At 42.8% G+C, this 72,089-nt stretch overlaps 1 protein-coding gene across 1 annotated transcript; it reads left to right on the forward strand.

The window, feature by feature from the left end:
- Positions 1-20,017: 20,017 nt before the first annotated feature.
- On the forward strand, positions 20,018-55,718 carry MYL2 (myosin light chain 2). Its single transcript, XM_078667474.1, has 7 exons — positions 20,018-20,095; positions 24,478-24,567; positions 36,767-36,842; positions 47,744-47,848; positions 47,949-48,027; positions 52,049-52,097; positions 55,329-55,718. Exons 1-7 carry the CDS (start codon positions 20,093-20,095, stop codon positions 55,428-55,430), a joined length of 504 nt encoding a protein of 167 aa, XP_078523600.1. The 5' UTR covers positions 20,018-20,092; the 3' UTR covers positions 55,431-55,718.
- Positions 55,719-72,089: the final 16,371 nt, after the last annotated feature.

The following is a 72,089-nucleotide window of genomic DNA, read 5'->3' on the forward strand; positions in this document are numbered from 1 at the left end:
CCCAGCTCCGGTGGAAGGCCATTCCATAGCAGAGTTTTTGCAGGACCTCCCTTTTCCAGTGGTCCCTGATGCAGTGAAAAAAGACATTGATGGCTCTATCACTCAAAATGAAATCTGTGTGGCCATTAAGTGGTTGAATCGCAACAAAACCCCAGGGATTGATGGACTCCCTGTTGAGTTTTACCATACTTACGCGGAGAACTTGGTACCCACCCTAGTGTCTGTCTATAAGGTAGCCTTTGAGGCGGGTCATCTGCCGGAGTCCACTATGCAAGCCTTGGTTACTTCAATACCCAAGTCAGGCCGAGATACCTTAGAGCTATCTAATTACAGGCCCCTCTCCTTACTGTCCACTGAATACAAAATTTTAAGTAAGTCCCTCGCTAATCGTATACAACCACACCTTAATATGCTAATCCATGAGGATCAATGCGGGTTTTTACCGAATCTCAGTACTTCCCTGAATACTAGATGATTACATTCTGTAATGCAGGCCACCCCTCGAGAATACCAGGATGCAGGGTGCATAGCGCTGGACCTTAAGTAGGCCTTTGACTCCCTCTCTTGGGATTTTATGTTCATGACACTGCAACAATTTGGGTTCCCAGACACGTTTCTTAAATGGGTCAGTTTATTATATATACCTCTCCCACGGCTAGGGCATGCACTGGCCGTTACATCTCGGGCCCATACTATATCCATAGGGGCACAAGGCAGGGATGCCCGCTATCCCCCTTCATATTTGTACTCACACTGGAGCCATTAGCGTTAGCCCCCAGAAGATCAGCGGCTCAGCTCGGCATTTCCATCGCTGAGACACACCACCTAATATCCATCTATGCAGATGACATACTGTTGTATTTACAGGACCTGACAGCGGACAATGCCCCTCTCCCCGAAATCTTTGCCACTTTTGAACAGTTGTCGGGACTGGCCATAAACCCGGAGAAATTGATTACTTATTTTTTCCGGGATTCACAACATCCACCTCACATACAGTTTGGTAATTATACAATACCAGTAACCCCCACCACCTTCAAATATCTAGGCATCCAAGTCTATGGGACACAGACGGACCAGTTTGAGGGTAATATAGTCCGGGCCATAACGGCCCTTCGCGCTAGTGTGGCCTTCTGGTCCTCGTTGCCACTTTTGGTGATGGGCATAGTTGCCGTCTCAAAAATGGTGATGCTGCCCCGCCTATTATATTATTTTGTAAATATACCTGTGGTTCTCCCTCAGTCTATTTTCAACACGCTAAATGCTATGTTGACTACACTTATTTGGGGAGCTGGTCGACTACGGATATGTCCACGAAAACTCCAACTGGAGACATGCAGTGGAGGCTTGGGAGTCCCTGATTTTCGAAGCTACTACTACGCCAGCCAGCTCCAATGGCTGTCATACTGGACGGCAGGGAGACACCTACAGGAGATTGGGTTCACACCACAGAGGATAGATCGAGGCGAATTACATTCCTTATTATTACCAAGAGCCAAGATTCCTCCAGACTGCCCATCCCTATTGAGAACCCCCCTACAATGCTGGAAGAAGGTCCTATTGTACACCACCGCAGCGATCCCCTACGCCCCAAACATCCCCGTCATGGGGATTTACACACCACAGGGTAGACTATTGAAGGCAAGGATACGGGACTAGACAGATGCTAGGGTGGAGGAAGTAGGCGCATTCTTTGGCGATGGCGCCATATTAGATCATGACTCCTTTGTGCAGGCCACGGGAGCACCGGCATGCTTATTCTTTCTGCATGCCACTATGACACACTATATAAGGATTACCTGGGCCCCACAGAGGGAGGGGCCCCCGCAACACAACCTGTTTCATCTTCTGTAATATATGTGAAGTGGGGGCCACCTGATGCGGTGGTTGTATACAGGGGTTAGGGCACATGCTGCTATTGCACTCACCTCTCTCAGAGCACAATGGTCCGAAGACTGTTCAGTTGAAATTACTGACAAGGCATGAACGTATATCTTAGAACACCCCAAAAAGGTATCACACAACACGAAATTAAAATGTATCCAGTCAATGGTCCTGCATAGATCGTACCTCACGCCCAAGCGGATCCATTGCATGTTTCCGAATTCCTCCCACTGCTGTCCCCGCTGTAGAAAAGATGAGGCAGGGTTTATTCACATGCTATGGTCCTGCCCTTGCCTCAGAGATTATTGGAGACGAATCTGTACTTCACTGAACACCGTTACACTACTCCCAGTACCGGATGAAGCTCTAAATTGTCTCATAGGTCACCGGAGACGTTCAAAGATATAAAAGGTGCGATTAAAGTTCCTGGATCTAGCATTTATCCTAGCGGTGAGAGCCCTCACTATGAGGTGGAAGTCCCCAAGATCCCCGGCAGTGTCCATCTGGCAGGCGGACATGCTTCTGTGGGGGAGGGCGGGGGGCAGCCCTGCGCAGAGAGGAGGAGAGAGGGCTGAGGAAACAACCCATTTCACTAGAGTGGGAGGCTATGCTGCTTGAACTTGAAAAACTTGATTTGTCGCCCTCATAAACCACATTGCCCCCATAGTACACTAAGGTGCCATATAGCTGTGGGCCCCTAGGTTCTGAGACGAGAACTAACGCTTTACAGCCCCCCAAGACCATATCAGACATTGGAGTAATATGTCTGTAATGATATACTCTGATTGTTACAAACTACTAGAGAACCTCCGACCTGGAGTCAAGGGAGGAGGGGCGGGTGGATGGAGGGAACAGGAAGGGTTAGGTTCAGTTCGAATATGTTGCTTTATTGACACTAAAGCTAATAGTTTATTATACAGAATACATTAGACAAAACTTGTATATGCCAACTGTATAGTAATATATGGAAAGAAAAGAGAAAAGACTGTCTCTGCTGTATACTATGTATGCTTTATGATGTGACGTAGTCATCAATAAAGTGTGTTTTAAAAAAAAGACATTAGTTCCCTTATTTTTCGTCATGTTCATCGACCCTTTGCTACCTTTTCCCCCTGATTTGTGCTTCTTGCGGCTGGAACTGGATTCTGCTTCTGGGTACCATAGCCTTTCCTTTCTTTTCTCCTTTCCGATGCCAGGAGGAGTTTGGTGTCTTGTTAATCTATTCGGGAAACATCATTAACAACGAAGGCATTACTACGCGTAACGTTTACAACGGGGCACTTACCACGTAAACGTCTTTTCAACGCTTAAGCCTTCAACGAACGTCTTTACCACGCAAAAAAAAAAAAGCGTAGGATTAAAAAGGGGGGTTGGGGGGGTCTCCCCCCATAAAAAAACGAACCCGCTGTGCCGAAGAAATTAGCGTTGTTAGAGAGGAAGCGGAATAAACTTCCGCTTCCTCTTTACGACGTAAGAGCGACGTGGTAAAAGTGATGCGGGGAAAACGAATTCCGTTGTAACGCATGCGTGGAAAAGGCATGCGTTGCAACGGAATTCGTAGTAACGACATATAACCATCTATTCACTACTTAATATTCATATTCAATCAAGACTTACAAGATTGCCAAGTAGTTTTTTTTTACACTTTAACATTTTTTCACTTAACTGGCACCCTCTTAAGAGGACACTTGTCACGTTTTGTGTCTACTAATCTGTGTAAAGTGGCACCGGGGATACTGGGAGGAGTCATACTTCCCCTCAGGCTATCAAGAAAGGCCGAGTCCTTGGCAGGTGCTGGGGTACTGGGGTGCGGAAGTAACATGTTCAGCAGGATTGCATGCCCCTACATGTGTTTATTCAGAGATAACCCTCATGGAATGGGACCAGGGAAAAGTGGGTCAAAACAATGGAAGGGCGAGATTTTGATCGATACCTTATCACTATTGATCTAAACCTCGATCTGGTCGACTGAACCTTTGTTGCCTGTCATTGAGGAAGAAAGTGCATCTCTTACCAAGTTAGTTCACCCAATAAAGGACTCCGCTCCCAAAGATCACAAACAACTTCTAGCTTTCAAAAGTTTATTGTAAGCTTAGGATAAGCTGCAAATACAGGCATCTCAGAATGAGATTCACGAGATACACAGGTCCAACTACATACATGTGCTCTCTGAAAGCCCTCAGACGAGCAACGGAAATTACCAGCACAAGTTCTAAGAATAATAAAGCTATCAGCATTGACGCATATTGAGATCTCTCCTTCATTTAAGTTGGAGGAAAACACACAGGTTAGGCTGTCCCTACCCTGCTCTAGATGGTATCCCTACTTAACCAAGTCTCAACCTAACAAAAGGTGTCAGCAGTGAATGACCCCCAAGGGAAGTCACTCACTCTTAGTCTCTTGGTGAAAAACCTATAGTTCTCCAGTCATGACCCCTCTCTGCCTACCCATCCGCTCTCTAAAGGGTCCTCAGGCATCTGCTCTAACTCCACCCAGGGGTGCTGTCCCTAATACAAAACAGTCAACAACATTTGAGACGCCCCTCGTGAGACGCCCCTCACGTGGTGTAGCTTCTGGCTTTTTCCATGCTGCTTTGTATTGGGCCTCATACGTTGGAGTTGACCTTGCTTCTCAGACTCTTCTCCGGCCCGCTGATACCCCTTAAACATTCCGGAACCCTCCTCCATGTCTGGGCCGTCTACTGAACAGACCTCTATTCATATTATTTATAATCGGATCCTCCCTTCTCTCTTGCAGACAGACATCTGCAGCCAAGAACCCAACTCTCATAGACTTCCAAAAAGGTTCGCAACATTTCTCGGCCCAGACCAATACGTGTAAATCAATGTTAAAACATTTCAGGCCTACAACATTTCTCATAATGATTATAGCATTCAACTTCTTCATTTAATTAAAGCATGTTAATACTCTTATTCTATTATTCAGTAAACACATCTATAAATCATGGCCCATTAATGCAATGACCAAAACATTAGTTCAATCTATGTCGTGGAAAGAAACACCTTCCCCTTCCCTTCTAGCTCTGGCCCTGAGGCCTACCACGTTCTGCGTTTAACCACATGCCATCTTACATTTTAGCAGCTACACGACATGGATTCAGGAATAATCACATCTAATAAAATCATATAGTGTCACACATTTCTGTATTAGTTCCACTTCTACTTAAATCTCTACATTAGCTATACATTCAGAATATAATTTCAGATACTACTAGCACTCATGGCATTTCTCCTCATGATTTGTGCTTACTACGGGTAAGTGTGATGCACTCATACATTTAGGTCAGTTTGCGCTCTCTCAGTTCCCCCCTTTGATGACCTCTCGGGGTCATCACTAACATTTAAACTGCAGTTATTGCTAGCATAACTTGTCTCTGCGTTTCCAGAGCCCTCAGACTCCTGTACTGATTATCTTGTATGGCAGCCAATCTCTGCAGCTGCTCTCTTTGGGCCCTTTCTGACCTTCTTGCTCTGTACCATTTGAATACCCTCACCAATCCCCACAATATGATCCCACAGATCAATATTATGATGATAGGTTTTAGTATATACCACACAAAGCTTTTGCCTAGGGTGGAGATCCACCCTCCAACTTCACTCATTCCGTGGCCCACCTTTTCCCAGACATTTTCTCTACTCAAGTCTTCGATCTCCTTGTGAATATCAGTTATGTTCCTAATAACTTTCCCAAGGGGCTTTGAATTGTCTGGAATGTAGGTACAACATTCCTGGACCTTCAAAGCCTTACAGACTCCGCCCTCTTTTGCTAGTAGGACGTCTAACGCAAGACGGTTCTGAAGAACCATAGCCCTTATCGATTGCATCTCTCCTTCTACCAGCATTAAGGACTGAGCAGTGCTGGCAGACAACCTGTCGACGACTGTTGCCAGTCGTCTAATTTTAACATCATTAAGGATTAGACCCAAAAGAGGGAACATAGCTCCAAAGACATCTCCAACCATTTCTGCATCTCCTATATCTCTCCTTCCCCTCGATGATGTCTTGCCCTCGATGATCTCTAAGTCTTGTGCATGATATATTTTGGGGAAGACAATTGCTAGGTAACATGATCCATACCAGTTGTCAGGTAGTCTCACGTAGGCATTTCTTCCACATACAAAATACACATTTGGAATCACTTGCATTCCCTTCAGGAAATCTTTAGTATAGTACTCTATATTGAAAGCATGTTCACAGTCGACTTCTCCCACGTATACATTTTCATAATACGTTTTGGCTCGGTGAAGACATAGCTTTCCTCTCTGCGTCTTATCTAAAGCTATTGGACCACTACTACCCTTTCTCTTGTGTGCCTTCTCTTCCTCGGTCCAATCTGTTTTCCATTGTCCTGATTTTTTCAAAATCTTTTGTCTCCTGTAACGATCATCCACCTGCCCTATGAACTTCTTCTCGACTTCTGACACTTTGCATGTCAGGTTATTTCTACGGGCATGTGAAGTATCTAAGGTAATCCAAGGAATGAAGAACTTGGCCAATCTGTCTTCACTTTTCCAGTAGTCCCATTTGTTCATCTGCTTATAATTTGGGACTTCTGGCAACACTGAATCATAGTTGGAGAAATAGTATTCAAAACTATCTCTCTCATAAAATATACTAAGCAATAAGCTACATGTAATGCCATATGTCAGCGGGAGGTGATGATATCTAATGCCTTCATCTACAGACGCCGGCAACTGCATGCAGACGTAACAGTCCTTAACCTCCATGGCATCCACGTATTCATATAAGAGTTTAGCATAAGCATTTGACCTAAAGTCTCCTTGGGACTCATCTACGTGTAACCTGCGGGCTTCTGCAGCTAATAACGCTTTCTCTTGAGTGTTTTCCCTTTTCTCACCAGCAACAGTGGGTGTAAGCGTTTCTACAGATTTCACATCAGTTACCTTCGCCTCTTCCTCATGTCCCTTTACATAAGAAATTGTTACCACTAAAGCTATTAATATTATCACTCCTACTATTAGTGTACCTATTATACATTTAGCTCTGCGGTTCTGGGTGCCGGCTTCCATTTCGTCAGACAATATAGCTCTCTCTTATCTTGGCACAAGTTCCTTTCTTCTCGTTCCTTTACAGTCTCTTTTTACTCCTTTTGTCTTTAGAATCCACACAACTGGAAGCTGACAACCTTCTTCGCAAAAGTCCTTTAACAGTTCAATAAAGACAACCCTAGCCCTTCTCCATCAACTCAAGGGAAGTTCCCTAATATTCTCTGCTTCCTGGGCGCTAGGTAATCTTCTTTTTCTGCTCGCTTTATTTACAAAGTCCTTTAAGCATCTACTATCAGGTTTGTGCCTGCCGCTTCGATAGCAAAGTTCAGTATTTCCAAACGAAGATTGTGCTCTTCATGGGCTGTTATCGTTGTACCAAAGTCGGGGAATTGCAATTCTGAGAGAAACATGTGTTTTAACTTGCTGAGGCGGGGAGGTCTGGGGAGCATGAATGTTAGTGACCCTTCTTGTTCGACTCCGGGTACCAACAGTCGTATTTCCACGGTGACGATGGGCTCAGAACTGGACACCACCACCGCTCGAATCCTCCCTGTCTCCTGTTTCAAAGACATTTGTCGCCAGATATGTCCACTCAGGGGTGGAGTATCTTCTGCTTGGCACACGCACTCTTCTTGACCTTCTTCGGTCCGGTGCTTCAGCGCCCTGAGCACCTTCTTCCGGATCTGAGTCTTCTGATATCGGAGGGAGGGTTATCTCTGGAGTTGACCTCAGGCTAGAGCTCCTTCTTTGCGGCCAATTAGCTTCTCCACGTGCCCTTCTACTCCTTCTCCTTCTTGTCTGTTCTCGCTCTCTGTCAGACCTGTCAGTGTCTGACTCGTACTCCCAGCTACTTTCTCCTTCTGTAGCGTCGTCTGTTTCGCTGTTGTACTGACCGTCCTCAGCTTGGTCAGACTCGTTCCCTGCTTCCGCTGGCACCTCTTCAGCTTGGCTAGCCCCCTCTATGGCTTCTCGGTCCTCTGCTGGACGTCTATCCGAGAGAGGAGCTGTTTCTTCCCGAGGTGCTGGAACCCTTCGCGTATGTGACGCGTGGATCCAATTGGGCAGGCCTCCCACCTTTACAGCCGTATTCGCGATCAGGATGATCTGGAAGGGCCCACGCCAACGAACATCCAGGCAGCTTCTTCTCACATGTTTTTTCACCAGGACCCAGTCCCCAGGGTACAGGTCATGGCACGGGCCCTGGCACGATGGAACCTCGGCAGCCTGCACCTGAAGGGACACAGAATGAATGGCGTCAGACAGCCCCTTACAATAGTCCAGGATCATATCATCTGTGATATTTAACAGTGCAGTAGTTGGGACAGATGGCAGCCTCATTGTTCTCCCCATTAACACCTCATGTGGTGACAACCCCGTTCTTCTGTCTGGGGTACTACGAAGGCTCATGAGGACCAATGGCAGGGCGTCAGGCCAACTCAGGGTCGTTGAGGAACACACTTTTGCAATTCTGGCTTTGATCGTGCCATTGATCTGCTCCACAATTCCTGAGGCTTCTGGTCGGTAACTGCAATGCAATTTCTGATCTATGTTCAGAGCCGCACAAATCATCTTCACAAGCTCGCTGTTGAAATGCGTTCCCCTATCTGATTCCAAAGAGGCCGGCACCCCGAAGCGCGGAATGAGTTCCCTAAGCAGTAATTTGGCCACTGTGAGGGTGTCGCACCTACGTGTAGGGTATGCCTCAACCCATCTGGAGAATACACAAACAACCACCAGGACATAGCGGAGGCGGTTGCACCTCGGCATTTCAATGAAATCTATCTGCATTCGATTGAATGGACCTCCAGACCTTCCTATGTGGCTCAGTGCAACTGGTGTTCTTTTCCCTACGTTCAACTGCTGACAGGTCACACAACGCTGGCACACTGCTTCTGCTGCTATTCTAAACTTAGGATTGTACCAGGTCTGTCTAAACACTCTCAGCATAGCGTCTCTCCCTAGGTGTACGGGACCATGTATGTGTCTGGCCATTGGGCTCACCATCTCATTGGGCAACACTGCTCTGCCGTCTGCTGAGACCCAAAAATGGGACTCACCCACTACACATCCTGCCTTTTCCCATGTTTCTTTTTCAAAATCAGGAGCATTTTCTTGCATGTTTGCCAGTTCGTCCCAAGTATCAACAGTTTCCAATATCATGGCTAATTCAGTCCTTACATTTATTCCACCCACTTCCACCTCTGTGAAAGAGTACCCTTGTTCTGCGCAATACCGCGCGACTTCGTCGGCATATCTATTGCCTTTCGAGACGAAGTCCTCATTTCTGGTATGTGCGGTGCACTTTACAACTGCGATACCTGCTGGACATTGCAACGCCTCTAACAACAGGCGCACAAACTCTCCATTGCGAATGGGAGAGCCTGAAGAGGTCATGAACCCTCTTTGAGACCATAACTGCCCGTAATCATGAACCACCCCATAACCATATTGGCTGTCGGTGTATATGGTGACTCGAATTTGATTGCTTGCCAAGCAAGCACGTGTCAAGGCAATAATCTCGGCTACCTGAGCGGAGTGTACTCCTTCCAGGCACCCAGCTTCCACAACTCCAGTAATTGTACAAACAGCGTAAGCTGCTCTCAACTGCCCAACTTCGTCTCTTACACATGAGCCATCGACAAAGAAAATTTCGTCTGGGTCGGTCAGTGGCTCATCTACGATGTCGGGTCTGGGTTTGGTGCATAGTTCAGTCACATCGAGGCAGTCATGGTCTGTACATTCATCATCATCCTCGATATCATTTGGGAGTGGCATCAAGGTGGCAGGGTTCAAAACAGAGCATCTCCTGAGGGTCACATTCTCTGCAGCAAGAATAACTTGCTCATAGCGCGTGAGCCTGCTGTTGGTCAGATGCTGTGTTTTGGTCCTGGTCATCAACAGTTCAACAGAATGGGGCACGCACACCTCTAACGGGTGCCCCATGACGATATTTTCACATCTCTCAATGCTGACACCCGTTGCAGCAACGGATTTGAGACATCCGGGCAACGCTGCGGCTACTGGGTCTAAGGTAGCCGAGAAATAAGCAACTGGTCTACGGGCATTCCCATGGATTTGGACTAACACAGACAACGCGCAACCTTCTCTCTCACAACAGTAAAGCAAAAATGGTTTATTGTAATCAGGCATTCCCAATGCCGGAGCACGACACAGGTCCTCTCGCAGCTGCAAGAATGCCATCAAACAGTCTTTGTCCCATGGTACCGGATCGCTCACCTCCTTATGCGTCAGTTTTTGCAAGGGCTTTGCTTTCAGTGAAAAGTTCGCGATCCACTGTCGGCAATAACCCACCATCCCTAGGAACATCCTGACCTCTCTCTGTGTCTTAGGCGCATTCATTTTCATGATTGCCTCTATCCTGTCTGGTGACACCTTTCGTTTGCCTTTCTCTATTCTGTGTCCCAAGTACTGCACTTCTGTCAGGCAGTACTGCAACTTTCCCGGGGACACCTTGTGCCCATTGGCAGCTAGGTGATTTAACAAAGCAATGGAGTCCTCCCTGCAAGCTTCTTCTGTTTCTGACGCCACGAGGAGGTCGTCTATGTACTGGACCAGAACTGACTTCTGGGGCAGCACTAGACTTTCAAGATTTTTCTTCAAAAGCTGGTTAAAGATCGATGGGCTCTCTGTATACCCCTGAGGAATACGACACCATGTTAGGACGCGACCTTCCAGCTTAAATGCGAAAAGAAAATGGCTTTCTTCGTCCAGAGGAATCGAAAAGAAAGCCTGACAAAGATCAATCACAGTGAACCACTCAGCTTGGAATGGAATCTGAAACAGTATCACTGATGGATTCGGTACCACTGGACAACACGAAACGACTATGTTATTAATCTTTCGAAGGTCCTGTACTATCCGGAATTTCCCATTTGGTTTCTGCAGACCCATAATCGGGGAGTTGCATGGACTACCCACGATTTCTTTCAGTATTCCCTGTTTAATCATGGACTCGATCACGGGTTTTATGCCTGCAATCGTTTCTGGAGTTAATTTATATTGGGGTGTTCTTGGGAACTCAGCATGCGGTTTCACTACAATTTTCACTGGGTCCACCCCTTTGACCAATCCAATCTCTTCCCCAGTGAAATCCCATACTTCTGGTGCCACTGTCTCTCTCAAGTCCCAGGGGAGCTCATCTACTGTCAAAGTAGGGTACAGCTCCACGCATATTCTTGAGTTTGCAACTTTGAAGTCTGCGTCATCATCATTGGTCAATACCTCCACTCCCTGAGGTGTACAGTATATTGTACAATTCAATTTACACAACAGGTCTCTGCCTAGCAGACACACAGGACTTGAATCGCAAACCACAAACTGGTGCTCATCGCTGTACTTCCCTATTTTCACCTGTACCGGTTCTGTCAATTGGCTGGTTATTCTCCTGTTTGCGACCCCCACCACTTGTATGGTCTCTCCAGACATGGGCAGGTCTGGAACTGCAGCTGATCTGATCGTGGACCTAGTGGCTCCTGTGTCCACCAGAAATGTCGTGGGGCACCCTGCTACTTCTGCTTCGACATAGGGTCCCCTCTGGTCCACCTCCAAGGCTGCCCCGAGGGTGCAGTCTTCTCTTTCCACTCTCTGTCCGGTTAATGGGTCCACATAATAGCACTCTTCTCCTTCTACAAACAGGGGCATCTGTCTATAGGTCTTACCCATATTCCCTACTCGGGGAGGTTGCGGGAACTGGGCTCGGGGAGGAGCCCCCCCCCCTTTGAGCACCTTTCCCTGGTATGGCGTCACCCCTCTCGTAGGCGCTCTCTGGACCTCTTCCTCCTCTTCCTCTTGTTCTCCTATCTCTACATTGTAGGGACACTCGCGTTTCCAATGCCCCACCTCGTTACACTGGTGGCACCTTGTCGTTTTCTTCAAGGCAGCTATGTCTATTCTGGGTCTAAAGGTGGAACTCTCCTCATTGCCCTTGTTCTGACTATACTGCTTCTTTCCTCCTGTACCTGTTCCTTGCTGCTGTTGCTGCTGTCCCCCCTTCCCTGCTGCCTGCATCTGTACCACCATCAATTTTTCTTTTAGTTTCTTAGCCTTGGAGTCTATCTCATCACAGCAGTACCTGGCATATCTCAGTATTTCGTCTAGGGGTCTATTTTGCCAACAAATCAAGTGTTGCTGAATCATTAAACTAATATCCGGTCTCAGTCCCAGGACGAACTTGGACACAAATTGCCCTATGTCTTTTGGATCCATTACATCCAAGCCGCTATACTGTTTAAACGCCTTCAGCAATCTCTCATAATATTCGTGGACTGTCTCTTTGGGTTCCTGTCTGGTTCGGTCTATTTTGACCCAATCTATGTCTTGCATTGGCACTTTCTCTTTCAGCCAAGTCATCACTCTCTCGAATTTTGCCATCACAATCTCGGACGGCCCATTAGTCTTAGCATCTCTCTCCGGCTCCGTTGTGGGCCACTCAGCGCTAACCTTGCATGCTGTCCACAGATCTCCTGGTACTACAATGTCAAACAGCGTGTTCAGATCTATCCATAGGACCTTTGAGATTTTTACAAATCTCTCAACTTGCTTGTACCACTCCACTGGGCTTTCCCGCAATTTGGGGAAGGAGGTGGTAAAAGCAGCTAAATCTCCCCTACTCCAAGGGACATGTACATAATTCCCATTTGCGACTTCACGCAAAGGGTATGCTTCTATTCCCTGCAGCCTTCCTGGTGTCGTGCCAAGCGTGCTTCTCCTGACGGTCCCTTTCTTGGACCACCTCTCTTCCCACTTATCTAGTGCCCTCCATGTCCTTATTCCAGTGATCAGTTCCCTTATGTGCGTTTTCAGCCCGATCGTTCTCCTCTCATCTAGGTCTCGATCTGTATAATGTAGCCTGTGGTTACCCTGTAATGCTTTGGTTCTTGACAGGTCCACCATATATTTGCCTGCTAGTTCGACTAACTTCTCATGGATTGCTCTCGCTTTTCGAGTGATGTCCTTTGCCATATACAGTATTTCATCCTGCTCATACATTTCCATTCTTTCTAAAGGCAGGGTACCATCTATCATGTCATCCAGGTCTGACCTTAAGCTGGCGACATCGAGTCTCTTAGCTTTTATCTCAGCTCGCAATATGTCTTTCGAAGGGGGCTCACTGGTCTCCCTACCATCCCAACTCCGAGCTCTACGTTTGGGCTCGGGAGAGTTAATGAGTGCTCTCCCTTGCTCCCATCTCTCCAGGTCCCATGCTCGGCCATCCGATCTTGGAAGGTGATGGAACACGGGCCTGTTACCCCCACTCTTGCTCTGCCCACTCTCTTCTTCTTCTCTCCTTTCACCGTACGCCTCGCTGTTATTTTCCCTCTGGTCGCTACTCTCCCTTTGCCTAGTATCACTCAGTATCCGATACGATCCTTCCTGGTTCCCCATATTCCCTGGGCTGCGCTCGTGTCCGTCATCACAGGGACTATGGTGCGACCTCTCACAACTCCCATTCAGTTCTCTGGTGCCGGGCACACAGTGGGTACACTTAAAGCTGTTCCTGTACTCTTGCGTTCTCCTCTCCCCTTCACTGAGTATTGGGCGCGACACCCCTCCACTCCCGGGGCCCCCATTTTCCAGGTCCGTTCTATCTCCACTCCGGGCCCAATGGGTGACTCCCCTACTATCTCTCTCTCTCCAGTCCCACTCCGGGCTGCTCTCCCCAGCCCCGCAGTGAGTCCGAGCTCTGCTGTCCTGACTTTCCCTTTCAGCTTCTGCAGCTATGATGCTCTTGTGAGCCTCCACTGCCTCATCCCACTTCTTCATGTACTCATTTAGCTCTTGAAAGGATTTTCGTCCAGATCCCCTCAGATCCACTGGCCATCTAGGGCCCCCAGGATCCCCTCCTGGATCCCCTGCTGTGTGCATCGGGGTGCTCCACTCTCTGGGTATCGGCATCTGACTTGGGGAATTGATCGTATCGTTCCTCCTTGCCGTCTCTGCTCTTTCTCCGTCCTTCCGTACCCGTTCTTCCCCTCTTGCTCTCTCTGGGTCATATATCGATACTATAGGACCTATGGTAACAGGTACCTGTAGTGCAGCTGGTAATCCGTAGGATGTGGCGCACTCCGTTTCCGGCGCTCTTTGTACCACAAACCTCCCGACTACCTGTTGCACCTGACTAGGCTGGGACAGCTCTTTCTTTGCCTCTGGATCCCACTCTGAACTGGGAAGCGGTCCATGCTCCCCTGCATTGCCCCCCTTTTCTCTTTCACTATGCTCGACCTCTCCCCCTGCTCTATTATACGGGGGTGGCCTGTCTGTCAATAATCTGTTTATCAGGCTGTCCTCTGTTTCGCTCTCATCATCTTCTTCTAGGGGGCTTTTATTTCCGGGCACCTCTAACACTGGGTACAGTTTATTTACTTCCATGTTATGCACTCTCCATCTTTTAGCATCCGCATCCCACCTGGCATCCTGCACTGCCCTTACCGATCGTTTCACCCTTTCTTGTCGTCTGTTCATATTTTTTTCATGCGCTGCCCTAATCCATGCATCAAGGGCTTCAAACTGGGTCGGTCTAGGCAAGGGTCTCATTGAGGTCATGACTGATTTTAATCGATGTAACACCTCTAATCTGAACGTCCCGTACTTCGGGAACGTCAGTTCCTCATTTCCTTCCGTAATCTTACTCCACTCTGATATCCAAAGGATCGTATGCAGCCCAACATTCACTGCCATGTAACGAGCCGGCGTACCCTCCGGCGGGGCTTCTTCCCCTTCATCCGATCCCCGCTTCTCTTTTTTAAACGCCGCTCTCAGCCATTTAAAACACTTCATAATTATGCGCACAATATCCAGCCTCGCTACTCTGTTTACTTCCTGATGACAATCCACCAATCCTAACGCGGCTTTGCTAACTTGGCCTATCGCAGCGCGGTCTTTCTCCGGTCGGCCAATCCCAGCTCGACACTTTCTGACGTCTTTGCTAGCTGGCCTATCACAGCGCGGTCTTTCTCCGGTCAGCCAATCGCTGCGCGACACTTCCTGACGTCACTTTTCTCCGCTTCGCAGCAGCACCCCTCCTTTCTCAACTCGTCTCCCGGTCATGCATGCGTCCCATTCATACGCCGAAAAATGACTACTTCCGACCAAGCGGTCACTTCCCTCGACTGTACGTCCACAGTCTATATGTAATTGTCAACACAACTGACGAAATGTCTATCGTCTCTCTGATAGGTTGCTTACACACACAGTAACCTCCGACCAGCGTCCGTTACTCACGCACTCACTCTTACGTTCCCCCTATCTCGGTCTTTCGGGTGATCAATGGTACCTCATGACCCCCTTCACACTATTTGACAATTACTCTGGGTGTCCGATACACCCGAACCACTTAAGCTCTCCTTGCACTTAAGATTTCCACCGGTTGCGCGCGCTCACAACCTGTTCCACAGTCACTCTACAGACATTCAACTCCGCCAGACATTACAACATAGATACAATACAAAAACACCGCAATCTAACACGCATGACCCTTTATACTCACTCTCGACCGATACTGCTGCTTTTTCTGTCTCACATCATCCGGATCTTCTTCGGCGGGCGGTTCTTCCGATCATCGATCTCTAGGGGCCTTGGGGTAAGCTAACCTGGCCTAGGTCACCGTCCTCAAGAAGGCAACCATCCTCTATAGCTACCAACTGGAAGGGCGAGATTTTGATCGATACCTTATCACTATTGATCTAAACCTCGATCTGGTCGACTGAACCTTTGTTGCCTGTCATTGAGGAAGAAAGTGCATCTCTTACCAAGTTAGTTCACCCAATAAAGGACTCCGCTCCCAAAGATCACAAACAACTTCTAGCTTTCAAAAGTTTATTGTAAGCTTAGGATAAGCTGCAAATACAGGCATCTCAGAATGAGATTCACGAGATACACAGGTCCAACTACATACATGTGCTCTCTGAAAGCCCTCAGACGAGCAACGGAAATTACCAGCACAAGTTCTAAGAATAATAAAGCTATCAGCATTGACGCATATTGAGATCTCTCCTTCATTTAAGTTGGAGGAAAACACACAGGTTAGGCTGTCCCTACCCTGCTCTAGATGGTATCCCTACTTAACCAAGTCTCAACCTAACAAAAGGTGTCAGCAGTGAATGACCCCCAAGGGAAGTCACTCACTCTTAGTCTCTTGGTGAAAAACCTATAGTTCTCCAGTCATGACCCCTCTCTGCCTACCCATCCGCTCTCTAAAGGGTCCTCAGGCATCTGCTCTAACTCCACCCAGGGGTGCTGTCCCTAATACAAAACAGTCAACAACATTTGAGACGCCCCTCGTGAGACGCCCCTCACGTGGTGTAGCTTCTGGCTTTTTCCATGCTGCTTTGTATTGGGCCTCATACGTTGGAGTTGACCTTGCTTCTCAGACTCTTCTCCGGCCCGCTGATACCCCTTAAACATTCCGGAACCCTCCTCCATGTCTGGGCCGTCTACTGAACAGACCTCTATTCATATTATTTATAATCGGATCCTCCCTTCTCTCTTGCAGACAGACATCTGCAGCCAAGAACCCAACTCTCATAGACTTCCAAAAAGGTTCGCAACATTTCTCGGCCCAGACCAATACGTGTAAATCAATGTTAAAACATTTCAGGCCTACAACATTTCTCATAATGATTATAGCATTCAACTTCTTCATTTAATTAAAGCATGTTAATACTCTTATTCTATTATTCAGTAAACACATCTATAAATCATGGCCCATTAATGCAATGACCAAAACATTAGTTCAATCTATGTCGTGGAAAGAAACACCTTCCCCTTCCCTTCTAGCTCTGGCCCTGAGGCCTACCACGTTCTGCGTTTAACCACATGCCATCTTACATTTTAGCAGCTACACGACATGGATTCAGGAATAATCACATCTAATAAAATCATATAGTGTCACACATTTCTGTATTAGTTCCACTTCTACTTAAATCTCTACATTAGCTATACATTCAGAATATAATTTCAGATACTACTAGCACTCATGGCATTTCTCCTCATGATTTGTGCTTACTACGGGTAAGTGTGATGCACTCATACATTTAGGTCAGTTTGCGCTCTCTCAACAAGAATCACCGAATTTCCCTTCTATGCAAGTGAATGCTGCCCTTCTAACCGCCTCCGGGCAGGTGGTAAATGTGAGTGGGGCCTGGTGCAGGAGAGGGGCGGCGGGAGAGAAGTATGGAAGGCGTCAGGAGACAAAATAGAATATGGGCTGGTGGGGTGGGGGCGGTGTTCTGCGCCCCCATAGGAGCGAGCAGCCTGAGGACCGGACTGCAGGCCAATTGTTATGTAATTTTATTGTCCAGATTATCTGAACAGGAAACTCGGGCCGGGTGTTCATATTCCAGACATCCGGTGCGAAATACTGTTGTAACCAGGTCGAGCTGTACCTCACTCACCCAGAGTCATAATGGAGCCGATCGTGCCGCGCACCCCTCAGGGAGTGCTCCGGTTTGAAGGGGTGGGTGCATGAAGAAAGGCTGGGGTGCACGCCTTCTGACGCAGAGGTGGTTAGACTCGGTGTGAATGTGCACACAGTGGGGCTCCTTGAACAGCAGAGTGTCAGCCTCTTTGAGGTCACAATATATCCTGGGACTGGAAATTGCTTAAATTGGTTAAACTCCGGTTTCATTTAGGAACACAGTGGCTTCTCGGAACGTAGTGTTGTATTATGGATGCATTTGTGCAATGTTGGGTACCTGGGTCCGGTCCCGAGAAAGTCCACAGTCCCGATGCAAACACTACAGGTGAGTTCATACACACTACATCTCTAAGGGCCATATGTATCAAGGTACCAATTAGCGATTGTGTAATAGCGATTTTTAAGAAATCGCTATTTCAGAATCGCTAATTGGTATGTATCAAGAAAGTCGCAATTTTTTCGCGATTTCTTGATATTCTTTAATTGAGAATTTCACAAATTGCGAATTCGTATTAAGGAATACTTTCCCATTCATTTCTATGGGCCAGGAGGCCCATAGGAAGGAACGGGAATTTATTCTCAATTTGCGATTCGCAATTTGCTAATCGCAAATTGAGAATAATTTCAAGGGTGCAGGGGTGTCCAAAGGACACCCTGTTGCACCCCTGAAATAAGCATGGGTGCACATGTGGTGAACATACATGCCCTAAGGGCATGTATGTGCGTCACATGGCAATTTGAAAAATGAAAAAATTGGCATTTTTCAAGAAATTCGCAAATTACCACCAACTTGAAGTTGGTGGTAATTTGCGATTCCTTAGGGACAATTAGCAATTTTTTTAAACTTCATACATTGCATTTAAGGAATCGCAAAGTTTGCGATTCCTTTAATTTGCGATTCCTTATTTTGCACCGGATTTTCATTCATACATCCCATTTAGCAAATTCATATTCGCAAAGGCCAAAATTCTGCGAATTTCAGCCTTTGCGAATGCAAATTTCTATGATACATATGGCCCCTAGTCTTCTCTAGTCTCAGCTAGTAACACGTGAAAGAGCTGGAGTTAGGCGCCCTTTGCTCTCTTCCCCTTGCCTCCCAATGATTGGGGGTTTCCAAGCGCGGGCCATCGGAAGGGCGGACACTTTGGCAATTTATTGCAAAATTTCATTCTGCCAAACCAAGGGAGTAGTAACCAGAAAATTAAAGTACCTCCACTTTGAAATAAGAGCTCTGATGGCACAAAGCAAATGAGCCGACCCCTCTCTAGAAGAGCTCCCCTATCTCTTCCATCCAGGCATTTACATGTCCATTTGTTCAAACTTCCAGTCACACACTGATATCCACTGTTTCACCTTTACAATCGTACAGCCATTCAATTTTTTATCGATCATTCAACTTTGCCCCGTTCCATCAATCCTACTCTGCCATCCATCCATCCACCCACCCACCCAAAACGATCCACACAACTATCATCCATTTACTCTGCTTTCCTTTCATCTGTCTATCCACATATCCATGTATCCCTTTTCTCTGCCAACCTTTGACCTGTCCATTCACCGATTCATCCATCCCTTTACTCTACCATCCTTTCATCTGTCCATCCACTTATCCGTCCATCCATCCATCCATTCCTTTCCTCTCACATCCTTTCACCTGTCTATCCACCTATCCATTCACTAATTCTTTCACACATTCTTCCATATACCCACACATTGACCCACCCACTCATTCATCCATCCACTGATTCATCCACCTACTCATCCTTCTCTTCTTCCATTCATCCTCCGTTCCATTCAATATTCGTTCCTTCTTCCATTTACCCATCTTTTGTTGTTTCTTGCCCCCGCTTGCTCATCTATTGACACTCTGTTTTTTACAGTTGTTGTTAATTATGAGATTGTGTCTGCCGAGCTGCAGACAGAGGAGGCCCATAAGGAGCCACACACCCGCTCCAGCTGCCAAAGCAGATGGGGGGTTCACGACGCCAAACCACTGCCAACCTCAAAATCAGACCTCCTTGATTCAAAAAATGAGGCAACCAAAACTTGAAGTATCTCCCTACAAAAACTTCGATCCGCGCTTTACCCCATCAAGCATTAGCTCTCAATTATCCTCAGCTGGATATAGAATAGCGGATCGTACCAGGTACTAAAATATATATCAAATGAGTTTGGCTGAATTTAAGAATTAAATGAAGGTCGATTTGTATGCAAACATATTTTTCTTAATTTCAGATGATGGAAGCATATATTTTGAAAAATATGTTTTTTTGCAAAAGATGTCTTTGCAGACTCAGGATTTCCACTTGGACCAACAATTTCAAGAGGCGGCTTTGAGGTATGGTCCAGTTGGTTTCTTCCTCCCGCCCGGCCCACACCTCAGACAAACAGGTATATATAGAGCTGCCAGCCTGCTGCGTGGCACAGACCCCAAGGCCTCTGTCAACATCTTACCCGCGGGCTCCGGCCTGGCACCCGGGCCTCCATTAACATTCACAACTGCATTGTCTCGGATGTCATCGGCTGGACTGCACCCCGCCGCTATTCGGAACGAGAGACAACGGCCTCGGGGGCTGGTCCTGGGGGAGGGAGGCTGACTTACCTACCACTGCCAAAAGCGGGCACAAGTGTATTTATAACCCGGGGCGCGCGCAGTATTTATTGTCCGGGCGCGGGGCGCTGGGGAAGCGCAGTTTGGAATTCCTCTTGCAGTAACACTTGTCTCTCCACGCACCGGCGGAACAATGGTAAGCACTCTCTGATGGGAGGACATGCGACCAACCGCGCCAGTCCCGGGAGAAGGGCCAGGCCTGGGCTGAGGCGCTCCAGCTCTCATTGTAACCACCGTCGGCCATGATGGGAAGGGTAGACTGGGTTCCATTGTCAGCAGGCACAGACAGAAAAGGGTGCTGGAGGTGCAGGAAGGAAATAGCAGTGAAAGTGGAGGTGCTTGCAGTATATGCACCTGTGTCGTAATTTTTTGTTTCATACTTTACAGCATGTGATTTACTTGCGCCGATACATGCTTATCCAGGTTCCTCATGTGATACTTATAATGTAGTGTATGTTGATGGTAGACATATTTTTTCTATGTGGTGATATTTATTTATTTTAACAACGTTTCTAAAGTGCCTGCCACAGTTAGGATGGTATAGCAGCGCTATATGGTGATAAAATGGTGGGCAGATTTACTAAGGATTTGCTGCGGGCCATTTGCTATGAAATTATGCTTTTGTCTTAACGCAAGTAGTGCTCTGTTCTGATTTGGCTGTTTTATGGCACTTTGTGTCAAGGAGGTGTTACTTGGGTGTACATTTGGTGGATCACTGCAAGCACTCATAGTTTTTTTATGCAAATTCTAATCTACCAAAATAGCTAGACCAGACTTTGCCTCATACATGAACTACTACTTGAAGCAGGCGCAAATGAGGAGAAATTTTTTCATTATTCTAAATTTTCCATACATTGCATGTGTGCTGCACTTTACAGCACACCTGCAATGTGTGAAACCTCTAAGAATTTGTCGAGGCATAGGATTCTGTACTGGAAGGGAATTCTAGACAGCACGCACACACCTCTGCATTGTGGTGCGAAGGTTGTGCGTGGCTCCAGGTATCTTATTTGTGCGCCAGCGCAGGGATAGTGAGCAGCAGCAAGACATTTTATTATAATATGTATAGCTCTGTACTGCTTTTTTCCCTTTGTGCAACGAAGTGTTGCAACTTTGGTTGCTGCACTACGTTGTGTAAAATATAATAATCTGCTCCTCGGTGTCTCAAAATGTCTTTCATGTATGAGCAGAAGAATGGGTCCTAAAATGTTCCATACGGTGATATGATATTTTACATGGTGATACCCGTGTTTATCTTTATGATATATATTTTATATGTTGTAAAATTTTGTTGTATATTAACGTGTATTTTGGTGATATGTACTTGTGTGAACATATATTTGTGGGTGTTGATAATCGTACCTATGTTGATGGTGTATCTATAGGTATGTAATGACAATCTATAGTTTTATGCTATGTGTACATTTTATGGCTTAGAACTGCTTATTCTAATATACCTGATAAATATGCTTATATGAATGCAAATGCAGGTGTTACACATTTCTTTTATGCATAAAGAGGTGATGTATATATTTACAGATGAACAGAGGGCATTTTTTCGTTTAGCTTATTGAGTAGCAGCAGGAAACTCGCATGCCACATAATGTTTCACCCATATCGCTCCCCAACATCCAAGTGTTCTTAGAAAAATCTCATACTTTCTTGTAACCGTAGAACATCCCAAGAAGCCAGGCCGACAGTTCCCCGAATGAATTTATTCATGCTCAGGTGTTATAAAAAATAAATTCTGTGAAAAACAGCCTTAGTTACAGCTGGGACTGTTGTTTCGGCAGAGGAGCGCGCGCTCTCACTGACAATTTGCTTATAATTTAAAGTGAGACTTGGAAAAGTTTGCAGACTGTACAGTGTGGGAGCATTTTGCGTGCTTCTAACAAAGGCCTAATGGTGTCTGAAAGGCCAAGTTTAGCAAAGACTGTGCTTCATATGTTGCCGAATAGGTAGGATTTTAAAGTGATTTGGAACGAGGCAAAACCAGGCTGCCTCAACATCAGGGCTGTTTCCAAAAGGCAGTTACGGCTGGCGTTGTGTCTGTCAGTCGTTTGTAGGGGTTTACCTGGTGCTGTACCGACTCTGCCCCAGCCCCACCGGTCTTTCACAAGCACCATTCTATTGGGATCTCTTTCCATTTCCTAACAAGCCAGTCCTCCCTTGAAACAAGGCTTTTCACAGTGGGCGTCTGGAGCTCAGTTGAGTCGTGCGGATGATATATTAATTCAGTATAACACAGCGTCGGATTGGTAACGCGGGCATTCGGGCAATGCCCGATGGGCCGGTGTCCGAGTTCTGCTGTGGGCTGCTTTTTTGAGCAGTCTGGGGGGCTATTCGGGCGCTGTCTCTATTGTTCGAAAATAGCCAGCGGCCCAGTGGGTGTCTGAGTGGCCTTTCTAAAGGCGAATGGGCACTCATTACCTCCGTTTATCAGAGGTGTCACTCCCTTTGTCTCGCGGGGCGGCTCATTAATGTGTGCACATACTGAGCGGGGGCAGGGGGCCTGAGTAGAAGTGGCCTCACTTGTTTCACCAGTGTAAACTAAGGCGTGCATTTTTTTTACCCCCTCCTAAAGTTTTTTTCTAAGATTACACCAGTGATTTGAGGAGTGATCATGCAAATGTGGGCCGATTTTTTTTTTTTTTTTTGCGTGCCCGGGCCGATTTTCAATCCCAATCCAACCCTGAGTATAAATTGTGTGTTAGGGTGGGGTTGGCTCACACAACTTTGCTTGTTGGGATTGAATCGATGCAAGAAGCAGGAATGGTTTACCCTCCTCGCCCTCGCCTTTTGTAAGTAGCATATTGCATTAAGAAACTTTCCATTCTCATTTATTGGTTATCTTTACAGACTGGCTCAAGGCTCGAGCTGCGGCATGATGGGAACTCATAATTGTTAACCAATAAGAGATAAGGTAACTCACCTGTAACACTATGACTCAAGTATTAGAATTTTACATAGAAAAGAATGCTGGGTGAAAACGTGGGGGCCATGATGAGGCCACCCCCATGCACAGACCTCTCGTTACTGCTGAGCATTGATACCGAACACCCCATGTGCAGGCCCCAAGAAGCTGAGAGGTGGTAGGTAGTTACCAGTCACACCAGTTCTACAGAATGCAGTTCTTTCAGATAGGAGCTGAGAGCTGTGGGTGAGGCACCTCTCATACTTGCATGTCTGTGCACCCTTGAAGTGCTATTTGCCGCTTCCTGCACAGTGCGATGGGGGTGCAATCCTCATACACAGAAATGCAGGTGCAGGATGATGAACTATTGAATGACATGTGGCATTGACAGCGCCCTAGTTACTCGTGGGTGTTTTTGTATAACAGAACGGTACTTACCTGTAACACTAGTTCTACCACAAGGATATCAGTCATAGATTTGCACTCAGTTCCGCACCGCTTGTTCTACCACATGCATATCATTCATAGATTTGCACTGAGTTCCGTACCACTGGTTCTACACCATGGATATCATTCATAGATTTGCACTGAGTTCCGTACCGCTTGTTCTACCACAAGGATATCATTCATAGATTTGCACTGAGTTCCGTACCACTAGTTCTACACCATGGATATCATTCATAGATTTGCACTGAGTTCCGTACCGCTAGTTCTACCACATGGATATCATTCATAGATTTACACTGAGTTCCGTACCACTTGTTCTACACCATGGATATAATTCATAGATTTGCACTCAGTTCCCTACCACTTGTTCTACCACATGGCTATCATTCTTAGATTTGCACTGAGTTTCGCACCACTAGTTCTACCACATGGATATCATTCATAGGTTTGCACTGAGTTCCGTACCGCTTGTTTTACCACTTGGATACAATTCATAGATTTGCACTGAGTTCCTTACCGCTTGTTCTACCACATGGGTATCATTTGCACTGAGTTCCGTACCGCTTGTTCTACCACATAGATATCATTCATAGATTTGCACTGAGTTTCCCACCACTAGTTCTACCACAAGGATATCATTCATAGGTTTGCACTGAGTTCCGTACCGCTTGTTTTACCACTTGGATATCATTCATAGATTTGCACTGAGTTCCTTACCGCTTGTTCTACCACATGGGTATCATTTGCTCTGAGTTCCGTACCGCTTGTTCTACCACATAGATATCATTCATAGATTTGCACTGAGTTTCCCACCACTAGTTCTACCACATGGATATCATTCATAGGTTTGCACTGAGTTCCGTACCGCTTGTTTTACCACTTGGATATCATTCATAGATTTGCACTGAGTTCCTTACCGCTTGTTCTACCACATGGGTATCATTTGCACTGAGTTCCGTACCGCTTGTTCTACCACATAGATATCATTCATAGATTTGCACTGAGTTTCCCACCACTAGTTCTACCACAAGGATATCATTCATAGATTTGCACGGAGTTCCGTGCACGTGTAAATTAACCTAAATAGCTATGTAAATGAACTGACACAACAGTACCGCTGTGCAGCCTTCCCAGTACTCACGTGTTTTATTCCACAGGCATCAAAAAAGGCGAAGAAGAGAGCGGGTGGCGCGAACTCCAACGTGTTCTCCATGTTCGAGCAGACGCAAATCCAGGAATTCAAGGAAGTAAGTGGGGGTCTGAGAACATACTAAGAGCTGGGCCCTGCGGGGGTTTGTATTATATCTCTGCAGACTCATTGGAATAAATATGCTTTCAAATTGTTTTTTAAGTGCAGTATTTTGGTTGTTTGGAAATAGATTCACTGTCTCCTAAGGGTACCATGTTTTCAGTCCTGGACTTTACTTTTCAACCCGATGCATTCTGGGACCTGTAGTCTTGGTTTGCTTCCACTGAATCAAGCTGACTTACTAAATTGATATGGATGATTTGTAATAGAGAAGAGCAGACGTGGAAAGAGGCTATCCAAACCAGAGAGGGCAGTGGCGACCACACTTTGCAAGCTTTTTGGGAAGCCCATTCTAGGGAGGTGGGGCGAAGGGCCTGAGGTGGATGGTCGCCGGTTGATTTTAAACGGCTTTAGAAGCCACATCTGTTTCACAAAATTTTAAATTGAGTGTGTATGCAGGGCAACTGGAATTATAGATTCTGCGGCTGTGGCGTCTTCTGCATAATTATCGATTTGCCACAGAATCCATCATCTGCAGACTTAGACATAAAAAGCGTATCAAAAGTTACTAAAATTGCAGCGACCCGTGTTGCCGCGCAGTGGGAGGCTCTATGTAAAGGTTGACTGGTCATCTTTTGTTGCTTAATACTGTAGTTTGTTGTTAAACTGGTACTAACGAGATGAAACCTTTGACCAGACAGTGTTAACGTGTGGAAAAATGAGCAAGTTATGAGGCAATACTATTACAAAATGTGCTGCATTAGGTAGCACAAATTGCCTTTTCTTGCCACATAATTTTGTCAACCCAACCGCATCATTTGGTCCTCCTGTGCCACATAATTCCAGTGGTCCCAAGTATATGTCCGTTGACCCCGAAAATCATGTAGCTGAAGGAACAGGAACAGCCTCTAACTCAAGCCAGCTGGTGTCAAAAGCAACAGTTCAGTGAATCCAGATGTAGTGCAGGCACAGACCGGGAAGATGCCACATGCCAGCTCTGAGGGCAAGGGGAATAGATGGTCTAGCTGCCACGTCACACTGTAGAACCAGTAGTGTAGCAAGGTTGCCATGGGCCCTAGTGCAAGCAAGGACAATGACTCCCTGACTGCTATTTGGATAGTAAAATACAGCAATAATCAGGGTTCAGTGGGCCCATCAGGCCTCTGGTCTCAGTGCCACTGCACCTACTGCAGCATAGACAGCTATGCCCCTTTAACCTGAGTTCGCACACGAAAATGTAAGGGGAGTGTTGAGAAACAAGCTAAATGCTGGTACTAAGCACTATATAAATAGAGGCTGGCCCCACACTACCTTCAACTGGTTCTAATGCAAGTCAAAAATTTGCCGCTTGTAACCTTCAGTCCTTATGTTTGAAACTGGGTCCTATGTAAAGCGCTCTGACACCTTCGGGTAAAGTTCGCGCTATATAAAATCGCACAAATAAATAAATAAATAAATAAATAAAGGGATGCATCCTATTCAACTGTGTACCTTCAAACGACAAAAGCACAGGGGAAGTTCTTTGTAGAATCCGGGTTCTAACTCTGGAATGCTTTAAACCCCAGAATAAGTAAGGAGTCCAGCCACCTACAGCCCAGAAAACTCCTAAAGATGAAACACTGCATTCATTCATCCATTTGAGCATGTGCCTTGAGGAGAGCTGACCCAAAGTAGGGGCGCACGACCTCCCCCTCATGTGGTCTGTACCACCTCTGTCGACACCATTCTTTGAACTCTGTCTTTTACCCTTCAGTGCTCTGTAGTGGCTTGAAGAGTACACATCCATCACTTTATGAAACTCCCCAATAAATGAATCCTGAGCCAGAAAGGCCCAGAGAGTGGAATCAGGATGTAGCATTAAAATGCGCATCCAGTCACTCGAAACCCAGCTTTGCATCCTCCAACAAATGGACATTCTGGGCCCTTGTCTTTTTCTCTTCACTAGATGGACCCTATACACAAAATCATTTTCACATGTCTGAGTGACCATTGCAAGAAGGCGTATAAATAGTCCAATGAATTTTTATTGTTTTTTTTTTTGGTTTAGAAAGCTTTATTGAACAAAGATAAAACAATGTAAAACATCATTCCAAAAGGAAATAATATCAAGATACATGAAAAATCTGAAAAACACAAATAATTAAAACAACTAACCCCAAAAGAGGGGGAATATAATTATACAAATGAAAGTAGCTATTTATGGAAAGTTTCAATAAGGGGAAAAGAGGGAAAGAAAAAGAAAAAAAGAGGGAAAGGTGGCAACAATAAAATTCAAATTCTATACCAATATATCTAATAACAAAAGGAGAAAGAAAAACATAGAATAATACTATAAATCAGGGGTATGTCTGGAGAGATGTATAGTTAAAGGTAACCATAACAGATCTCTTTTAATTAATAGTGGAACAGTTGTAGCATAAGTACGATCAAGTCTGTGGTGCTGACATAACAGGTTCCACCAAGTATTATGTATAATTTTGAACGTATCTTTCCAGTTAGTGGTGATCATTTGAAAAGAGATTACTATGAAAAGGTCAATACATTTACGAACATTGCTTTGAACATTCCAAATAGGGGAAGAACCCCCCAGGAAGACATGTATGATCTCAAAGGGGACATCAGTGGACAAAATACTGTTAAGTGTAGACCAAATACGGGACCAGAGAGCTTTGACCAAAGGGCAGTGAAAGAACATATGAAGAAGATCACTATGTTCGCATGGGCAGGACCAGCATTTTTTGGAGTCTAATAACTTAAATTTATAGAGGTCTACGGGGGTGAAAAAGAGACGATTGTAAAAAAAATAAAAAGTCTGTGTTGTACTAGTGGAGCAGGAAACTGTGTGTATTTTAGACCAAATAGCATCCCAAACAGTCATGGGAAACTCTTGGGCAAGGTCCACTTCCCATAGGAGTTCTAGCTTAGTTTTGGATCGAGTAGTAAGGGAGTGAGAGAGGAGCTTATAAATGGCTGAAGCTCTGTGGGGAATGGTAAAGTCTGGTGGGGGGGGAAGAGAAAGCACAACATCAGAGGGAGGAGTATTCAGAAGAATAGTGGAAGAGAGTGTGTGTGTGTGAGTGAGAGAAAATGGGCAGAGTGTGTGTTTGAGAGATTAAACGAGTCTTGTAGATCTTGAAGAGATCTTAAAGAGTTATCTTCAAGCAAGTGATCGTAGGTAATAATGCCTTTCTTCCAGAAAAGTGCTCTGTTCTTAATCTTAAGGAATTTGTTGTACCAAATCGGGGTCTGTATGTGAAGAGTAGAAGGAGACAGAAAGGATCGAAAAAGTGAAAGCACTAAAGCCTTGGAGTGCTTAAAAACAGGGAATGTAAATCTATTAGGGGGTTGAGATAGACGAGTAGCTGTGAGGAATGAAAAGGGAGCAAGTTGTGCTAGTTCTACAGGGCTCCAAGCTGTCAGTGGGGACGGAGAGGTATCCGTATGGAAGGGCCAAATCTGTTTAAGTGTAAATGCAGAATGGAAACGGGAAATGTTGGGAAAATTCACACCACCAAGATTTTTAGGTTGTTGGATGCGAACAATGGAGATTCTAGCTTTGCGATTGTTCCATAAAAATGTCATTAGAATACGATTAATGGATTTAAAAAAGTAATGAGGAAGAGAAATAGGAAGCATAGAAAGGTAGAAATTCACAATTGGGAGTAGCATCATTTTGATAGTAGCTAATCTACCCCACCAAGAGAGGAAAAGTGGTGTTCAGCGTTCAATAAGAGAAGATAATTTTTTAAGTATATCAGAATGATTGATTTTAATGGTCTCTCTGGTGGTATTAGCATAGAGAATGCCTAAACATTTAATAAAACCGGGGTTCCATTCAAATCCTGAACCTTCAAACATATGGGATAGGCAGAATTTGTTAAGAGGGAGAACTTCAGATTTATCGAAGTTTAATTTATAACCGAAAACCAAGGAATAGTCGTTTAGTAAAGAGAAAAGTGCAGGTAGTAAAGCAGTGGGGTTAGATATATAAAGCAAAATGTCGTCTGCATAAGCAGTGAATTTAATTTCTACATCCTTATAGTGGAATCCAGAATAGGAAGAAGAATTTTTAATTTTCTCTAGAAAGGGTTCTAAAGCGAGGATAAAGAGGAGGGGAGAAAGAGGGCATCCTTGCCTAGTTCCTCTATGAAGGGGAAAATAGTCTGATTGTGCACCATTAACCCAAATAGAAGTTTCAGGTGCGGAGTATAGTAGTTGTATATATTTAAGAATATGTGGGCTGAAACCATGCCATCTGAGCGCTCCAAACATAAAGTCCCAATTGACGCGATCAAAAGCCTTTCCGGTGTCTAATGTGATGGCGGCAATAGGAGAGTCCATCTTAGAGGCGAGATGTATGGGTGAACAACCTTTACAACGCAACTTTTACAGCGTAGTGCCTTTACAACGCGGTATTTACAACGCAAACCATTACAACGCATTGCGCTGGGGGGCGCTCTAGGATAGGGAATAGATTTAATTTACTATCCAAAACCTTCCCTACTATCCACGGGGACTGGAGTTGGAATAGTAAATTAAACTATTCACTATCCAGCACCCCAAAGCGCTATGCGGTGTAAAGGCATGCATTGTAAATACCGCGTTGTAAAGGCATGCGTGGTAAAAGCATGCGTTGTAATGTCATACGTCCGATGTATGATATTCAGAAGGGTTCTTGAGTTATCGGTAATAGACCTACCTTTAACAAAGCCAGATTGATATATATTCCCTAGTTCGGGAAGAACTTTATTAATTCGAATAGCCACACATTTTGCATATATTTTGCAATCTGTATTTATAAGTGAAATGGGTCTATAATTTTTACAGAGTGAGGGATCTTTATCTTTTTTAGGGAGGAGGCAGAGCATTGCCTGCGTGAAGGAACCTTTGGATTCACCAATGGTAAGGAAATGATTAATTAGAGTAAGTAGATGAGGTAATAGAACAGATTTAAAGTGAAGAAAGAAACGCACACTAAAGCCATCCGGGCCTGGAGTTTTATCTTTAGGTAAAAGTGAGAGCGTAACTATGATCTCTTTTTCTGAAATGGGAACATCAAGGGAAGAAAGATCAACAAGTGCATTATGAGATATAGGAATAGAATTAAAGAAGGAATCAATTTGGTCAGGGGAAGAGTTAGATTCAGGTGTATAAAGGGAGGAATAATAGTTTACAAAACAATCAAGAATCTTGGCATCCGAAGATTGAGAGGTTCCTTGAGAATCTTTAATTACAACAATCTTGGATTTCTGTTTTTTGATTTTAAGATAATTTGCAAGTGATTTACCTGCTTTGTTACGACCACCATATATTTTAGCGATAAATTTGAGAAGATGATTGGAAGCGGAGTCCCACGAGTGTTTATTATATTCTAACTTAGCTTTAATAAGGGAGGATAGAGTATCTGGTGAATTGGTAGTGAAATAAAGGTGTTCAAGATCCTTAATTTGTTTAAGTATGCGGGATGCATGGTTAAGAGCTTCCTTATTTTTGCGGGAGACCAAGTCTATGATATAGCCTCGGGCAGCAGCTTTGAAAGCATCCCATATGAAGTGAAAATCTGAGGTAGTATTTAAATTATTGCGAAAAAATTCATCCATAAAAGATGTGAAGTGGGTGGTGAAAAGGGGATCAAGAAGTAAAGAGTTATTAAAACACCAGTGTCGTGAGGCAAGAGTGGGGGAAGGATAGTCCATATAAAGGATAATAGGAGCGTGGTCTGAGATAAGAATAGAGCCTATTTCAGAAGGAGTCATGGATTGAAAAGCATGTTGTGAGAGAAATATGTAGTCGATACGGGAGTATGATAAGTGAACTGGAGAGAAAAAGGAGAATTCAAAAGAGTGAGGGTGGGATATTCTCCATGAGTCCACTAGGCCTCTGGAGGAGAAGGATTTATGAAACGATTTTTGCATTTTATTTGGAACATATCGTGCTTGTGATTTGCAGTCTATAAAGGGATCCATAAGTTGATTACAATCACCACCAACAATCAAATCTTCGGTAACTTGAGAGGAAAGAAGGGATGAAAAGTCATTCCAAAAGGATAGATCTACACCATTGGGTCCATAAACATTACAAAAGGAAAGGTGAACATTGTTAACAGTACTATCAAGAAATAACCATCTACTATTTGAGTCAGAAATCTCATTTTGAACTTGGACAGACAGCGATGTGTGAAATAAAATAACAACACCATTTTTGTTATTGGCAGCTGGAGAACAGAAAGCTTCTCCTACCCAATGTTTACGTAGCGAAGACAAATCCTGCAAGGAAAGATGGGTTTCCTGCAACAAAGCTACTTGACATTTTAGACGAGCCAAATGAGATAAAATACGTTGCTTTTTGATAGGGTTTCGGAGACCCTTAACATTCCATGAAATAATACGAAGGCTATTCATTGGAGGAGAGGAAGATAAAGTAGAAAAGAAAGCATAAACCAGTTAAGAGAAAAAAATGACGAGTTAGAGAAAGCAATTAAAGATAAGAAAAAGCGCAGTGTAACAGTGTATAAAAAAGAAAGAGATTGTAACCACCAACAATGGAAAGTCCAAGATACAATAGGAAAGCTGAAGAAGAAACCGTTGCCAAGGAACAGGGGGTAAAGTGGTGCAAATATATCAAAGAAAAGCAAGAGAGTAAAGAATTTGAAGAGAGAAAAGGGATCTAGTACTGAAGAGAAAAGATAGAAAAGATAGCACGAAAGAAGAATAGAAAGGAAGAAGAGGAAAAACAAACAGTGGAGAGAAAAGAGAAAGAGAGCCCTAACTTCCAAAGAAAGTAGGAGATGACGAGAAGCCGAGGGGCTTCCGTCATAAACAACAATAAAGAGAGAACAAGTAACATTAGCGGGGGATAGGGGACGGAGAACAAGAACCTACACGGCCACACCACCAGGAGGACGTCTAGACAGAGAACGACGATATGCATCAAATACAAATAAAAAGGAAAGGACAAAATATGCCAAACAGAGCATTACAAAACTAATGGATCAATGGGACAAGGAAAAACAAAGCTTACCAGAATCTAGGGAGAGACATCGATGGGTAACATCAAACAGAAACGGACAAACAAATGGTAGAGGATAGGATCTGCGACTAGCGCACAAGGGAAACCTGAAATGAAGAAATACAGTAAGTAATTAAACCGTTAAACAATTAATAGTAATTTTAGATATGTGTGAGAAGGGACGAACAAGACAATTAACGCTTGCCAAGGTCCATATGTTCGTCTCGGTGAGTGTGGATAAACTTCCGTAGATCAGCAGGATCCTCGAAGGAGTATGATCTGTCTTTATAAGTTACCTTGAAGAAACATGGGTGTATGAGACCATAGCATGCATTCATAGATCTTAAGGCTGGGCGAAGATCCAAGAACTCCTTGTGTCTGTTGGCGGTGAGCTTTGATACATCCTGACAGAAAAAGATTTTGTGGCCAGACCATAACATCTGCTTGTGTTGTTTAGCTGCAGCAAGTATAGTCATTAGGTCGGAATAGAGTAAAAAATATGCAATTATACCCCTTGGTTTGGTGTTAGGAGATGAATTGTGAGGCCCCAATCTGTGTGCTCTTTGAATATTAAAGTCAGCTGTTTTAGGGAGACCAACAATTTGGAAGACTTGAGTTTTTAAGAAAGAGATCATGTCTGCTCCTTCAGAACCTTCAGGAATTCCATAAATTCGTAGGTTATTGCGCCGCTTTCGGTTTTCCAAATCCTCCGTGGACTTTTTAAGTTGATGTACTTCCTTAGTGAGAGAATCAACTTTAGCAATAACATCTTGAGCATCGCTCACCTTTTGTTCAACATCTGATAATCTCTTGTCTAGGCCAGACCATTTTTTCTCGATCCTCTGTAAAGTAGTAGTTGTATCTGTCATGAATGGACGTAGCTCATCCATGATATCTTCCAACGTAATGGGAAGAGGAAACCTAGGTGGAGAAGAGGGGTCTTTCTTCAGACGTTTGCTATTGGACCCAGAAGAATCTTTACGTCCCCCGGAAGAAGACCCTGGAGCACAATGGGACCTGGTAGATTGCAAAGGATCCATGGTCAATAATACAGATGGCAAAAGTCGCAAGGTGATAGTGGACGACCCAAACTATGAGCAGTGGCCGTACTATGCAGAGGAATCAAAAATACCAGAGCACGAATAACAAGTTAGAAAGCAGTTGAGTACAATGGCAAAAGTCAAATGTAGAATATTACCTCGAGAAAAGCAGTTGAGAGAGGTCTGATGCATAGAACTAGGTGAGCGAGGAGGCAGGTTAGCGTACACTAATACACTTGTACACCAATATTATACTAATATTAGCGCACAGTAGTAAAAAAAAGAGGAGCATGACCATACTGTAGATAACATTTTTTGCGATGGGTAGACTGCCTCTGATGCTTGTCATAAAATTAAGTAGTCCAATCATTAATTGAGATATATTTGCTTCAAGCTTGGATACTCCTCAGGTGCCGTGTACCCGACCATGGAACGTCTATTATTCGTAGAAAAAATAGCCTACTGTAGGTAGGACTGCTTGTGACAAAAAGCATTCCATTATGAAAGAAAAAAGAAAAAAAAACATCCACAATAGCAATGAAACCATCAAAAAAATGCAGCCCAGCATTTAAAAGAAGGAAAAAGAGATATTTGGCCAAAAAAGATGAAAGAGTTGCAATGCTATATGCACTATTTGCAATTATAATCGAAGAAATGTGGAGTTAAAAGCAATTTGCTGCCGCATCGTGAAGGAGCATTATTGCACATAATCCGGAGGTCTCAAAATGGCGGGCCCTGCAGCCGACAGAGCTGACAGGAAAGCAAAAAGCACGAAAGCGCCTCACTCAGCGCATATCGGCGGTCGGAAACTCACCACAGCACTCCCGGCGGTTTCCGACACGCGTAGCGCAAGTTTCAGGCGAGAACAAGTGCGGAGAATGGCCCCTTCAGGTAGATACTGCCGTCGACTCTGCGGAGCTTCTCTAGGATGCGGCCATCTTGCCGCCGCCGCGCGCACCCTTTTTATTGGTTTTTAAAGAATATCTGAAGCATGAAGCTCTTGTTTCTTCCACTGGTAGAAGGTGTAAACATTTCTATAATGGGGATTTTAAATACTTACACTAAACCAAGATACAGTGGCCTTTAGGGAATTTGGAAGATAGCCTGACACTCACACGCTGGTGTGGTTAGGGAAGGGTCACTGACATGTCGGGCTGACCTCTCCTCAATGTGTTTGTGCTCCATGCTCCTCTCGGATGTAAGGCTTTTCCTCCCCCCTCCCCCCGTAGCAGCCTTTTATTGACCTGCTTATTTCATTACTGCTGTGTACCACCTGTCTGTGATTATTGTGACTGTAACTGTTTGGTATTCGTATATGATATCGTTACTGGAGCTGTATTCTCCCTCTCTTCTCATTGTGTATAACTTGTATGTGATTTTTGTGACTACAAATGGTGTACAACCTTTACAACGCAACTTTTACAACGTAGTGCCTTTACAACGCGGTATTTACAATGCAAACCATTACAACGCATTGCGCTGGGGGCGCTCTAGGATAGGGAATAGATTTAATTTACTATCCAACACCTTCCCTACTATCCACGGGGACTGGAGTTGGAATAGTAAATTAAACTATTCACTATCCAGCGCCCCAAAGCACTATGCATTGTAATGGTATGCGTTGTAAAAGCATGCGATGTAAAAGTATGCGTTGTAATGTCATACATCTCTACAAATGTTTGGCATTCTTTACTGGAGTAGTACTCTCCCTTTCATCCTTTTGTAAAGCGCTCTGATATCCCTCAGGATCTAGGACCTGGTTCGCGCTATATAAAACGTAATAAAATAAAATAAAATACTAACAGCCTTTCAGAGGCACTAGTCCATAGGTAAACCTTCAGATTTCCAGGTTATTCAATCATTAGTCTAAATCCTTATTGAAACACTCACATAAGTGGATTTTCCGTAGGGCAATACGCCACCTTTCTTGATAAAACCTTACATTTTGAATGTGCATGCCTGATTTAGTGCTACCACAACTTTGATACAGGTCTGTCATGAGTCCATTATGGTATCTCTTCACCAAAGTGAGTCCGATTCTTACACCTAGAAAAAAAAATACACCCTAGAGTTATATTTACATTTGGTGTAAATTGCAATTTTTAAAATTCTGAATGAATCCCTGGAGGTTATCTGATCATCTGCACAATTCGTAGACATTGATAAGTAGTCAAATATGTACGTGTATCTGCAGCCGAAATTTGAACAAGTGTATCCTTCTGAATGCATAAAGTTGTTCCAAAGTGAATTTGCAATTACAAAAGCATTTTTTTCCAATTGAGCCAATCAGAAATCCTTTTTTTATCCCTATTTATATTGACGCTGTTCCCTCACCATTCATGCCCTGCAAATGTTCCAGCTCGTTCGTGTATGCGTTCAGCGTGGGAAATTGAATGCGAAATGTTGGTGATTACCTAAAAACGACCATCTCTTAGAGATGGCCCCACCAAGGAATGACAACAAATTCACTACAACTACTAAATTTCCAAACAAAGAAAATTATACCTGCAGAATTTTTGGATGTGCCAACTTCTAATTTCTTCACTGTTCTTGATTCTGTGACGCAGGAATGGAATTTTGCCTTCGTAAATGATGATCTGACAGCACCCACGATGATGTCACTTGCCCAAAAAGTTAAAGAATCATGTACTGCGTCCTACCTGTATTAACTCAGATTCATAGCAGTGCTATTTGATGAATTCAAAATTCTACTATGGTTGGAAATACACAATTTCCCTGCTGTTCAGTGCACACATTGGTGTGCCGTCACTCCTTTGAGGCCACAGCACGTGGATGCAGGCCAGAGATACGTATAGAGAGGCTAGAACCCAGGTCTGACGTCAGAGTCTAGACCACACCTGTGTCTGGCAGTCTGTGTGGGATCTCAGACAGGTGCGCCTCGGACTGTGTCTCCTACAGTCCATAAAGGACCAAACTGCGTAGTCCTGAGCCATTGCCCGGTCTCTTACTGGGTAACTTAGCTTGATGCCTCGACTAAGAGATGTCTCATTAATGTTTGGGGTCGTCTTCGTATTCATGGCACCCAATGTCTCGACCACTCCCACCTTACACAATGGTATGTGCCAGCTGCCTAGGGTGTCACCGGAGCCCTCTCCACTGCATGATCTCCATTTAGAAGTCTGGTCTTTCAATAAATATCTCCATAACGTCATATGATGGTATCCATGTTAACCCTTTTTTCGAGGGATGTTGTAGTCCATATAATATGGCCCCTTGCAGCAAGGGGTTAAAGTGATTTTTATGCTCTTAAACAGTGAAATGGTTAATGTCCTTTTTGCACTGTGTTCCTTTTCAATTGCGGAAATTCGGCCCTTGGAATAAATTAGATTAAAGGGAAGAAGTAAACTGAATATGTTAATAAAGAATGGCGTTAGGTTGCTTTTAGGAAAGGTAAATGTTGGGCGAAAATAAATTGTCTTCTACAAATATTACTTCGAAAGCATCAGGTTGCCTAAATAGCACAACTCTATGTGTGCTTCATTTATTTGCAAACACAAGAGAGAGTTGCTATCAATCGATGCTTACTGGTTTTGAATGAACAACAGACATTATTGAAAGTTGAAGTCTCACGTTTTCGAATTCTTAAGACTGAGTCCTGATAACCTTTCACAGGAAGTGACGTCCACAGTACACGACAAACAGGAAATGTTAAAACGTCTGAAAATAAACGTAATATTAATAAAGTAATATCTAAAACATATTACCATAGACACCTGCTCTACAAGATGCACTAAACGGACGACACCCAAGTTACAACAACGCTTAAAATAATAAAAATGGAGGTAGACCAAAATAATCTAGAAATCTGCAAAACGTTCAAATATCATTGGGGAGGAACAGCATATTTTATTGTTTTGCTAATTATTGGTCCTCTTTTTAAATGATAAATACACTACTCTTTGGTGGAAATGTAACAAGCAAGCATCTGGAGAGAAATAAGCAAATAATGGGCTGTCTGGCTGTTCGTCCAGCCCAACCAGCCAGGTAAATTGCTTCACCTTTACTTTTTGCCTCCTTCTGGTCAGGCAGGTGACTGCTGGCTGCCAATAGCCTCCAATTACAAAACCAAGAGGGGAAATGCACAGTTATTTGAGATGTGAATCCTAATGAGTGACCTTTCGCCTGCAGGCATTCACCATCATGGACCAGAACCGCGACGGGTTCATCGACAAGGAGGACCTCAGAGACACCTTTGCTGCACTTGGTAAGTCACTCATGTAGGAACAACCTTTGGCAGTTACATAGATTGTACCAAATGGAGCCTCTTCACAAACTGTGCATTGTAGTATGTGAGCAGTTCTACTATAGTACTACTCACATACTATAACATGCCATGATCTAACCTATGAACAGAGGCCTCCGCCTCGCCTATCTTTTCTTACTGGAGATCTCTGACAACGTGTTGGGACCTCCACACACGTAAGTACATAATTTAAGTGTAAATGTGGGAGCAACCTGCCCAGTGGTAGGAAAATGGGGAATATCTATTCATGAATGTGTAAAGATGATTTTTGGGAGGGGCATGCAAATGCAGACACACCCAAAAAAGAGTAAGACCATTGTTGTTCTAAACGAAACTTCTAAAGTTACTGTAGCCCTAAAGTTGACACAAAAGGTGTAAATGTACCGAGCCCAACCTTAGAGTAAATAAAGCACCAAGCACGCCACTCACAGTTACTGCAAAACACTCCCATAAAACATAATAGATGCAGGGAATTAAAATAACACCCTTTAGGAAATAATGGTAAAATGAATACGTTATTTTGACTTTTAAATGTAAAAAAAATTCTGTGATAAAAATGATGCAAATTTAATAATTATTTTAAAATGTTAATAGTTACCTTATTTTTAAAAACGAAATTGTATTTCGAATTTTGTATTCAAAATTTTAAAAGTAATTTACATTAAATACATCCAGAACTTGTAATTACATTTGCTAAAAATTAATTGAGAATAAAAATAGTAGCAGTAGCAAGGAGAGGATTTTAAAATTGTGTTTGAAAATTAATATTTATAAAATAAATTAATATATTGAAATTATTTAATTGTTTAATAAACATTTACTTTGAAGAGGTATTATGTTGTAATATTTTATTTTATTAGTTCTAGGTTAAATACATATTTAAATTGTTTTGCATTTGTGTTTTACAATAACATATTTTGTATATTTATTTAAAATAATTAATAAATTATATTCATTTTCCCTACACTTTCTCACCGGGAGTTCTCTGCCACAGGGACTATGTGTAAAAAGTTACTGTGGCAGCTCTAGGCTCATGGCGGCCCTGGGCAGGGAGCGTAGGTAGGGGGCCCCGGAAGTGGGGGTCTGGGCGGGGCGGAGCGTGCAGGCCAGTGAAGGGGGGGGGTCAGGGTGTTTGGAAGTGGAACAAAGCCGTAGGCCGCCAAATCCCTGTCAGGGGCTGCCACGCAAATATGTATCCATCCTCAGAGGATTATTATATTAAGGATATATATTGGCGTGGTGGCCCCTAGGGTTTGGTAGCCCTGTGCAGGTGCACAGCTTGCACATACCTAAGGCCACCACTGAAAGTTACAAATAGTAACTCTGAGCTCTTAAATTTAGTCTTAGATGTCTCCACTGCCTGAACAGAGTGCGTGGAGACAAGTAAGTATACGCTTTGATGTAAATCTACACTCCGAAAAGGTGCCAACCAAAAAAGTGTAGAATTACACGTAGAGTTACACCATTTATAACTGTAAATATTCATGGGGGTATTCCCAAAGGTAAATTTACATATAAGTGTGTCTACATGTGTAAATGTACTCTAACAATTTTGAGTAACATTACTACTTTAGGCTATTCACTGTTTCCAAGTGTAAAGTTACTCTAAAGTAAAGACTTACATGATCATAGCCCCTAAAATCAGGAGGTGGAGCCTAATTCATGAGTTTAACTTTACTACCTATAACTTTTGATGCTTGGGCAGAGATTTCCACCACCACACTGGAAAATACTCCCATTGTAAAGTATAGGAAAAAGTTTATTAAGTAAAAAAAAATTGTCTTTTTATGCATAATATTGATGTTAATTAATTTTATATATTTATTTGAAATATAGAATAATATAAAAATGGTACAACGGTTTAATTTTAAATTAAAAAAATAACTATTTGGAATATACTACATGTAAAATGAAATTATTTTTCTGATGTTCAATTAAAAAAAATCCCACCTAAAGTAAAAAAGCAAATGTATTTGAAATTATTAAAGTGACATATAGAATTAATTAACATTGATATTAATTTTTTTGATAAATATGAGTGTTGCATTAATATGTATATTAAAAAAGGTTAACACAATATTTTAAAATAAAGTAATATTTATGTTTTATTTTTAGATTTGTTTTAACATTAGAAACATTTGAGTATATAGCTTTACATTGTTAAAATAATTGAATGTATTTTAACATTAGTTCCTACGTGGTTATATTTCAAAGTCCCCAGCTGTACTAACTCCAACTTTGACCCAAATGACATTTACAATTGTTTTAGGTCCTTTTTTCTCAGTAGTAACTATAATAGGTTAGTTTGTGAATAAGAATGGTGGAATGGTCTTACTCTTTTGTGGATGGTGCTTGTTCCTCACAAAACCACTCCCTAACCCCTCCTTAGACCCTCCTTACTCTACCCTTAGCCCGTCCCCTTTATTAGTAAATATTCCCCATTTTCTAGCCACTTCCATCTGTCCTAGACATTTGCAGTCACAACAGAGCTCTCTGCACATAAAAGATAGGAGTGGTGTAGGCATAGACCGCCACATGTAGGTATGTGAATAGCATTTTGTAGTACAATAGTAGTGCTATTGTAGTACTAAGAAGTATACTGATAAATACAGTTTGTGAATAGGCCCCACATATAAGTAAAAATACATGTGGAAAATTACCTTTGTGAACAGGCCCCAAAGTTTCTTTCTGGACAGGATGACATAAAAGCTAGTTTCTGATCTAGCGAATGGTATTAATGGAAAACCCTCCAATTTCTGGATGAAATACTAAAACATTGAAAGAAAATTCCCCATTTTTATGGGATCATAGAGCTGTGAACTTTCTCGAGAGGTGCCAGTGTGGCAGTGCTGTGTGCAGACTCTACTGCGGCTGTATCTGCCCTTCTCCCCCTCATGACCACGTCTTCTTGTGCGTCTTTATGTCTCGGTCTACTGTGTCATGTGTTTCTGTGTCTTTTGGTATCTGTATCTCACAGTCTGCATGTTTCCCTAGCGACTCCCAAGACATCCCAGTAGCTCAGTGAATGTGCCTTGCCAAAGACGCCCATGTCAACCAAGTCTACCAGTGTTGTTGCCACAACGTCTACTTTGACAGCTGTTATTCATCCATTGATATCTGTAGCACCTTCAAAAACAACCATAAAAAATAAATAAAAATACTGTACTCAGGAAGGCCTTCTGTCTGTATCTCCCAGTATGCACTCTGCTCAGATGCTGCCAGTGTCCCTGTCTCTCAGGATCTGTGTGTCCTTTGCCCCTGACTAACCCCATGACAGCGACTGCCCAGTGTCTTCTGATATCCGTGACTCCCAGTTTATTTTTTTTCATTTAATGAGTTTTATATAGCGCTAGCTAGACCCGTAGTTTACATTATGTTACACACTGTTACAGAAAATGATAACAATTACACATTACTTCAAAAATAAGCAACACATTGAGAGAGGAAAGAAAGGTGAGGCAAATAGAGCGGAGGGGGGAAAGGGGAAGTGTGAGGGTGGAGGATGAGGGAAAGGACGGCAGGAGAGACGAAAGGAAGTCTGCCCAAATACCGACTGGGTAGGTGACGTTCGAGGAGGGAATCCACAGCCCGTCCCCCTTTAGCTAAACAAGGCAGCTCCATCGGGCATCAGTCAAATAGCTGGGTCCCAGGTGTCATGGCTCCCCTGAGTTCTCATTATATCCCAATGCTCCTATCTCCCAATGTTTGTGTCTCCTCAGCTTCTGTGACTCCTCAGTGTGTTTCTATCCCTCCTGGTGAGCATCTACCAGAGTTTTCTATGAATCTGCGGTCAGTGGCTCATCAGGGTCTTCCAATGCACCTGTCTCCTGGTGTCATATCTCCAAGGGTTTGCTTCTTTTGGTATCACTGACTCCCCAGTATCCATTTCTCCCTTGTCAGTGTCTCCCTCTGTCCATGTCTCCCGTGCCCCTGGTGTCTTCCGATGTACATATCTCCCAGTGGCCAGTGTTCTCCCCAAAGTTTCTCAGTGAGTGCCCATGTGTTTGTCTCCTCAGTACTTGTGACACCCCAGTGACTCCTGGCGTCGTTGTGTCCCTGTCTTTCTCGTGTCCTGTCTGCCATTGCCCCTGCGTCCCCACTGTTAGTGAATTCTGGTGTCCCTGTCTTGTGATGTTCTCGTACAGTTTCCCACTGTACTTATCTTCCCAATATTAGTGATGCCACAGGGTGGCCCAGGGTCCATGTATCTCAGTGCCTTCCATGTCTGTGTCTCCCAGTATCTTCCTGTATGTACCTGTGTCTGTTTTGCAAAATATATATGTGTACTTGCCAGCTTTTTTTTAATGATTGCACTCATGGAATATGAGACTAGACTCCATCAGAAAAACAATGTCTGCCTAACTGGGATCTCTTTGCCTTAAGTGTAAAGTCCACTGCAGTATTTTCCATTTAAAACAGTAATCCTTTGCTGAGTGGACCTCATGTTTGATTTTGTAGTGCTAGAAGAAACTTGAAAAGTAGGTGTTCATTGTTGGAGAACAAAACAACAATGACCTGACATACAGGGTTCTTTCTCGCTGCGCCAAGGCCATTGTGCTTTATCCATATGCAAGACGTCATATCTCACAAGGGCGCTCGCAGATATGGAAAATATGTAATGGGCACCTTGTCCAAAGCAGTACAGAAGCCCTAAGGCTCCACCTCCTTGTTTGATTTTTAGCAAATCATGTCATCTGATAGTGTGCCTCTGTTCCTTAATCTGCCTTCACTGAAAGTGCTTTACAATGAGCAGTACTCCCCCTTTGGTACAGCTTACACAGTACTTTCCCTTTTTGCATATCTTACAATGAGGACTTTTAAATAGCTTCCCAGAACAGATTAATTATGTGTTCAAGAACTGCCTGTTATATTTCTTCCTTAGTTCCTATTTAGATCCCAGTACATTTAAAATAATATTTAGTGCTGAAAATCCTACCAATTTTATTTTAATTTCCTACCATTTCTTCCAGTACATGCTACTTATGTTTTACCTGCCAACAAGCTTCTCCCTCAAGTGTCAGGGTAGATCGAAAAGCACTGCATGGATTTTCAGCCTGGCAGAGTCCTCGAGACTAGGGTGCGAAAATGCTTCCATAGAAATGGCAATACAAAGCTGGACACCTCTGTTAGCTCAGCTCTAAAGACAACAATCACAGCCCAAAGCGGCTCTGCTTCTTTTCGCTGCGATGACTCGCCAAAGAGGGCAACACCGGGTGGCACCTGGTAGATGAAGGTCCCTGCACCGGAAGTGATATCACTAGAGATAGCCTGTCTCATTGGATATCCTTGGTCCCCCAGCTCCTGTATGAAGGGTTGAAGAGATGAGAGGGGTGGGCAGCCTGGCAGGGGAAGTCACAAATCTCTATTAACCAACCCTGGTCTTGTGGTTCCAAGATATGAAAGTCAGAAACTAGACTGTGCCTCTGACTGCTGGCAGTGTAACGCACTAGTGAACATATATAGCCACCTTCCCCTTGGCCATGTAACTTATCGTAGACCACCACCTGGAAGTTTGTCATTCTCAGTTACAAACAGCACATGCAACTACATATTTTCTGAGTTCCACTGGGAACTGTGCCAGACCGCCCTACTTGTATGCTTGAACCGCCTTCCTTGTATGGGATGGATTCACGCAGTAACCATAGGTTGGATTTGTCCACAGCATCTTGGCACTTTTCTTGATGCAGGCATGTGATTTTTGACCAGCAATGCCTGCGTAATCACATCTAATGCCTGGAAAGCCAACTGTTGGAAACCATTTGGGCTTATTCGCAAACGTAAATTTACATGTGTACATTTACTCACCTGTAAATCGACTTGTGCACTGAGGTGTAAAACTGCAGTTTTGTGCTATCCATCATTACCAGGTGCAGACTTACATCTAAGAGTAGACTTACATGTCTCTAACCCCTAACTTCAGGCATCTAAGCCTGAATTTACAAGTGTAACTTTATATACGTAGGTGGAGAGCGCCACCACCGTGGTTAAGATCTCCCTATAGAAAAGTTTAGCAAAAATTATTGACGTTTACTATATTTTTTACAAAAATGTAATATTTTAATGTCAAGTATAAATGTACATTAATTTTAAAATATATTTTATTAGCATAGAATATATTAAATAAAATATTACAGCCCTTTAACACATTAAGGGCCTCATTACGATGACAGTCGGATTCCCCTAAACCGCATCGGAACCTATGTTTCCGACTCGGGGGCGGATTCCCATCTCGTTCTAGAGGGTTCCAAACCAGATGCGGAATTGCCTAAACCAATCCGGAGCCCTTATTCCCAACCAAATCGATCCCTGTTCCCAACGACCAAGTACGATGCCTTGAAAGCCTTAGCGCTAACCAAATCAGTTCCGGAAGGCATTGGGAGAGATAGAGCCCTCTAGAGCCGAATAGTATAGCTCTATTGGAGTAGGTTTTCCAAGGAAGAAAGTACGATGAACGATTCGGACAGCCTTAATGATTCGGTTTGCCCGGATTGAAAAGGCTGCCGGATTCGGTCTTTGGGGGCTGGTAGCAGGCCCCCCTACACCCGGGGCCCTCCGAAGAGTACCTGTGGGGGTACCAATGGGTCCCCCCTTTCCAACCATGCACAGTGTGGCAGGCACTAAGGGGTGCCCGCCACAGGATGCACGATTATCCCCAACCCCCCTTTTGCCAATGCGCGCCTGTGTACGCGTTCGGTACACAGGCTCCCATTGAAGTCAATGGGAGTCCAACCGAATCGAATCCCGATGCACTCAAAAGCATCGTACTTGTTCGGTCAGACTCCCCTGACATGAGTGGTATGGAAAGCATTCCGGACACGATTCAGGCCCAATGCTTTCTGAGCGAGATTGGAATCGGCCCCTCGGTTGGAAACATTTCCGAACCGACCGATTACGATGTACTCAGTCGGAAAGGAAACTGTTCGGTCATTCCAAATCGTTTCTAACCGGCATTAGGAGACTCTGAGTCAGTCGACGCCGAATCATACAGGTCTATGGACAGTGTTTCCGACCGGCAGATTACGATTTCAGATTTAGACAACCTTTTCGACTCGGTCTGTCTGACACGAAGAGGCTGTCGGAAACAGTCTTTGGGGGCCTGTAGTAGGCCTCCCTTTATCCTGGGGCCTCCGGTTGGGGTCTGTGGGGGTACCCAAGGGACCCCGCTGTAAATCCATGCACAGTATGGCAGGCATCATGGGGTACCCGCCACTGGGTGCAAGGCTTTCCACAAACACCCCTTCTTTCAATGGGAGCCTGTGTTGTCGGTCGGAACACAGGATCCCATTGAAGTTAATGGGAGCTTTTCCCAACACCGTTTGGAAGCATCATAATCGGTAGTGCGGACTCGACGAATGCGAATCGGTCGGAACCGATTCTGACAAGGAGTCGGTCTTTGGGAGCCTGTAGTAGGCCTCCCTTCATCCTGAGGCCTCCGGTTGGGGTCTGTGGGGGTACCCAAGGGACCCCGCTGTAAGTTCATGCACTGTATGGCAGGCATTATGGGGTGCCCGCCACTAGGTGCAAGGTTTTCCACAAACACCCCTTCTTTCAATGGGAGCCTGTGTTGTCGGTCGGAACACAGGATCCCACTGAAGTTAATGGGAGCTTTTCCCAACACCGTTTGGAAGCATCATAATCGGTAGTGCGGACTCGCCGAATGCGAATCAGTCGGAACCGATTCTGACAATGAGTCGGTCGCTTTGCTTTCCAACTACATCGTAATGAGGCCCTAAATGTGTATAAAATAATTATGTAATTTTATATATATATTTAATTTATAAATAATATGTAATTAAAAATTCCCACCTACAATAACATTCTCATTGTATTTAATATGCATGGGTTAAAGGTTATGTGTTGAATTCATTTAATTATGTAACATTTTTAGTAAAAATATAAAGGTTTCACTTAATACATTTTTTTAATTACGTTTATTATTTTATTTTAAAATAATAACATAATTGTTTAATAATTATGTATAATTGCTTACATTATATATATATATATATATATATATATATATATATATATATATATATATATATATATATATATATATATATATATATATATATATAATTGTCACCACCGCCCACATCAGCGAGACAAGGAAAGTCCGCACTCAGCACTTCACATAAGGATGTAGTTTATTTGGCAATGTGCCTAACCCTAAACAGGTCTTCGTCACGGTCTCGAGGCATGACATGATTTGTTAAAAATCATCAAGGTGGTTAGGAGGTGTAACCTTAGGGCTTCTGTACTACTTAGGGCAAGGTAACCATTGCACATTTGCCATACCTGCGAACGCCATATGAGGTATTGTGTCCTGCATATGGATGAAGCACTCGAGGCCGAGACGAAGACCTGTTTAGGTTGAAACGCATTACCAAATAAGCTACATGCTCATGTGAAGCTCTGAGTGCAAACTTTCCTTGTCTCTCTGATGTTGGAGATGGTGACAAATATTGATGATTAACAGAACTTGCACCTGTTGTTCCACACTGGCTCTGCATGGTGGGAGTGGCTGGATTTGTGTGGGTGGCACGTGAAAAAAAAATATATATATATATATATATATATACATATATATATATATATATATATATATATATATATATATATATATATATATATATATGTGTGTGTATATGTATATATATATATATATGTATATATATATATATATATATATATATATATAGAGAGAGAGAGAGAGAGAGAGAGAGATAGATAGATATTATGGATATAGATATATATAAAGTTTAACTAATTTGATTTATTTAACATTATTTCCTATGGGGTGTCATTTTAAGTTCCTATTATTTTCCATAGGAGTATAATGCAGTACCTCTAAGTGGTTATCTATAGTGCTTGCCTTGATCCAAGGCTGGGCTGGAGTACTGATACTACTGTTTTGTCACCTTCAAGGCAGAAGTAGTGTTAGAGGTGTAGTTTGAGAATAGCAATGTGCTTACTGTTTGGGGGTGCGTGTCTGTAGCAGCCCATTCCTCAGTAAACCCTCTCTAATTTCATAGTGGATTATCTCCATTTAACCACCACTTACCCTGGTCCCTGCCAGATTTAGTACTAAGTACTCATCTTAAAAGTACAGATGTCCCCCATTGAAAAAATAGGAGAGGTAGAGATTTCCACTTTTAGTTTTGTGAATTGCATTTTGCACTAAGTAAGTAGTACTGCGTTAGTACTATTTTATGTCTTACAAATTGTAGTTTATGAATCAGACCAATTGACTTTAAAATATTAACGTATTAAAAAAGTTTATTTTGGTATGACATGTTTCTTTGCAGAGTTATGAGTTAGCAAAGACTGCCGCATGCAATATTTTTGACAGCGCTTCCTATTTCATCATGCACCCCCTAGATCGCCCCTCTAGTACTTCATAAGAGTTTAAATTAATCTTTTAATTGTAGGATGTGAAGCAATTGCAAAGGTTATATTTGAATATATATGAATAATTAATACAATATTCAATGTTTGAAGGCCAATGTTTAGGAGGAAGCCTTAAGATGCTGTTCACAATGAACTCCTGTTGTGATTTTTAAGTGGGCCAGATTAGCTTCTGGTACCCACATGCCATTCACTGCAGTCAGTCAGGCTTTGCCAAACCTGTGTACTTGAGGCTTCATTTTTATGATTGATCCATAGTTAAGAGTCATTCTTTTGTCTGCTGTATTAAGGTCCAGGGCTTTTAACTTTTCTCACTGGGGTTTATGGTGAGAAATATCCAGGTAGATTCGCAAGTTACCTTTCCCAGTTATCCCTTGAATTTGCAGGGAGAATTTCTCAATGTGCTCATTTGATACTGTGACAGGTCAAGATTCTCTGTCTACTGATTACTGTTATCTGCTTTTGGGTATGTTTTCAATTGTATTTTTACTCGTTTCCTTTATAATGTACACTGTTGATCTTATTTTATGTTATTTAAATATTTTCTACATCACCCACTTCCCTTCCAGGTGCGGGTTGACCTTTCCAAATTTTAAATAAACAGATAAAATAATGCATGGAATTTAGGATAGTTAATGGGACAGATATAGATTATTTTTAGCCCATGGATCTCAGTGACACATATGGTCATCATGGCGGCAGAAAAGCCCAGCTTAAATTTCCCCCAGTTCTGGATGATGATGCAAAATCATCATCCCCGTGATCAGTCGCTCATGACCCACCACTCCTTTCCTGGAGGGTGTGGGGGTGCTCCCGGGGTAAGCAGGAGTAATGCATGGTGGAAGAGTCACAAAGGATTTGCACGTACCTGCCCTTTCCTTTACCTTAATCTTTCTGCCCTTCTGCTCCAGACCCCAGCAGGAGTCACAGCATGTACTGAGCTGTGCGACTCAGGCTGTCATGCCAGCAGTGGATGTTTGCAGTCCACCCGTACAGGCAACACAACCTTTATTCTGGTTTTGCCACCAAAACCTTTGACAGTGTGGAGCCATGGGAGTGAGGAGGTCATCCTCATGAGAAAAAAGAGAGCCTTCCTAAATTCATACTCAAGTTCAAGGACAGCATGGGGCTCCTTTTTCCAAGGCATGGAATTAGGGATGATTGGCACCCAGTGTTGTGGTGCCAAAGCAATAGCAACACAATTAGTAGCCGGTGCATGCCTATAGTAAGGTAAGAGGCCACAGGGATAAATTGTCTGAGAAAATATCTTCAGTAGAAATTAAGTGAAAACAAGTAAAAAGTTACAGAGACCTTCCACTCCCAAGGTGCATTCCTATGGATTCCATGGTGCTATAATTGTGAACACTGAAGTTCAGCTCTGTGTTGATCCAAGTAGTCACATGACCATCTACAGTACTGTTTGTATGATCCCTATCTGTACCTTCCTTCTATAGGTCGCCTCAATGTGAAGAACGAGGAGTTGGAAGGCATGTTAAAGGAAGCGGCTGGACCAATTAACTTCACTGTATTCCTCACGATGTTTGGAGAGAAACTGAAAGGTACGGGTAATGCCTTATTCCCATGACTATCTTTAAACAAAGATGCTCACCCTAAACAAGACAGTGCTCAGTTCCCATTCCTGTCCATTGTCCATTTCAGGTGCTGACCCAGAAGAGACCATCCTGAATGCCTTTAAAGTCTTTGACCCGGAAGGCAAAGGTCTTCTGCGATCTGACTAGTAAGTGTGATTCATCGTGTGTGGATAGCTTTTGCTCATAGTCAAATACCATGGCCTATTACCCATTTTCTTTTACCATGCTTCAGCACATCAAGCATCATAAACACACAAGATCATACACATAAAATGAGACTTTGCATATGTTCAGTTTCCTCTGCATCCCTGAGCTCTTTTGAATAAGGGTGATCCTCTCCTAGGGCTGGTTATGGTTGACTTCATCTGCTTTTGTTTCTATTTTAAGCCATGTATTACTATAAACACCTTGTCTTTGCATTCTAACCCAGCCTGTGTGGTTATGTTTGCCATTTGTTACCCTGGACGGAATCAGTTGGTTTGTAGGCTCCGTTAAGTGACTTATTATGCCCCAACTCAATGTGTAGTCAACAGACAAAGTTAATGCAAATACATTCTTTGTCAAGTCAGGCTCAAAGTAGAAAATCAAAGTTGGAGAAAATGAAATTGAGAAAATGGAAAATGATGGAAGCCCATGTCATTCTATACGCATGTTGGAAAAACGTGCTGAATGACTGGCTATTGAAGATCAGCCTAGGTGAAAAAGTAAACAATTTAAAACACAAAAAATTACTCTAAAAACAAGAAAGGAATACATTATAAAATTCACTAGCATCATTCAGGGGCAACAGTCTGTTCACTATTTCTATTTTGGCATTAGCACTGAGCGCAACCGCAGAGCATGCAATGAAGAAGAAGAGTTCCCCAGTAATAGCGCTTTAAATAAATCTTCAGAGGAACAGGTATGAATAAAAGAGAAGAGGAGCGAGAATTCTCATTGATGACAGAGTGCATGAGGATGGGCAAAATACAGCAGCACGTCTCATTCGTAATCTTCCAGCTAGGATGGGCTCTGCCCCTCTTCTACGCACGCATCATTGACTGACGATTCGCAAAAGAATCATCTTTAAAGTTTGCTGCCTGACTCACAAGTCCTTGCAGTCAATGCACCAAGCTACCTATGCTACAAAACTTGTCCACTATCGTTCTTGCAGAGCTTTGAGATCTAGCGATAAAACCTTGCTCTCAGTTCCACGTATCACTAAATCTCGCTCGGGGGCAGATCCTTTTCTTATCTGCCTCCTCTATTGTGGAGCAAGCTCCCATTTCAAATAAGCCAAAGCTAAGATAATTTCAATTTCAGAAAACTTCTAAAAACATTGTTATTCTAGGCCTAATCAGTCTGATCCTCTTCTTATAAGCTGTGCTGCAGCGAGACACTGCTCCCTGGGTGTTTTGTGCACATTATAAATTAAATTAACATAACATAACAATGGGTGGGAGGGATTATTGAGGGTTGAGGGAGTAAGAGAGGCAGGGGCACATGGACATCCCTGTTTTATTTTAAAAATGTTTTAAAAATTACCTTAATGGACTTATTAAATCTGACTTGATGATGCAACAAAATGTACAATATTCATGCGTGGGTAAAACGGGATGTTGAAGGCCTGGTTCTCTTCAATGTTATCCACCAATTACGTTCATATTCATTCTGAAACATAAAGTGCTTAATACAATTTTTCATTAGCGTTTTCATTACAAACACAAAAGAATTATTCTACTTCAAATTATTGTTGCATTGTCCAACTTGTTGAGTCCAGTTTCATCAAAACCTTTATTCAAAGTCATTGGCCTACTTCTAGCCAGAGTCAACCCATGTTTGGCAGATTGTACCTCTTCTCTTTAGGGCTCACTTAGCAAGTATACTGTACTTATTCGGTCAATTTGCTTAGGATTCTCGAGATTATATTGGTTGGAGTACCCTTGATATTGCTCTGTTTCCCGTTTAGAGTTGCAATTTTATAAAGATAATGTTGGCCAACTTATCAGACCATGCAATAGCGGGCACCCTGTGCTATTTCATTGATTCACCTTATCTTTAAGCAGAAATAAAAAAGAAGGCATATTTGAGATGACATCTAGTCCACTCAGCAGTAGGAACAGGGCAGCATGCTCTTATTAATTAAATTGTCATTTCAGTTTAACCCCTTTCGTGCGGGGGTAATTCCCCCGCTGTGCTGGGGGGCGGGGGGAGGGCGCGCACAGCGCCCCCATGCTCATGACGAGCTCAGCTCGTTATGAGGCATGGCGCTTGTGTGCTCATTACGAGCTGAGCTCATCATGACCACACCCGTTCCCGTGGAACGCTCAGCACAGCAGGGGACTTATCCTCGCGTGTGAGCCTTCCACGGCTCATGACGTGCTGAGCTCGTCATGAGCACCGGAGCGCCGTGCCTCATGACGAGCTCACCATGAGCATCGATGAGATTAAATCCTTACATAGCTCTATGGAGAGTACACAGGCCTGTTCACAGTTATCCATTCATGCTCGTCTATTCAATACAGGAAGTGCCCAGAGTGCAAACTAAAGGACACCATGGTGAGGACTATGCCATATGGTCTGATCTCGGATCTGCATCTGGCCAGTAGTAAAAGTCAGAGTTTTTTGGCATGAAATATGGTTCCAGGAGCTACTGTTGAATCTGAAGGCATAGCAGGGGCATCACACCAAATTACCCTTCGCTCCTCAACAGGCCAAACACTTCAGAGTCTGTTATTTACCCTTGATTACTTATAGTTTTTTGAGTGAACTACCTTTTTTCTAATGCCATGACTGGTACATGGTAACAATGGCTTCCATTAAAACACATTTATTATGTTACTCTGAAAATGTGACCAGATCCAGCTCTAATGAACCACTTCAGGGCATTACCGCTATAGGTCAATCTATTTTCGATGTCCAGTCACATATTTTGTCAGTGGGGGTGGGGAGGGAGGTTCACTATAGTGCATGCAATAAATTGGATGACAAACATATTGCATCCACTATATCGACTAGCACAATATTGTCAAGATAAGTAGATGAGGAGTTAAGTAGAGTAAATCTATATTTACAATTACTTACGTAGCGTGAAATACAACACGTTTGTTAACCTCAATATATTGACATACAACCGTTATCTTTTTAGGCAATTTTTTTTGTCTGTTTCCCAACATAGCCTTCTTAGAGGTAGAGCAGTAAAAGTCGTATTAAACCTTACTGTATCATATTCTGCTTATGCATGAATGAAATGCATGCTTTATGAACAGTTGTGTATTCAGTACTAACACATGTGGCCATGTAATTGTTCAACAAATGCAAGGCAAAACTACAAAGATTGTTCCCAAAATTTCTTCTGAAACTAGTATGCTGGTTGATTTTTCTTCTCCATCTTTGAAGGTCTTGCTTGTTTTATGTGTATTCGTTCTCAAAATGTATATTGTTTAAATAGTGATTCATAGTTATGAAGTGCCTAATTTATTTCCTGGTGGATGGCCCGTTGTTTTGCCAGGGCGACAGAGTAAATTTCTCCGTCACCCTGGTAGAGGGACCAACCTCCAAGCTCATGGTCATTTATAAAATATTTGCCAGGAACCACTGTCATGGCGGTTCCTGTCAATGCAATTTGCTGTTTGGTGCAGGACTCTGTCAGCAGGACGAAGTCCTGCACCAAACAGTTTTCTTTTTTTATTTTCAAAAAGAAAAACCCAAACTGGATTTTCTGTTTGAAAAGAAAAATGAAAATCCACCCCTTGCCATGGGAGTGCTCTTCAATGCAGAAGGGAGCATTTAGCAGTTTTAACTTCCCAGTACTGCAAGGGTTTTCCTGGCGGTGACGGGCAGTGAACTGACCTCTAATTCCGCCCATCTAAATTTGGCAGTCAGAATTACAGGCCTGCCTCTGATGGCCCTTACACTGCAGGGCCGTCTGAGGGGTTTAATCATAGCAGTGATAGAGTAGTCTCTGCTGTGATTAAACCTATGGTCCACTTCATACAAATGTGACCGAATAATCATTATCTGTGCTTTATGTATACTCCATTGCAGTTGCGACAGAGTTTACATACCACCAAGATATAAATCAGGCTCTAAGCTACAAACTCAAATGCATTAAAAAACATTTTTTCAGCTCTTCATAGATCTATTAGGAAAACAAGAAAATATAATTGTTTGTGTTTTTCTTTGTAGCATTCGAGAAATGCTGATGACGCAGGCCGAAAGATTTTCCAAGGAGGAGGTATGGTGAAGCACTTCCATCAGTTTTGCTTATACTTGCACACACTACTGTAATATTGCTCTGTAAGACATGAAGGTCTGCCTTTCCTGTATAAAACTGTTTGTCTGACTTTCTTACTACAATCTGTGGCAGGCACATCCTGTATTTTTAGCATTGTGGCGGGCGGTGCTCTCTGCACCGCCCACCACAATGCTAAAAATGCAATTCAGCATTTGCATTTACAAAGCGGCAGGCACCGCGCGGTGCCTGCCACTTTGTAAATGCAAATGGAGGGGGGTACCACAGGTGCCCCCCGTGTGCACCCCCCACCTCTCCTTCACTGAAGACCGCATGCCTTTCCGTGGCGGAATCGCCGCTGCGGAAAGGCACCTGAATACCACCATCATAATATGGCTGGCGGTGTCTGATAGACACCGCCACCATATTATTCCTTTTCCGCCCCGGCCACAAGGAGACCGGGCGGAAAAGTGGCGGACGGTCTTTCCTGGCGGAGGCAATCCGCCCGACATCGTAATGGGCCCCATAGTGTTGAAAGTAGCTTCACAAGCAGAGCATCAACTTCCACTTACAAAATTATAGGATAGTGAAAAAAACCTTTTGTTTTCCACTCTTCTAGAATTTCTGTCTTGAAAATCGACTGTTTCAGAACAACAAAACCAAATGGACCTAATACATGGAGGGTTTTCTTTCTGCATATTGTCAATTGTTTTTTTAACTGCCCACGTTTGCCATGTTTGTTTTCTGAGGTTTAATGACAATAATAGGAAAATACCACCATAATTAAGTGCAACTGAGTGACCAGAAAAAACATGAAGCACAGCACTTAAAACAAATAGTTTTCAATTGTTTAACTTCAAATTCAACTAACAATGAAGCAATTCTATTAATATATTTTTTTAATTTGTATTTGCACTGCTCCTGTCCTTAGTTGCTACTTGATTTTTTCCCATTACAGTATGGTGATTCTCAGTTTTTGCTACTTCTGCTGAAACTGCCTTAGGGCCTAATTTATAGTATTGCAGTATTTACTCTCTCCTTCAGGGTGGCAGAGAACATTACATCTGCCACCCTGGTGGACCTAGGACTACCATATTTAAATTTTTCTGTTCTTCACTGCCAGGCTTTGTGGCAGTGATGGACTGGCAGTGATGCACAGAAAAAATGGAAATCAGACAGTCTGCCCTAAATAGGGCAGATGGTGTTATGCCTTTTCTGTTACGGACAGTACTATGTCAAGCCGTCGGAGTATGCTTTCCATCAATGGGGGCACTCTAGACAGAAAGTTGATGGTCCTCCAACTTAAAAAAGGGCATGCGGACTGAGAGTTTGTCGGACAGGCTATTCTGTTACATTTGGTTATTGTTTTTGGCACATGACACTTCGAATGTTTATGCAGTTTCACCCAATGATTCTGTTTTTGGCAACTTTTGTAATCAAGCACTAAAGATTATGTGGAAGCACAGAGGCACCTTATTGTTCATTTGCACAATGGTATATGATGTTTACAGTTTTATTGAATTGGTTTATGGCCTATATTATGGTCTATGATGGACAGTTTTTTAGGTACTTGTGTGTTTAAGTATACAGACCATGTGCAAGCACCTAGGCACTTTATTGTACATTTGCATAATGGCACATAATGTTTACAGTTTGTATTTGTGGAGAAGCATGGCTCAATGGTTAGAGCGCCAGACCCTGATGCAGAGGTCTGGCCCGGGACCAGGGTTCAATTCCTGCCTCGGCGGCTCTTGCACTCAATTTCCCCGGACCTGATAATTCTCGACTCAGTGCCTAGTCTAATCATGGGTACCACTCTGTGACTCTGGGCTATAGCTTGCTTAATCTCCACAACGGCCCCAGCAGCGCTTGGATACCTGACTTCACCTTGGGAGTGGACATTTTACAGGAAAGCCAGGATGGGTTACACAGCGGTATGAATACAGCGCTACGAGGCCTCCGGGTAGAAGTGTGCTATATAAATACTATACATTTACATTATTGTATATCCTTGGGAACTACTTGATCATTATAAGTTACTGTTACTATGATTAATGAATGACTGCAATGAAAGATGTGTATATGTGGTATCAATGTTCCAGTACGGCATGTAACCATTGAAACGTTTTTTGTGTACAGTTGCATATCAATTGGCGAAGTAGGGAAATGAAAATGACCTAGTTAATTAACATATCTAATTGAAATTAATGTTTTAATTGCCATGAATTTTGTTAATCAAGCAATAAAGAATAACACTGTCACATTTGTGGGATGCCATGTCAGCCAAACTCTGAATCAGTCCCTTAGCCTCCTCTTTAGCCATATTTTTATACATAATAAGACAGATTCATTAAGACACCTACAATCTTATATAAGTATGCAGAGGCCTCTGTGCCAGTGATTAGAGATTCAGCTGATGAAGGTGTATATGAAGAGAGTTCAGAGAGGGTTCCTTTTACCACAATTGTTATGCATATTACATATCAAACTATTAGACATGGATGCTTCAGATATCTCACCGTCGATATTTAGAAACTGAATGCTAAAGATAGGACTGCATGGGGATATCTTATTGCGATATGCACACAACACAATATACCAGAACATAATGATATTGTCGCTTTATGTGGGCTAAGCTCAGGAGACAATATACATCTTGAATAAAGCTGAGCTTACAACTTGATGAGAGTGAGAACTAACATAGAGGACAATCTAGCTTACAGAAAAATAAATTAGTTACTTGGATAGTAAAAAAAACAACTTGTGTAGGACTTTAGAGAATCAAAACATTGATGAATATCACAACAGTCAAACCCCCAATTAACAAATCAATTATGTATATTATTGAAATCCTGGAAAACATGAATCAATGCAGATCACAGTCAGCCTTTCGCCTGTGTATGTCTAATGAAATGAGTGCCACTGAGTTTGTTAATATTAATACCTATTATCTATGCAGAAGGACCCAATTAATTTTACTATGTGTGCTATAAGAACAGCCAATATTCTTTGTTCCAATATCATTATTCAAACACAACCATTATTATTTACATACTGTTCTATCGTATAATACATTATATGGCTTTTATTGTTACTAAACAATAATAATAATAGCATTATTCATTATTGTTATTTTAGTTTGTTATGTTATTTGTATTATTTATATCAATGTATTTTCTTATTACTGGGAAATATGAATCGGCATAACTTGACAAATAGTTTTTTTAATTCTAGGTTGATCAGATGTTCACAGCATTTCCCCCTGATGTCACTGGAAATCTGAACTACAAAAACCTTGTGCATATCATCACCCACGGTGAAGAGAAAGAGGATTAGAAATACTTCAATTCCATGCCTTTTCCCTAAAATGTGCTGTATCTTGTTGTTGTGTCTTCGTCCTACCTGTCCATCCACTACTACCTATTTTAAGTATCTAGACTAGCTACGTCTAAGCTACTTCAGGTCATGATTTCAAGTTCTGCCTTTCATTTCATTCAATGAATCTACTTTTCAAATCTTTGAGAATGTATATGAATTTAATTGTTTTTTTTTGCAAGAGGAACTCCAAACCTTTCCAAGGACACTTGTACAATGTGTAAAATAAAGATGATTTCTTCACATGAAGGATGTTGTACTCTATGCTGTGTGCATATGTAGGAATTATTAGACCCCGAATGTCCAACATAGTTTTGATCCAGTATTTAAGACCATCAACTAAATATGTAAATCATTTCTATTTAGATTATTTTGTCATATATTTTGTTGAGGAGATAGCCTGAATGTCTGCTACGAATCTTGCCCTCCTTGGCCTACACTGCAATCTCTTGAATTGGACAGATACTGATTCCTTTGCCTTTCTTACTATGCAGAACATGCTCCCATACTTACTAATTGTTCATTTTCTTGGTAAAGTAAAAGCAGCTAAAATGAGATGGGACAGTCGTCGTAGACCACTATACTATCAGATTTAGTAACTTTGTACATGATGAATTTAAAAGGTAGTGCACCGTTATATATAAAGGTAATTCTAGAGTCATTTATAAAAAATGTAGATACTTTTGTTTGTGAGATCTCTGGTTTTTGGTGCCTCAACACTTCCATGGTAACATGCACCGGAGGTTCCATTACCATAATTTTGTAAATTTGCATAGAAATTCAACATGTAAATTTGGGTAGTCCCTGCTGAGAATGTAATTCTGTGTACAATACACTGCTCTTTGGGATAGCCATGGGCCAATCTTTTTCTGCTGGAGATAAGACATTTCATGGATATCCACTTTGACACTTGAGGATTCCCTAATGGATGGCATTAGTTGTATGGGCCCAATTGGGCAACGAGTCACTTTGTATAGGTGCTAATAAGACTCCTGGAGACTTCCGTGCAATGCACTCATTTTCCTGGGCAGTGGAAACCAAAGATCTGGTTGATGTCATGTGGTGTGGTTGGGGTTGCTCTGGCACTCTGTTGTCGCACTGTCACTTTTCATGACCATGGACATAAAGTGGAATGGATGGGCCTGAATCACTGCCACAAAGAGTGATACTGAATTTTTCAAGTAATTCAGCTCCAAGTGAAGTCAGATTACTTTCTGTAATTCTTTCAGACACAAAGTACCATAATTTTCAGAATGCTGTACCTCTTCACAGCAGAGGTAACTTAGTGAGGATAAAGTGCAAGACTTTGTGCTGTTTTTATTATCGCTTCCTTGTGCTCCCTTATGGCTCCTTTAAGGCTATTATTGTTTTTAGCAGCAGCCTTTTTCCCGTTACTTCTTTATGAGATATTCAAGACTTCACTTTAAGTTATATATCTCAGTTACTAAATAACTACCTACAGTAGGTAAGGATTTGTAGCTCCTGAATATAGGTTCAGATTCCTTGCGCTGCCTGAGGATCACAGTCTGAAATGTAATGCACTACCATATGAACTCACCTTAGATCCCAGGTGCAGCCCAGAAACCTAACTCAGGTTCCTGGCATTCCCTTCTGAGCCCGCTGTCATATCCCAAGCACTGTTGCTGAGCTCATTCTCAAATCCCAAACACTACCTTCTGAATGCACCTAAGATCCCAGGCACTGACATCTGAACACAGTCTCAGACCCCATGCTCTACCTTCTACATCACAGTGCAATAATCATCAACTCTCCTTTCACTCATTGACTTTATGGTTGTCTTTGATCATGTACAGTGCTCCACTGCCTTTTTCAATGTGCTGCCTTTAGAAGAACAGAGTGTCAGATCCAATACACAGCCTCTTGTGTTTAGTCTCAGATCCCATGTGCCTCCTCATGAATAGGATTGTGGATCACCTCCAGTGCCTAATTAGCAGAATGACACTTCCATATTGTTAATTTTCTTGGTAAAGTAAAAGCAGCTAAAATGAGATGGGACAGTCGTCGTAGACCACTATACTATCAGATTTAGTAACTTTGTACATGATGAATTTAAAAGGTAGTGCACCGTTATATATAAAGGTAATTCTAGAGTCATTTATAAAAAATGTAGATACTTTTGTTTGTGAGATCTCTGGTTTTTGGTGCCTCAACACTTCCATGGTAACATGCACCGGAGGTTCCATTACCATAATTTTGTAAATTTGCATAGAAATTCAACATGTAAATTTGGGTAGTCCCTGCTGAGAATGTAATTCTGTGTACATTACACTGCTCTTTGGGATAGCCATGGGCCAATCTTTTTCTGCTGGAGATAAGACATTTCATGGATATCCACTTTGACACTTGAGGATTCCCTAATGGATGGCATTAGTTGTATGGGCCCAATTGGGCAACGAGTCACTTTGTATAGGTGCTAATAAGACTCTTGGAGACTTCCGTGCAATGCACTCATTTTCCTGGGCAGTGGAAACCAAAGATCTGGTTGATGTCATGTGGTGTGGTTGGGGTTGCTCTGGCACTCTGTTGTCGCACTGTCACTTTTCATGACCATGGACATAAAGTGGAATGGATGGGCCTGAATCACTGCCACAAAGAGTGACACTGAATTTTTCAAGTAATTCAGCTCCAAGTGAAGTCAGATTACTTTCTGTAATTCTTTCAGACACAAAGTACCATAATTTTCAGAATGCTGTACCTCTTCACAGCAGAGGTAACTTAGTGAGGATAAAGTGCAAGACTTTGTGCTGTTTTTATTATCGCTTCCTTGTGCTCCCTTATGGCTCCTTTAAGGCTATTATTGTTTTTAGCAGCAGCCTTTTTCCCGTTACTTCTTTATGAGATATTCGAGACTTCACTTTAAGTTATATATCTCAGTTACTAAATAACTACCTACAGTAGGTAAGGATTTGTAGCTCCTGAATATAGGTTCAGATTCCTTGCGCTGCCTGAGGATCACAGTCTGAAATGTAATGCACTACCATATGAACTCACCTTAGATCCCAGGTGCAGCCCAGAAACCTAACTCAGGTTCCTGGCATTCCCTTCTGAGCCCGCTGTCATATCCCAAGCACTGTTGCTGAGCTCATTCTCAAATCCCAAACACTACCTTCTGAATGCACCTAAGATCCCAGGCACTGACATCTGAACACAGTCTCATACCCCATGCTCTACCTTCTACATCACAGTGCAATAATCATCAACTCTCCTTTCACTCATTGACTTTATGGTTGTCTTTGACCATGTACAGTGCTCCACTGCCTTTTTCAATGTGCTGCCTTTAGAAGAACAGAGTGTCAGATCCAATACACAGCCTCTTGTGTTTAGTCTCAGATCCCATGTGCCTTCTCATGAATAGGATTGTGGATCCCCTCCAGTGCCTAATTAGCAGAATGACACTTCCATATTATGACTTTCAAATATAATCCTGGGTCCCTTCCACGTCCTAATGAATGGAATCTCATATTCTGCGCTTGCAGCTCAAACACAGTATCCGAATCCATGCACTGCTCCCTCAACATAATCCATGAACCCATGGGGTGTTTCATGACTGCCGTCACTTGCCTCCTTAACACAATCTTAGGCCCCAAGTGTTGTGCAGTGCCTCCTTCGTGGCACAAACTCAGATCCCTGGTTCTAATGCCTGAACACAATTTCAGATCCCATGCACTGTACCTGAAAACAATTTCTGAACCCATCCATTGTTTCTTCACACAATAAATGATGATAAACTGAACTTAGTGAGACGTATATGCAAGCACCTCTGAGGTCCCATGCAGTGCCTTAGTCACACAATTCCAAGTTCAATGTACCACAACAGGAGCAGAAAACTAGGGCACTTGAGCTCCTCACTAAAGCTCCAAGCAGTTCCACGCTCAGACTCTTAGACATAACACCACACCCTTTGCGGTGCCTCATGAACAGAACCTCAACACCCATGCCCTGCCTCCTTAGCGCACTCTTAGACCTTTTGATCTGTGCACTGCCTCCAAACACACCCTCAGACCCTTTTCACACTGAATGAACCCTTTTGCAGATTCCATGCACTGCCTTCTGAACAATATGGTCTCATTTCATGCACCGTAGTGGTTGGTCTTCTACCTTCTCCTGACTTCAAGTCATCTATGTACTACTTCCTCAACACAATCTTGATCTCATGCTCTGACCACCTGCAGGGCCGGACTGGCTACCGAACAGTTGTGTGTGCTGCCGAGCTGGGGGCTGATTTCGTTGATAAGGACCTGCGTGTGAAAAACGAAATTCGTTTTGCTTTTTTTATTTCAATGCGCACGCAGGTCCCCATCAACGAAATAAGCCCCCACCACAGAGAAATTAGCCCCCAGCACGGCAGCACACACAACTGCCCGGTAGCCAGTCCGGCCCTGACCACCAGTTCAGATCCTACCTACTTATCCTTTCTGAAAAGGGTTTTGGATTCCATGCTCTGCTTCTTGAACATAATTTCATATCACCTGAACTGCCTCCTCCAAAACACGTTTGGATACAATGAATTTCCTATGATAACAAAAATTCAAGTACCATACTTCCTAAATACGAGCTGAGATCCCACATACTGCCTCCTGAGCAATAGAAGCCTAACGTTGAGTCTGTTTATAGGTCACAATTCACGTCTACCAAAACAATTAAGGTTGTTGAAAATGGCCCCAAAAGAACCATTGTATTCTCCCATGTTGATACAATATTCAGGTTTCTAGGGATATTGGGCTTCCCCAAACCAAAATAAAAGTATTTGTATTGTGATTTATAACAAATATGTATGAAAAAAACAATAAATGTATTATATAATAAAAAATAACAAAGTCAAATGTTACTTTTTATCAAACACTAAAAGACAATTAAAATATCATTTGTTTATTTTACACAATATAACACAATAAAAACAAATACATTTCTACATTAAAAAATATGAGGACATATTTTAAATCTATTAAATCACTATAAACAATATTTGAAAATATGCAACAATATAAATATTTGGAATTTAAAAGCATAACAAAAGATATAAAATAATTTGAAAAACAACATAAAAATAATCAAATAACATAACAAAACATTAAAAACTATATCTATTAAACTGAAATGTGCTCTCCCTTCAAATAAATTCCAGCAACACATAGTAACCTAACTCTATGCCAAAACCATAAAAAATATAAAGTAGTAATAATTCTAACGTCATGCCTACAAACATTGGGGAAAATGCAGACATATTGGGGAGTAGGGCAGATTTACTATTTTAAATACAGTCTAAAAAATATGGCAGAACGTGTATTCAATTTGGTATGAGGGGGGTTCCAAGTTTTACTATTTTAACCCAAGTTAAAAAACATTTAGGAAAGTGCATACATTGAGGGGGTCTAGTTTTACTGTATTAACTCCAGGCTAACAAACATTGGGGAAAGTGCATGCATTGATTGGGTCACATTTAGTATTTTAGTCTAACAAACATTGGGGAAAGAGCACATATTGAGGGTGGAGTAGAGAGGGGTGAGATTTAATATTCAACCTCAAATCTAAAAAGCATTGGGGAAAGTGCATACATGGGGTGGTCAGATGCACTATATTAACTCCAGTCTAACAATTGTTGAGGAAAATGGTGCATGCGTTTGGTGGGGAGTCAGATTTACTATTCTAAATAGAGTGTAGCAAACATTGGGAAAAAGTACATACATTTGGGGGTGGAGAGGTGTCAGATTTACTATTGCACCTCCAGTCTAGCAAACATTGGGGAAAGTCCATACATTGGGGGAGTGGGGAGATGTCAGATTTACTATTGTAAATCCAGTCTAACAAACATTGGGGAAAGTGTATACAGTGGGGGCGAGGATGTTGGTTAAGGTTTAGTCTCTTACAAACTTTGGAAAAACACGCTAAATACAGTGACAGAGTTAGATTTACTTACCTAAGAAACATTTACTTAGGCTAACAAACAATGTGGTACATGCATTCATGCGGGCGGAGCTCAGATTTACTGATTGACTCTTGTCTAGAAAGTGCATACATTGTGTGGGTCACACTAACTATTTTTTATTCCAGTAAACAAATATTGGAGAAAGTACATACATTAGGGTGAGATTTGCTATACTAACTCCAGTCCAATAAACATTTGGGAAAGTGCATACATTGGGGTGTCTGGTTGGCCATCTTACTCCAGTCTAACAAATACGGGGGAAGTGAATACATGGGGGGGAGGGTTCAAGGTTACAGATTTACTATTTTATCTCCAGCCAGTATAACAAGCATTGGGAACAGTGCATATAAGGTGGTGGAGGGGTCAGGTTTACTATTCTAGCTCCAGCTCAACAAATATTGGGAATAGAGAATACAGTAGAGGCGGGTCAGATTCTATAGGCTCAAATAATATAAGTACACATTTAAAATGATTTAAACATGTAAATAACAACTAAAATAAATTTTAATAAGTTACAAATATATCAGAAATGTTAAAACAGTAATTGAATAACATTAACAATATCTTTCACACTCCCACACACAAAACAAAAACCAGAAAACTGCTATGATAATTAAGAATTATTTTCATAAAACTAAAAAATTGTACAATGTTGACATTTTATATATTTAATGTTTAATTAATTATAATGTCATTTCTTTTAGAAGGAACAACCCACCCTTTCACCCAAAATAACCCATAATAAAGTTTTCAAAATTAATCATATTTTCACATAAAACAATAACTTAAAAAACAAGTTACATTAAAAAACAACATAATTTATATTTATTTATAATTATAGATAAATCAATAAAAATGATTAAATATAGGATTAAATAACCAACCAATATACTACTCTTCCCCCTAGCAAAATAAACAATTATAACATTACAAAATATGTAAACAAAAAATAACAATAGCAAACATTAAAAACATGAAATAGTAAACAATTAAGAATAATTAGTTTACCCTTTAAAAATAACAGTACCCACGCAAACACCAGTACACCAAAAACCCATAAGAAAATTAATGAAATGTTTTTCTAAAAAGCATTTAAACAGTTATTTAAACAAATACAAATCACTATCCATTTAAACATGTGCATAATTATTATATTAATCAATTATTAACAGTTTATAAATACTTTATTTGAATACTAGCCAACCAATCGCCAAGTCAACCCCAAGAGCAGAAATTTAAATTAATGATATAATAAATAAGTATTAAACATATGAGCAAATAACTAATAATTTAAAATATTAAGCAATTAACCTATTAATACATTTACATTAATTATTACATCATTTTAAAACAACACAACCCACCCAATTCACAAATTGAATAAACAACCGGAACAAAATATACATTACTATAATGTTTTTAAAAGATAATTACAAATAAAGTTCACAATATCATCATTAAGTAAAACATAATTCAATATAGTAAAATCATAATAGAAAGTGGTGTTTATGTAAACAAATTTTAAATGTCAATATTTTTGTTAAACAGTAAAAAACAATAAACTTACCTTCAATATTTTTGTCCTGAATGTTTTAGTAGTCACAATATTGTGACCACAATATTATGGTCAAATGATATTGGTGAGTAAATAGAGGGAATACCTCCACTTTTAATTGCTTTAACTCACATGGCCACATCATAACATGAACGAAATGTGTTTTTTTTAAAAAGATAATGAAATTGAAGAAGCAATTAAATACTTCACAAAAAGAGAAAAAAGATAAACATATTATCCCATGTGAAAGAAGAAAGACTGCGTTCTGTCATCTGTCTTTCTTAGGCAAAATACCCTTACAAGAAGCATCGCTTAAGAGCGACCTGCTATGTACTTTTGAAATACCAAAAGAAAACCTCAAGTTTAAATATATACAAACTTTAATATGTGGCCTGAAGAAGTGACAATATTTATCGTAAAACGTGTCTACAGTGATAATCAAAAGAATTAAGAGGCAAAATATATTTTAAAGTAAGTCCAAAGAGACTATTGTTTGATTTTGATTTTAAACATTAGAGTACTGATGTCCTTCAACTTAACCTGTTACAAATGTCCTCACAAGTCAAACATCAGACTGAAACTACAAAACTTAAAGACTCTAGACTCAGGACTTGCCGCTGCCTCCAAGTTGCCGGCGAATGGATGTTTATGAACGAGCTCACACCTACACTTCTATAACTTAGCTCCTAACTTATTTTTCTGGTATTTCAAGGTACCCAAGTCACAAAATGCGCCTTCCAGAAGATGCACACTTTAAAATAAATGTTTTAATTTTTTTTTATTTTCACCGAAGATGCACACTCTTTGTAGTTTTTTCCCTTGCCTGGGTTTTGCACAGAAGATACAGTCATCTATCACCATTGTCATGTCTTTATTAGATTATGCAAAGGATCTTGAACTAGGAGTTCCACTCTTCCTACTCGAAAACTGCAAGGGAAACAACATGTGAATAGGTAACAGCTCCTCCACCTACTCCTATGGGAACTCATCATTCCAGTGCTCCAAGTAGTACACAGAACCCCAAGGGCCACCTGCTCCGCCGTCAAGACACTTTGAATTGTCCACAGGAACTTCTATGGAAAAGGACCACGTGGCGGTTCCTCCAGGAGGGCGGAGGAGCGTCATGCAACTTGCTGCCAGCGCAGCAAACATGAAAAATACAATGGTAATACAATTATTTTATTACCATTTTATTTTTCAGTGCAGATGGCCAGCCCGAGTCAAGTGTTGGCGCGGAGCCATTGCTGCTGACTGGCAGCAGGGAAGGAGAACTAGTACACATGTTTAAAGTGTGCATATCACTTTGGCCACCAGTCTTGTGATGGCCTGCCTGACACTCACACTTTAAACCTCTCCAACCCAAGCTGTCTTAGACAGTTGGGTGGAGAGGAGGCAAAAGACACACAAATGATGGACGGAATGCAAAAAAATTCAAATATTCACCCCCAGTTAAGAGATCTGGGTTAAATCCATCATTATTTTGCACACCATGCCACCCCAGTTTAGACCAGCTCCTCATGGGAACAGTCCAGCCCGAACTGCCAAGCCAGGTCCTCCCTTGACCAGAAACAAGCATCTTGGGACCGGTTTCGGGGTATCACTCATCATCAGCCAGTCAGGCTTGAATCTAGTGGCACAGTTAGCCCGGGACCCACGTCTGGGTATACCCGGCGTACTTAGGGCGAGAAAGCAAAAGACACACAAATGATGGATGGAATCCAGAACAAATTAAACATTCCCCCAGTCAAGCGATCTGGGTTAAATCCATCATTCTTTTGTTCACCATGCCACCCCAGTTTAGACCCAGCCGTATGTAAAGCAGTCTTGACCCTGCTCCTCATGGGAATGTCCAACCAGAACTGCCAAATCACGTCCTCCCGAGACCAGAAACAAGCATCCTGGGACCAGTTTCAGGGTATCTCCCTCATCATCAGGCTAGCTTGAATCCCGTGGCACAGTGAGTCCTGGACCCATGTCTGGGAAAACCCAGCGCACTCAGAGCCAAGAAAGCAAAAGACACACAAATGATAGATGGAATGCAGAACAAATCAAACATTCATCCCCAGTTAAGTGATCTGGGCTAAATCCATAGTTCTTTTGCTCACCATGCCACCCTAGTAGGTGGAGAGGAGGGTCAGTCTCCAGTGCCTGTAGGAGTGCTGAGTTAGCCCGCTCCAGCCAATCCTGGCTCTTCTCTCTTACTGGTTAACAGCATGAGCGCAGCATCTAGATTGGTTAAGGGTAATGGCTCTGATACCCCCTGCTACCTTTTTTGCCACAGACTGCAGGACCGGAGAGGAGGAGGTTGAAGGAAGTGACCCGATTAGGGTCACCCGGGTCACTCACGACCACCTCTCAGCCTTCCATACCAAATGATAAGTCGGTCAGACAGTAGAGAATACAAACCAATAATAGTTTATTCAAAGTACACTCAGAGCAGAGCCCTGTCTGCCCAGTCGTTATGAGTGCTGCAGAGGGACTGACATCAGCAAGCATAACAATACATTATGTACACTTTGAAACCAATGTAAGCACGTCCACCATGGAATTTTCCAGAAAGATGCAGCTGGACCATAAATTACAAAGGAGTAAGTTTCGATTCTGGGGCTGGGCACACACTATCTACCAGTCAAAGTCATTCTGCCCCTGCCCGCCACTAGACAAGTGGGAGAAGGCCTACATCTAAAAGGAAAGGTGGGCGCTAATAAGAACAGTGCATTCATTAGTGTAGCAAAAACGCAGCTCTGAAGAAACATAACGTAGAGAAGGCCATCTCTCGGAATAGACAAAAGATTTGTTTCGTTCATGATACAAAATGGCGCCTGTAAACAACCTGGTTGAGGTGGTGGAATGGATGAGAGAAATTGTCTGAAATGTAATTCCAACAAAACAGAAGTACTACTGTTTGATGAGAAATCAAAAAAAACCTTGAAGCCTTTCTTACATAACCTTCATAACCGAATGTCCTAGCTCAATGCTCTTTCATTCAAGCAAGCCCACACCAACCCAAAGCACTGTACCTTGAGTACCACAAACCAGGGGATGGGAACCAGGATACGGATCTCTTCCAGGAACAGCGATTTCCAGCATGATCCAGCTCTTGGCTCTTCTAACCTTCCCCCAGCCACTAATTTCCCCATAGACGTTCCCAGAAGCTGATAGAAGTCTTTCAGGTAAAAGTCCAGAACAGCTCCTAGGGCCATTACAAGATGGAAAAGAACCAATCCAGCCAGCTCAAGCCCATCTGCAGCTGCAACACTTGATTGGGTGCTATTGCTCTAGAACTCATCCATCTCGTCTTTCCTAACATGACGGAGCTGGCAAAATTCTAAGCATGGCTCAAAGTTACTGATAGCCCAGAATCACAGGATGTTGAGTCGACGCTGAGTCTCTTCGACCCTCATGTTAAGTTCATTGTCCTGACCCTTCTAACACACAAAAGCTCTATGACCTGGCCAGGGCTGCCTGCTTCATGGCACTTTTTTCAGTGACTATCAGCCATGCTGAACAGCTGATATGCTGCTAGACAACATGGTTAAAAGACATTCATATTGACATAGCCAATAGCTCGGGCATTGCCGAGATCTGTTGGCTTGCTAAACAAATGTGGAATGTGGAAGTGATATTGAGAAACAGTTTTGAAGTGAAGCGGGGATGTGGTGTAACGGGCAGAGCTGCCGACAGGGGAACTGGGAAACCAGGTTCGAATCTCGGGGTCGAGAATCTGCGATTCTGGCAAATCACTTACGCCTCCCTCTGCGTATCACAATGAATGTGTCATTGTGTAATGTAACTGGTGAGCACTTAAAGCTCTTCAAAACTAGAGGCTGGTGTTCGCACTATGGCAAGACGAAGGATGAAGGAGCGCTCAAATACCATCAGATTGTGCAGAAAAAATTAAAGCAGCAGCGACGAGGGAGGTAGTGGGGGGACGGGTCAAGCAGGGAAGCAGGAGGGGATGGGAGGATGAGTAAGCCAGGGCAGGAAGAAGTAACAGTGAAGGGGAATCATAAAATACTTTAATTGAAGCAGGATCAGTGACAAAAATGAATGTGTCATTGTGTAATGTAACTGGTGATCACTTAAAGCACTCCAATACCATTGGCTTGTGTTCATGCTATGGCAAGATGAGGACGGCTCAAGCACTCCGATACCATCAAATCATTAAAAAAAAAGAAACGTGCTTTAACACTTTTTTAAGAAATGCATTTTGTTAAGTACACGTGCATGCATTTTAGTGGCATGTGTGTATGTTTACAAATATGCATAAATTAAGCTTGTGGGCTATGTGTGCACATGAATACAGATATGTTCTACACACATGGGGAAAAGCGGAGGAGGGTAAAGAAGAAACAGATGGGGACAGAGACGTTAAAGAGAAAAGCAGCACCAGAGATAAGGGAGACGGCCTGAAAAAACAAGTACTCCTATTGAGTGCTTGAAATCAAGGGGAAAAAATTGCTAAAAAAATTGGGAGCAGTGTAAGGAGACATGTACTCGGTCCATGCGCTATGGCAGCTCCAAACACAAGACGAGGGCATGACACCCATATGCCGTGACAAATGGCATCAAAGAAAAGGAGAGCGACGAGGAAGTTTACCAATGGGACGTGATGGGCGGCCTGTAAGCCCACAGATAGAACACAACACGTCTCTTCTAGACAGTGCTTGCGCTGCCTAACTGAGAACTAAAAAGTACATAATAAGAATGCAGGAGTAACAGGCCCACAAATCACTGTCTTCTTGAAACACCATTCTCAGGTATACAAATACAACAATAAGAACAATAATCAACGGGTTAATTAAACATAAAACTAATAAAATCGTTGTCGACCATTGCCTATCCCACAGGTTTAAGCCTTCTGTCTTCCGTTTCCGCCATGCCCACATGCAATGCAACCACAATCAACCGAATGCCAGCCTGCATGGTCCATGTGGAGTGCGAAACTACCTTCTGACACGCGATCCCAAAACCAACCACTAGGTGCCGCCCCTGCCCATCTGTATGTCTTCTCGCAGAGCATCAACATTGAGGTGTATTTTCACTAGGGCGCGTCTTAGTACAGGGGACTCGAATCAGCACAGATATTTCGCATTTTGGCCGGGAATCTTAATCTAGGTTAGACGTTATAGGAGCTCAATCCAGCTATCTTTATCAAGTCAAACAAAATTTTCTTTTGTTTTCTGTCGTATCACTAATCACTTTTTTCACCATCAATGTATCTAGTCTAGGTCACACTGAGGTCCAGTTTCCTCCCAATGCCAGCACTACAAAGCCCAGTTGTGACTGTAAACCAACTATGCACCTCTATGCGTACACCCCCTTCTAGAAACAATTTTAACAAGTGTGTATGAGTTATGCGGAGCGGTGTTTCTGTGGAAATACCACTGTGCGCGATTGCAAGTTTTACCAGGTGCAAAATCCCCTCTGGTATCACCAGGTGAGAGCCCGCACTAAGTAATGCAGCCCCCAGTAAAGCCACCTGCTTACGCACTCAGGGTTTGCACCTGCTAGAAGCCCACAAACGAAGAAAAGCGTGCAGTGAATGCCAGGCAATTAATTGGGCCGCATGTTGTTCCCCATTCCGGGGTATTAACCTGTAATTGCTTGGTGATGGAGTGGTAATACCACCGGGTACTGGTAGTGGTAGCAATGCATTATGCCTGTCGTACTGCTTCCCCGTTTTTACAGGGCCACTTGTTATGAGCCCCTGTTTTTTGTCACAGGGTAGCCACCGATGCACATAGTGGTACCTTCCAAAATGCCGCAGAAAATAATTCTGCCTGACATCGAATGCCAGAAGCCCTCTCTTCTCCGGGCTGCTCTGCCATGGGAGACGTACAACTGCACATCGTCCACCTCGAGGTGGGGGCAGGGCCTGCACCAAATGCTTTAAGTCAAAACACACCAGGCCTCCACCTTGGTCCTCCTCAACTCTCACGAGGTGATTACACCTTTTCGCTCAGTTCATACCAAGGTGTGTCAACTCTTTCAGAGACTGAGCCCGCTGGGATCCGAAGATGAGTGCACCCACCCTTCCACCTTGCTCTTCTCCAAGGTTAGAGTTGGACTCAAACCATTGCTCCTGGCGCTTTGGTGCATTTGCACCCTTTGCCGTAGACCACTGGCACTGAGATGTAACAAAGATGCATCAGCCACATGCAATGCTGGCAGTCAGTCCTTCCCATTCAGTGTGTTTGTATATTTTATTGTAACTCCCAGCGCTTCATAGCCCACTGCGAGGCGCTGAATTCCATTATGGGATGAGTGGTACTCTAGACTGCAGGGAAGTGCTTGGGTGCAAGACTGTCTTATTTGCAATGAGTGTTTTGGTATCGCGCCTGAGTGACCAGAGTGTTGCTCTTATGGTGACTTAGGGCATAGCACAGTGCACTGTAGGATTGGAGGTGTGCTATAACAACACTTCCCTCACTAAAGTGCTCCACACATTATAACTTTTGATCTTCAGCGGGATGAGGAGCGGGCTCTATGATGAAGCAGGACTCCAAGAGAGTGTGAGGGCTCCAAGTCCTAAAGAAATATTTGATCTTCTACTACTGTAACTCCTAACCCCTTCCTGGGTCGGACTAGGCTATAGGGTAATCAGGCAGTCCCCGATGGGTGGCCTGACAAATCAGTGTGAGGGCCATTTTTTAGCAGTTGTGGGCCAGTTTTGGGGCCTGGCAGACTGGTTTTTACTGTTGTTTTTCCTGATATTACCACTTCTTTAGCTATCTTCTTCGCTAAGGAGAACACTTTTATTTTGGTGCCCAGGTCTATTTTTTTGTCCCTGTCTGGTCATGACACCTTTTTCCCATCGATGTACGTTCTTCAGCCCAGTTGTAGAGTTTCCACAAGACCACAATCAGTGCTTAATTTGTAAAATAATAAGGGCAGAGGCTCACAGTTTTCCCAGAAATTGGTCTCTGGCACTACTGAGAGCCATGGCTTATGAATACCGAGGCTGTCTAGCCCTGATTCGTCCTTGTGCCTATTTTATTCACCACCCTACCACTTCTTGCCCCTTTATTTCTATCGTCTAAGTTCTTTTTCTTATCTTCTTTCTCCCTTTGTCCCTCTTTTCCTAAATTCCCCTTCCTCCATCATTCTCCCTTTTCTGAATGTTTTTCTTTTGCTCTGGGACAAAGTGTGAAAATAAAAAAATTGTTCTGGCACACAAAAATAAGTGTTGTGGGCCACACACCTGCAATCACTGCCTCAAATTAAGCATTTGGCCATGTGCTTGGGAGCACACACCTGGAAGTGCCTCTGGCCCGGTTGCTTACCAGAATTTCCTGTACAGAAATAATGCCGTACATAAATATTGTGCCCTAAATACAGTGGCGCAGCCAGTGTGCCATAGGCCATAGTGCAAGGAAGGAAATGGCCTCTGACTGCGGTTTCAACTGTGAAATACAGCAATAATCAGAGTTCAGTCGGTCACTTAAATTCCCAATGAGAAATTGTGCTAAAAAAAAGAAAAGAAGCACACGGCGCCACCATATGGTGGATTAATGTGGTCCGGTGTTCAGATATACGTGCCAGTGCCAAGCACTGGCAAACACCGGCACAAATTAAAGGCTGCCTCCAGCAACAATCGAAGCTACGTCTCAGTTTAAATATCATTTCCAAACATATCCTAAAATTTGTTATAGATTTTTTGTTATTAACTCCAGTGGGATTATATTTGTGGGACGAAATTTAGTGCACAATATTTATGCAAGAAGATATTCCAGCATAATCTTCTAGGAGGATACTCGCTCGGCCTGAGGTGAGTGTCAGCTTCATATTTATCTTGAGCTCAGACTTCTTCGCCCCCCACTCGCCCCCAGCCGAGCGTGCTATAACACTCAAAGTCGTCAGTATGATAAGAGAGACAACGCTGGCCCTCTCCCAATTGCAAGGCCCAAAGTACATACCAGAGAGATGAGACAAGCCGAACCATCAACACCCACCACTGTGGTAGTGGGAGGAGAGCTGTGGAGGGACTCAATTGAGATAAGAGGGTGGTGAGGGAGGCAGTGAAGAGAGAGTGGACTGGAGATCTACTGCAGCGAAGGGGACACAGCATGGGAGAGATAAGCATTGTAGTGACTAGGAGTACAACTGGGGTCATAGATTGGGGAGAAGGGCACAAAGTGGGAGAAAGGCATCGGATAATGGGGAGGAGGGACACAGTGTGTGTAAGACACTGATTCTGGGAAGGAGTGACAGAGTGAGAGCAAGGGAAAGATTGTGGTACTGGTGGCACCAGGTATGTCAGGCGAGTCAATAGAGTGGGTGAGGTCGCCTCTCCTAAACAGTGGTGTATGCCAACGCCTGCCAATACCTTCATTCCCCCCTCAGCAATCTCAGATCTACTCACCAGTGGGGATAACACCGGGGCAGTCTACAGTTCGAAGATCCTAGGACTAGGCTGCAAAGTGGAGTCTTTCTGAAAGTGAGGAACACATGAGGGACCTTGAGATTAGACTATGGTCCTTAAGCTCCGATTGTGCTTCCTAGGAGAAACTCTCACCCCCTTTGCCCAGTTTAAATGCTTCCTCCAAACAGAGACCCTGCCATCCATGGTAGGAGTGAGGATTTATATTCTGCTGGCACTTGAGCGTGAATCTTGCTGAAGGCAGTGTGGATTCAAGTTGCAGGGCAATTCCTTAGCCAAAGGGTTTGGCCGGTCATTACAGTCGAGTTAAGTTCTGCTGTGGGAGTATTTCCTCTTTATCACACAAAGTGGCATATATATATCAATCAATCAGCATTTGTATAGTGCAGCACTGTCACCTCTAGGGGTATCTGGGTGCTGTGGATGCGACGTCAGAATAAAGGTCAGAAACTAGCAGAAGGCGCAAAATAAAGGTCAGAAAGAGGCAAAATAAAGGTCAGGAACGAGCAGAAAGAGGAAAAATAAAGGTCAGAAAGAGGTAAAATAAAGACCAGAAAGGACAGAAAGAGGCAGAATAAAGTTCAGAAGTGAGAAGAAAAAGGCAAAATAATGGGCAGAACAAGCAGGAAGAGGCAAAATAGAGCACAGGAGCTAGCATGGAAGAAACAATATATATATCTCATAGCCCAATATATAAGAAGATACAGAAATGTCACAATAGGTACTCTGCAAGGG

This window comes from Lissotriton helveticus, chromosome 11 (genome assembly GCF_964261635.1).
Source record: "Lissotriton helveticus chromosome 11, aLisHel1.1, whole genome shotgun sequence".
NCBI lineage: Eukaryota > Metazoa > Chordata > Amphibia > Caudata > Salamandridae > Lissotriton > Lissotriton helveticus.

Coding starts and splice junctions, on each gene's coding strand:
- MYL2 (XM_078667474.1), top strand. Junction 47,849..47,948: donor GTTTGGAGAGAAACTGAAAG/GTACGGGTAATG, acceptor TGTCCATTTCAG/GTGCTGACCCAGAAGAGACC. Junction 48,028..52,048: donor GGTCTTCTGCGATCTGACTA/GTAAGTGTGATT, acceptor TTTTCTTTGTAG/CATTCGAGAAATGCTGATGA.